We start from the raw sequence: 72,089 nt of genomic DNA, 5'->3' as shown, positions 1-72,089 counted from the left end.
TATAGGTATGTGAATTCCATCTCAGTACTGGACACTAACAGTTTGTTCTGCTTGCATTCAACCTGGCCAGAAACATTGCATGCAGCACATCAACACATCTGCTACTGTCATCAGGAACATTGTACTGTACACATTTGTCGACGTGATACTCACCAACATGGCCTCCAATCACCACACCAGGTGGTCCAGCAGATCCTGCTCTCTGGCCACCAGGTCAGCCCAGCAATGCTTCAGCTGGTGCTCATTCCTGTTCGTATGGTAGACTCTTGAGGTGGTAGAGCACCTTGCCCCACTGCAGCCTCCTTGCCTCGGTGTGATACCCCTGTATCACCCGCCGACCCTTCGCCAGCATCAAGGGTAGGAAGTGGCACACCAGCCACACAAAGCCCCCAAGCTCCTCCTCCCCCATGCTTGACAGCCTCACCCTTCCTCACATGTCCCTGAACAACAAATCCAAACTGAGAATGTATAAAAAAAGTGGAAAAGAAATGAAAATAAAGGAAACTTATAGCCCAAACTTAAGAACCCCAACTAACCTAAATAACCTAACCCAAAGGCAGACACCCGACAGTACAAATACAATATGAAACACAATAAAGTACACAAAGTCACATACACAGGTACAAGAAACAAACACATTTAAAAAAAGACACGACAAGAGAGACACCACAAGATAGAATAAATGCAATTGAGACACCAGCAACACTGAGACACAGCCACACAGTCAAGAAATAACACAGACTGTAAAGTGAAAGTGAAAGTACTCCCACTGTACCGTGCCTGAGAACAGGATTTCCTATTACATCACTTCCTGTCCCCTTTGCGGCCCATTTTCTGTCATGTGTGTATATGCATAACTTACATGTGCAGAAAAATAACACACATTCCCTGTAGACTTCAATTTCACTGGATATCAGCATGCATGTGATGCGCAGGTGGAATTCACGCTAAGGGCCCATGTATGGTTAGTTTGCGTTTGCAGGATTTTTCGATGCATTTGCGTTAAAGTTTTTGATGGGATTTTCTAATATTTAACATGCATGCACCCTTTATCAACATGAAGATAGGATGGTATGGCCGGCAATGTGTGGTATAGTGTTTGGCCACATGTGGTAGAGCATGCAACTTTGTGTTTTGGGTGTGAATGATCTGTAACAACAATGTGTGTGTTTCTGAAGGAATGGCATGCAATACTTTGGATGTCATGGAAATATATGAATGTGTTCAAAATCTGTATATACATCTGATGGCAATCAGTGATCTACAACAGTCATGGTATGTGTTTGTAATATATGTTGACTCATGTGATGTGTGTAGTTGTTTGACTTAGGGGACATTGCATTTCACACGACAAACAAAACCCAGGTATCATTGAGGATGGCTGATGAGTGCTATGTAGGATATGTTACACCTCATATGTTATTAATTGTTGGTTACGACTTCATGGTGACTTGTGTGTGGACTACACAAATTTCTGACATGTGTACATGTTTGGTACGTACTGTGTTTGAGACATTGGGGGTGATTCTAAGTCTGGCGGGCGGCGGAGGCTGCCCGCCAGACTTCCCCCTCCAAAATACCGCTCTGCGGTCGGAAGACCGCTGAGGGTATTCTGGGTTTTGCACTGGGCTGGCGGGCGACCGCCAAAAGGCCGCCCGCCAGCCCAGTGCAAAACTACCTTCCCACGAGGACGCCGGCTCCGAATGGAGCCGGCGGAGTGGGAAGGTGCGACGGGTGCAGTGGCACCCGTCGCGAATTTCACTGTCTGCAATGCAGACAGTGAAATTCTTTGTGGGGCCCTCTTACGGGGGCCCCACGACAATCCATACCGCCATCCTGTTCCTGGCGGGCGAACCGCCAGGAACAGGATGGCGGTATGGGCTGTCAGAATCCCCATGGCGGCGCAGCTCGCCGGTTTTCCACTTCTGACCGCGGTCAAACCGCCACGGTCAGAATGCCCAGCGGGGCACTGTCAGCCTGTTGGCGGTGCCCCCGTCATTTTAGCCCTGGCGGTCTTGGACTGCCAGGGTTAGAATGACCCCCATTGTGCCTTAATTCCACCCATAAAAATGTTTGGTACATGTCTGTTTGACTCATTAGAATTACCTATGTTACTTGTGTTGCTGTGGTGGACCTCCTGCCCTGGCTGCATGTGTTCACATAATTTCTGATGTGCATTCCAGAGAAGTGTCCATTTCAAGTGTGCAGGCATATGTACCTCTGTCAGGATTGGGCTCCGTGGTGTCATGGTGTCGGCGGGTCTATTCAGGACTCTGTTAGGGGCACCCCTTCAGTTCACAGAGTATCATGTAAGGAGGTAGTGTACCAAAGCAGAAGAGCAGCTAAAGGCATACAAGGGGAAAGGCCAGCTATGGCAAGGCAGAGAAAACAGAAAGGTGAAGGCAAAGCAACCTTAGTGTGAACAAATATGGAATGGATCAGTAATGGACAAACACGGTGGGGTTTCCCATTTCCCTATCGGCATGCTCTGCTGCTGTGCTTGGGTTGGGGATTGGGGTCATGATCCACTGCTGGATCCTGTAACCTGATCCGCTGCAAAAGATAACAGGAGTGAGTATTTTGTTAGTGATTGCAACAAGAATGTCATGTAGCTGGGCAGGTGATATCTTGTGTCATCTGTGACTCATACGTGTTTGTGGTATTGTGTGAGGTCCTGGGTATTTTGTGAGGTTTTTTCTGCAGTGGATTATTTGACATGACAACTTGTGTTTGGATCATTGACCTCGGCTCTATGATTTTTTTCCAAAATGTTGGTCAGCATGTATGTACCATGCGTTGTGCAGTGTCCAACATGTTTTAGTGTTCTTTCACTGGAGGACACATGATACTTCCACACACACAATGTATTCAGATGTGGTGGTATCATGGTTGCGCTACATGGCATGGACATCCCATCCATTTAGGCGTATGTCATTGCAGATGAAATGAGACAGTGAGGTTCTTTGATTTTGCTAGGTGATAACACAATGCACAACACATCTCCATAAGTTGGCAGCACTGAGGTGTTCAGTATTGACAATTCGCAATTGTCCCATGTGTGACTTGTTTTTAGGCAAGCCTTTGTTGTTCCCTCTGCAAGTATCTCATGTGCAACCTTGCACCTACACTACTGAACTTGTTCCAGGGAACCTGGTATCTGCCTTGTGAAGGTAGATGTATCTGTGCAGGAAGGATCATCTCCCTGTACATATGCTTTTTGATGGACAATTGGCTCTTTCAGTGTGTGCAGCAGTGTGCAGTTTGCATTCGTGCCACATCAATATGCGTTCATTGCACAGTCCACTTCTTTATTGCAACCTGGCAACGGCACCACAGGAGTGATGTATGATGTTGGGACTGTCTCAGTATTTCTGTGTCACCTATATGCACCATTTTTCAAGCATATATAGCACAGCCCTGTGTTGGCCCCAGCATCAGCACAATATTTGCCCCTGGGCGCCAATGCACACAGCCTTGCGCCATGGAACAAGGATGGCTGCACTATGGGGAGATAGTTTTTGGGCAGGAAGGCACACCTTCCTGCAGAAAATACAATCTTCTCTGGGCATTTTCACTTTTTATGTGTGCTGCAGGATGCCGCACACATACGAAGAACAATTACACAGGGAGGAAAGTAAGCATTTCTCCTTGTTGGACCATTCTAGCCCCACCGCTGGGGTGGTGTTGGATTTAGTTGCAGCCTCAGGTTTACAAAAAGTTTTAAATTTGGGGCAACAACAATATGCAATGGGTGTTGTTGTGGCACAGCCACAGCAACATCAATTGCACACACTTACCAGGCAAACTGCTGCGTGTCAAGGGACCATATTTACAAGGGGGTGTTAAGACACAAAAAGTGGCTTAACCCCATGTTGTGAATATGGTGGAGTGCGTAGCACCACCAGAGCATCAGTAAAAGTGAGGCTCTAGTGGCGATAGGGCCTTTTGATTCTGGCACTATGTGTCCCGATGCAACCCTTTTGCATGCATTCAGTGTGTCAAATGTGCATCCCCCTTCTGAAATTTCTAAATTTCCAGATAGTCCCCCACTACATCTTACCATGCATTTTGGGAGGTCTTGGTAGTCTGGCCTGTCCTGCGATTCCGGTGACCAGCTCCTCTGGGATGACCACTGCCACCATTTCCTACAGCTCATCCAGATCCTCCTGGGGAGAGGGACTTCTACCTCCAGTCTGCAGTGCTGCCTTTCAGTTCCTGGCCAGTTTCTCTTTAGTTCTACACTTGCAATCGTGCCAGCACTTCTTACAATCAGTGAGAGTCCTCTTCACCTCTGCCACACTGTTGACTTTATCTACTATTGCCTGCCATATAGGCTCTCTCCTATCTATTGGCAATTTGGAGATGACAAAGAGCTGATGTTGGTGCTCTGTCACCACTCTGACCAAGATGTCATTCCCCTCCTCACTAAAGTGGTACTGCCACTTCCTTTGCTGCTTCTCCTGGGACTTTGATGGTCCATCCTGGCTTGTACAGGGCTCATTGGGTTCTCTCTGGGGTCTTTCCTGGCCTGCATTCTCAATCTTGTCTCCCTATTTTTTTTTGCTCGTGCACTTTTTTTACACTCATGTTGCTAATATGTTCCCAAAACATTATAACGCCACATTTGCAGCATTTGTGTCAATTTTCTTTCCGGCGTGTCACAATGGTTAACTCATATGTTTTTGCTCTAACCCCTGCTCTAACTTTCCTTAGCACCACGGCCATTCATTTTTTTAAATATAACATATGTATGGGGCTAAGGAATGGTGTTAGACCTGACAGCCTTATGGTGGCCACCCCTAACTTTTGCCTGCCTCCCTCCACTTTTTGGACACAGTTTTTGCTGTTTTTTAGACTGTGCACTTTACCACTGCTAACCAGTGCTAAAGTGCATATGCTCTCTCCCTTTAAACATGGTAACATTGGATCGTACCCATTTGGACTATTTAATTTACCTATAAGTCCCTAGTAGAGTGCACTATATGTGCCCAGGGCCTGCAGATTAAATGCTACTAGTGGGTCTGCAGCACTGATTGTGTTACCCACTTAAGTAGCCCCTTAAACGTGTCTCAGGCCTGCCATTGCAAGGCCTGTGTGTGCAGTTTCACTGCCACTTTGACTTGGCATTTAAAAGTACTTTCCAAGTCTAAAACTCCCCTTTTTCTACATATAAGACACCCCTAAGGTATGCCCTAGGTAATCCATAGGGCAGGGTCCTGTGTAGGCAAAGGGCAGGACATGTACCTATGTGTTTTACATGTCCTGATAGTGTAAAACCCCCAAATTCATGTTTACACTGCGGTGAGGCCTTCTCCCTTTATAGACTAACATTGGGGCTGCCCTCATGCATTGTTTGAGTGGTAGCTGCTGATCTGAAAGGAGTAGGAAGGTCATAGTTAGTAGGCCAGAATGCTGATATAAAATCCTGATGACTGGTGAAGTTGGATTTAATATTACTATTTTAGAAATGCCACTTTTAGAAAGTGAGCATTTCTCTGCACTTAAATCTTTCTGTGCCTTACGGTCCACGTCTGGCTGGGTTTAGTTGACAGCTCCTTGTGCATTCACTCAGACACACCCCAAACACAGGGAACTTAGCCTCACTTGCATACATCTGCATGGGTTGGGAGGGTGGAGGGCCTGCTCTCACACAAAGGACTGCCACAAAGGATGCCACACCCCCTACTGGGACCCTGGCAGACAGGATTGAACTGAAAGGGGACCTGGTGCATTTCTAAGCCACTCTTTGAAGTCTACCCAACTTCAAATGTACATGTGGGTATATAAACAGGGCCTCTGCCCTTTCCAACTAGACACTTCCTGGAGAAGAAAACTGGAACCAGAACATGCATCCTGCCAAAGAAAACTGCCTGACTGCCCAAAGGACCCCCTGACTGCTTTCTGTGAAGGACTGCTGCCTTGCTGTTGGCTTGCTGCCTTGCTGCTCTCTGGCTGTGGTTAAGAAGTGCTCTCCAAGGGCGTGGATAGAGCTTGCGTCCTGTTCCCTGAAGTCTCAGGACCAAAAAGACTTCCCTCTTGCAACTGGACTCCTTATGCAGCGAAAATTCGATGCACAGCTTACTAAAACCAATGCACAGCCTGCCCCGTGGTGAGAAATTCACCGCATGCTGAACGGGAATGACGCAGCGTGACTTCGCAAGGAGAAGATTGACGTGGCGCCTGCGTTGTGACCGGAAACTTCTACGCATGGCCCACCGGATCGACGCACAGCCGACCTGGGACGACAAAGCCCGACTTCCAAAGGGGAAATCGACAGAGCGTCTGCTGTGCAGAAGAAAATTCAACGCAACGCACCACCGGATCGACGCAGCGCTTGTGACTTTGCTCCACATGCCCAGGACTCCACACACAGACCCTAGGGTGTCTGAAAACCCTGCAACCCAAAGAGGATCCACGACCGAGCGCCGGAAATCGACGCACAGCCATCCCTACGTGGAAACCAAACGATGCATCACCATGTGCGGCCCGAGAAATCGACATACACCCCTTTGTTTCCACGTTTCCCCTCCTCTGCAGCACCTTGTGGAGATTTTTCACGCGAACCAGGTACTTTGTGCTTGAAAGAGATGTTGTTTGCTTTAAAAAAAACTTAAGACACTTTATAGCACTTTTCAGTGATATCCCTACATTTACTTATTGCATCTTTGAACGTTTTGACCTAAAATATCAAGATAAATGTTATATATTTTTCTAAATACTGTGTGGTGTATTTTTGTGGTGCTATATGGTGTTATTGTATGATTTATTGCACAAATACTTGACACATTGCCCTCTAAGTTAAGCCTGAGTGCTCAGTGCCAAGCTACCAGAGGGTGGACACAGGATAATTTGGATTGTGTGTGACTTACCCTGACTAGAGTGAGGGTCCTTGCTGGGACAGGGGGTAACTTGACTGCAAACCAAAGACCCCATTTCTAACAAATGGCGATAGTCGGCTATAATTTTTTTGATGCACAACTGTGCTAGTGTAGTTGTGCATTATTTTTCATAAATACGATCCATTATGTGGTGATTAGAACATGAACATATTGTTTGAAGGAACCCTCACATTTGATTGGATTAAATATTATTGCAGGCATTGACTTCATCCAAACTCAGGATTTGCTGCTCAAAAACACATTGTTGCATTTGCACCTTTTCAGTTTTAAGCGTTTTTAACTTTTACTGCACCTGCACTTGAGTCAGACTGGTGGGACTGGATGTTCTGGGTAGTACTCACCAATCCTAGACACCATGGGCCAATTTTACAAGGCCCTAGCACCTCCTTGTGCCACATTAGCATCCCTTTTTTACACTTCTGTGGCTCATGGAAGCAACTTTCACTTCGCCATATTAAGAAAGTGCCACAATGCATTCATTGTCCCACTTTGTGACCCCTTGTGCCCCATTATGCCTGTGTCAGGCATAATGTATGCAAGGGGAGTGTCTGGCATAAGAAGGTCTGGAAAAAACTTGCCCAGTTAAATCTATGGGGGTTATTACAACTTTGGAGGAGGTGTTAATCCGTCCCAAAAGTGACGGTAAAGTGACGGATATACCACCAGCCGTATTACGAGTTCCATAGGATATAATGGACTCGTAATACGGCTGGGGGTATATCCGTCATTTTACCGTCACTTTTGGGACGGATTAACACCTCCTCCAAAGTTGTAATAACCCCCTATAAGATTTTGCTGCACTTTTGTGGCATAATTTTAAATGCCTGCTCAGAGCAGACATTAAAATGATGCACCCATTGAAATCCATGGGCCTCTTTGCACTTTGCTACACTAGCGTCAAACTTTTTGACGCTAGTGTGGCAAAGCACCACAATAGCATGAAAAGTTTTCATACTATTGTTTTAATGACCACTATGGTGCGCTGTATTATAAATACGCTGCACACATGGAGGGTCATTCTGACCCTGGCGGGCGGCGGGAGCCGCCCGCCTGGCGGGAACCGCCAAATGGCCGCTCCGCGGTCAGAAGACCGCGGATGCCATTCTGGCTTTCCCGCTGGGCCGGCGGGCGACCGCCAAAAGAGCGCCCGCCGGGCCAGCGGGAAAGGCCCTGCAACAAGGAAGCCGGCTCCGAATGGAGCCGGCGGAGTTGCAGGGGTGCGACGGGTGCAGTTGCACCCGTCGCGATTTTCACTGTCTGCTAAGCAGACAGTGAAAATCTTTATGGGGCCCTGTTAGGGGGCCCCATGACACCCGTTCCCGCCATTCTGTTCCTGGCGGTAAAAACCGCCAGAAACAGGATGGCGGGAAGGGGGTCGGAATCTCCATGGCGGCGCTGCTTGCAGCGCCGCCATGGAGATTCAGCCCATGCAGGGGAAATCCGGCGGGAAACAGCTGGATCCCCTTTTCTGACCGCGGCTTTACCGCCGCGGTCAGAATGGGCTGGGAAGCACCGCCAGCCTGTTGGCGGTGCTTCCGTGGTCCCCGGCTCTGGCGGTCTTGGACCGCCAAGGTCAGAATGACCCCCATGATGTCCTTAGGTGGGGCATGGGCAATGCAAGAAAAGTGGCACATCAATACTGATGCCCCACTTTCTTGGAAATCCGTCCCTAAGCGTTTTGCACACTTCTGTCATTCAACTATACTTGAGCTGCATTCGGGTGACATGTGTGCTACATTTGGGCTATTTTATCTTCAGTGGCCCTCTTGGAAGACTTATTTGCTATGAAGCACCCTAATCTCCACATTTACTGCAGTATTCTCAGTAGAAAGTGCTTTCAGTTGTTTGATTCCATCAAGATGGCATTCAGATGTGTCACAAATTTGGTATAAATTCAGAATGTAAGCACTCTAGTTGCTCATTAGAACACTGCAAGCTGCTGATCACCAGGCATATGACTAGCAATCTGCTGGTGGTGTAGACAGTGTATGTTACAGTCTTCAAGTCAGAATGTTTTCATGAAATAGAAGAGGAAAATATTTGAGAAATGACTTAAAACATGTCCTAATTTGTCTTTCTATAGCACTAACCATAATATCTATGACAAAAGGACCCCCCTTATTTTGATCCTTTCTAAATTAAATGTTTTGGGTTTTACCAGTTTGATTCAATCAAGATGGCCTAAGGTCTGTCACAATTTTCTCATAAGTAAGACCGTTTGTGCTTCAGTTGTTCTTTAGAACACTCTCAGAGGCTGCAGGAGAACATAAGGGAATCAACTGACTGGCTGCTCTTGTTGGAAGTTCATGTTTATCTGAGAATGTCGACTTCATTCTCATCTGTCTGAGAATGATAATGCAAATTTACAGATAATGTGATCTCATTTTAGGCTCTGGAGCACCTTCTAAAACCTCTATATCATGAGAAAACAGTTTTCTCTCAAACATGATTCATGAAATCCCAGCAGGGTAATATCACCTTGCAACACACCACAATACCTAAAATTAGTATGGTTCCATCAACAAATGATTTATATTGTGTCTAAAATGTGTTATCAACCTTTATACGTTCTCCTTTTTGTGGCCTTCAAAACTTGTCATTCACTACAATGCATTTAAATGGGGTGCTATCATGCACATTGGTACCAAGATGGCTGCCATCACTTTCTGGTTGAAGTGCTTACAGCCAACTAGATATCACCATTAAATCTGTGCTTAGGGTCGCTGAGATATACAAATTTGGATTTAATTTAATAGCTCGAAAACTACTGAAAGGTTTTACACCAAATAACAAGCTCTTACAATGCAATGGGTGTCACATTTGCTTGAGTTAGAGCTATTGGTGTTATAAATTCATAACCAGTGTTTTCTTGCCACATAAATTGGTCAACCCTGCCTCAAAATTTGGTCCTTTCCTGCCACATAATTTCAGTGGCCATGCATATAACTGAAGCACTTGTATTTAACTGCTTCCTCTATCTGAAGCCAAAAATGAAAATGTTGCTACTTAGCATCCCAATTTAAATCTGCATTGTCAACTCCAATCGAATACCACTTTCACTCCCCACCATCAGAGTTGCTGGCTGGCTAACACAATTCCCAAAAAAAGACTCAAGACAGCCATGGAGTAACATGAGAAATTAACTAGGAGGTTCCTCAAACATATCAAGTGCTCAAACAGTCATAGTGTAATAAGGATGTTAAGTTGGCCTGAATCATGGTTATAATTGCAATAAGGAGAGATTAATAAAACATATACAGTTATCAAGAAAACCCAATAAAAAATCTTTATCAGAAAGAAACTTTCAGCATTATACTGTAATGCTCAGACAGCCCCAGAGGTCACCACAATGAAAACAGCATTTGTAAGAAACATGGTCATGTAACCATATTGATAGCCCCTGGAGGACATAACCACATTTAACGAAAATGAGTACTGCAGTGTAACCATATATTTAGGCCCTAGAGGGTATAGTGCATTGCACATTCTCAGGGCTAGCAGACATACTTCAATTATATTATAAACAAGACACTTAAAACACAAATTACCCTCAACTGTAAAATAAATGTTACAGCCATGATAGAGGTTAAAAAGAAACCGAATGGTGGGAGGAGTTATTATTTTTGGATCCCTACTAACCTAGCTTGGGGACATAGGGGAGCAGTTTGTGGTGGGTGTTTTGAAGGTGGTCCCATTGTCCTAGGACCACCACAGGCTGAGTTACGAGCAAACATGTTTTGTAAAAGAATGCTCTGCAAAGCATTATGAAACAATTGGGTGTTGCAAATATTGTAGTATGTTGACTGTAATGCTCAGAACAGCCCCTAGACAACACCACAATTAAAATATCATTTGTAAGAAATGTGGCCATGTAATCATATAGTTAGCCCATAGAGGACATAGGCTCTCATTACGACCCTGGCTGTTGATGGAGAAGTGGCCGTTTTACCACCAACAGGCTGGCAGTATAAAATTTGGAATTATGAACATGGCAGTTACCGCCATGGTCATCCGCCACTTCTCCGATCAGACCACCAGGGCAGAGACGACAGCTGGCCTGGAGACTTGGGTCTCCAGCCCGGCGGCCGTCACACTACCACCGGCGATATCATGACCCGGCTCACTGCCATGGATTTCATGGGGTTGGGAACCGCCATGAAATCCATGGCGGTGAGCACTATCAGTGCCAGGGAACTCCTTCCCTGGCACTGATAGGGGTCTCCCCACCCCGAGTCCTTTCCCGACACCCCCACTCCCCTGCCACCCCCAAAGGTGGCAGGACCCCCCTCCCCACCCCCAACATCACATTACTGATTCACAACCGACATGCACGCAGGCACCACCTACACACATACCCGCACACACACCAACAAACTTGCCAACATCCACACACACAGTCATACACACACACCCACATTCAGACATACATGCACACATCCATACAGACATACATACAGACAGCCACACACACATTTCCAAACACACAACACCCCCGCATGCATACACACACTCACCCAACCCTCTACATACTCACACGCACACCCCCATGAACACACACAACACCCCCACCCCCCTCCCCTAACGGACGATCAACTTACCTGGTCCGTAGATGCTCCGGGAGGGGACGGGATCCATGGGGGCTGCTCCGCCGCCAGCACCCCGTCAACAGAACACCGCCACACCAAATCACAGAACGTGATTCGGTGGGCGTTGTTCTTTTGACATGCCGGTGGAGCAACCTCCACTTCCCTGAGCGGAAAACGCCTGCACTGGCGGTCTTCAGCACGGCGGTCCCTCAACGGTCTTGTAAAAAGACCGCCGAGGTTGTAATGGCCCCCATAATGCATTACTTATTTTCAGAACTAGCAGGCCTATTGCAATACTAATCCCCTTAGAACACACATTAGTCTCAGCTGTAAAACAAACGTTCCAGTTGTTAGAGAGCTTAAAAAGGGACTGAATGGTGGGAGAGGTTATTTTTTTGGGGTCCCCACTACCTACCAGATATGACCTAATCAGGAAGAGTGTGTTGTGCTGAGCGCTTTGGTGGTGGTCCTATTGTCCTAGGACCACAACAGGCTGAGTTATGGGCACATGTTGTGAAAAAGAATGCTTGCAAAGCATTATGGGTCAAGCTTTCCCAAGTGCAGTGAGTATTTTAGTATCAGCTCTCCTGCTATGCCGGGAGAGCAACTTAAGCTTTGAGTATTTCTTGTAAAGCATTTACCATTCTCCAGTGTTTCAAGGGGGAGCCACAAAAAATAACTTTGATTAGGTAACTGTAAACAATGTGGTCAGCGCTCCGATAATACCGATCGGGTTCGTGCTGTGAGTGCCATGGCCGCCATTGAGAGAGAAAAGAAAACACAGTTTGCCCATGCTAAGTATATCAGCAATGGTGCAGTAATCCTTGTAACAGAGACAGTCTGCAAGGCCTGACGAAAACAGCATCAAGACTGGACAAACATAAAGCATTTACTGAAGACATCAAGCGATTTTTGAAAGGCAAGTCCAGGAACAAATGAAAATGATGGGTGTGAGACAAACGTGGTTAAAAGCCCGCAAAGCGCCTGCTCCGTCGAAGTAAGAAGGAAGGTCTGGACTTTGTCATTGTTTTAAATAGCAAAGTCGAGCTAGCAATTTAAAAGTGCTCTACCAGTTTGAAGTGGCAGGATGGTAGTCATGTTTTATTTGTTGCACACAATAAGAGCTGCAGCCTATGAGGGATACTTTAACTTAGAGTCCTGAGAACACCAATCCCATATAGCAGGGATTTATAAATAAGCTAACCAAGGCCAATTGGGTTTAAGTCAAATAAACAAACACGTTTAAGGGTCAAAACACTGGCACTGAGGTCAGGTTAGCAGGCCTTTGTATAATCTCAGTCATTACACCAGTACCTAATAGTCCAAAAGTGGGGGTGAACCCTCAAAAAGCCATTTCCGCACACATAGTTTCTATAAAAATATAAAAAAAGCATTGGCAAAGTCAATGTTTCACATGTGAGACTTATTAGCTTTGCTAATGCAAAGCAGGAAAACTCATTGAAGTTAAGGTTTACTTAATCTGCCTAGACTCCGGAAGCAGGCAATGGACAAGACCGGACTGGCAATACCAGGCTTTGGGCATTTCTTCAGGAAGCTAGAAGGGTGGGGGGCACTTCTGTCACTGTGGGGCAGTTTTGTAGCAGTGCAGCAGTTTTAAAAGCACTGCAGAGTTTTTTGTACATCCGACAGTTCTCAGGCAATAATAAAAGTGCCAAGGTAACTTTGTTGATTAATGTACCTGTTGGAGAGAGCTCATGGTTTTTGTCTAGTGGCAGTATTGACTCATGTAAGGTAGCGGAGAGGGTTGATGGGTTAATATGCCTGCTGCAAAGAACATGTACTATGCAGATCACAGGACAGTATTTTATGTGCATTGCTCAGTGGGATACTGCTTTTGTCACAGGGCTTCTTTTGTTACTGTGCAGTTCATAAGTTACAATCATAATCTAACACAGCGAGTGATGAACTGCCATCTAAGAGCTGCAGGCAAACGGTATGGTACTGGTTAGAAAGTTATGATTATCCTAATTTTGCTAAGAAGGGCTACTATGGGTAGAAATAAATTGTTTATAGTAAAGTCAACCATAACCACTGAGTTACATTCTTGAATCCTGAGTTTATGCTTCCCCAGACAAGGCACTCCTAAAAATGCCTACCAGTATGGATGACATGTGAATCCAGCACCTTGTAGTTCTCTTTGTCTTATGTAACATTTTTTATACACTGAATTACACATGTATGATTCATTGTCTGTATATGTGTGTATATTGTAAAGTGCTCCAACCCCCTCTGCTGGTAAGAGAAGTGCTATAAACACATGAAATACATGTGAGAGAGGGGCTATGGAGAGATGAGAGGCACTGTTAGAGGGCGATGGTGAGGGAATCATTGACGAGCCACATTGAAGATGGCTGTATCCTAATGCACTGTAAGTTTATCATTTACTATGCTTTAAAAACTAATACAATCGAACATATAATGAAAAATGTGTTATAGAATGCACCATTTTTGTTTCCCAAATTTTCTTGGAGGGGAGAGAACTCCCTTGGTCCCATTGCAGTGGTCAGGCTTACTCTCTATTTTCCCTATGGGGCTGATCTGACAACATTTGCCAGGGATGCTTTGGGTTCCCAGTCCACAACTGGCTATGAACATAAATTGATGCTTGTGCTCATAGGCAAAAACAAAGATTAAACCACAATACTTCGGACTACAAGCTTCCTATGCTCATTTTAAAATATAGCTCTGTTGGATTGAATCGCCCTGCATTGCAGAAAAAAGTACTTCTAAAAGAAGACAGCTGTCTTTCTCTGAATGTTGCAAATCAGAGTTTCAATTTGGATCTGGTTGTGCTCCAGGTGGATTGAGTGCAGAACTCCATCAAATCCAAGCACTGGATGTAACCTCCAGGCTCATCTGCGTCGTTGGAAAAACTGTAATTTTAACCCAGATTCCTAAAGAACTTCTGCCTAAACTGTCATGGTCTACCTAAGCCTGGACCACTCCCAGAGCTCATGAACCACATCCCAAAAAGAAATCAGGACATCTTGGCCACTCCCAGAGTACGTAACCCACAGCTCCAAATGGGGCCAGGTACATCTGAGATTGCTGAACATCTGTGATGAGCACCAGTGCTTACTTAAAGAGGTCTTTGAAATGGTAAATTCTTTCGGGGATGTCTTTGATTAATAAACGTCTTGAAGGTAAAATTACTTTTAGGGTGATGATCCATTTAGATCATGATATTGTTGGCTTATAGCAAGAACCCTTGATACTAAACCAAAGAGTTACCAGATGACTTCCTGACACAGGGACTACTTCCAGTATTATGATTTACAATTCCAGATCAGTGTGTTCTAGGAGTTGTTCTCCTGATTCCGTTCGTGAGACCCAACAGAACTTACTGACAATTAAAAATTGATTTGTAAAAGGAAAAGTTTAGACTGAAAAATCAGTGTGCCAATGACATTGAGTGAAATGAAACCTTAACTAAGACCTGTGCTCATCAACAACAATCTTCATAAAGGCAACTTCCGCGCTCCTCTCAATTATTTGGTGAAATACCTTCAGCTGGCTGGTTAGAACTGTGGGCCTGATTTATGAAACGTTAACACCGCCTTTATGTCATTTTTTTATGCAAAAGCAGTGCGAACTTAAAACATCTAATTATATATTTATATCAACAACATTCATGAAATACTTCACGAACGACCGCACTCCGGGATCTCTTATTTCACAAAATTCATTTATTCAGGCTCCGTTAACTTTGTTTACAGCTCAACAATCACCTGCCCTACGCGTTTCGGTCTGAGAGACCTTGATCACGGGCATTTCCGGTAGGGGGTTTCTGTTTCCACATTTATATCTACAGATAACAATTCATTAAGACTCAACATATTTCTAAATGCACTTAGAAACTACTTCTCTATGCTTGTTAAGTTTAATAACTGTGGTCTGCACAACTAAAACTCACCCATAATTTCCAAATAAATTCAATTATTAACTAGTGCACTATAAACTTATAATGCTGCATTCTGGGAGTTGTAGCTACCGCAAAACAAAACCAATTTAACCAATATGTTGATACACCTCATAAATGTGCGTATGTGACATACTGTCCGGAAATGCCCGTGTATATATATATATTTATTATATTTATATATGTGTGTGTGTGTTTATATATAAATATAAACACACACACACACACACACATATATATAAATACATATATATATGTGTGTGTATATATATATATATATATATATATATATATATATATATATATATACACATATATATATAAATATAGATAGATAGATAGATAGATAGATAGATAGATAGATAGATAGATAGATAGATAGACAGATAGATAGCTTTATTCGGCAAATACCATCAAAGCAGATAAAAATACATAAATACATCATATTGAAAAAAGTATTAAAATAAGCGGATAAAAATGATGACATAAAACAGTACATCAAACATCTCAACCCTCATTTAAGATACATAAATTGAGTTTAGAAAAAAATTATCAAATGCATAAAAATAACAATAAATAAATACAGTCCATGGCACATAAAACTCATTTAAATCTTGGCACAAAAGATTAGCTTCAACTGCTATTACCAGCTCATAGCGAAGTGGGGTTAAATTGAGTGGCATACTCCTAGCTTCAGAAATGTATGTCTGATTAGCCATATGGCCTCCAGAAACTTCGCCAGTGGACATGCCAGTTCTCCATGGGCATTTGATTTAAGAATCCTAAAAGCTACTGACCCACCCGCAAAGCCCATGGATCTACAAAATGGAATGAGCCATTGTGCTCTTTGCTTGCGATACGCAGGGCAACAAAATAATACATGCACTAAGTGCTCAACGACTCCACATCCCATTGGGCATAAATCACTGTCAGCACCTGAGTTGGGCCATTTACAAGTAAACGAACAAAGCAGTAGTGTTCCCGACCTAAATCTAATAAAAAGTACTTGTGCATGTGCGTATATATATATATATATATATATATATATATATATATATATAGGGTATTGTTGTACATGGAAAGTTTTCGGGGTGATCGGTCAAGCAGGGGCCAAGAAAAAGTGGGGGTTAAGAAAAGTGTGCTTTCCATGTTGGTGCCATAGACTCGTTATTTCCCATTGACATTTTAGACTCTCCTGTAGCCTGAATGCTTGCTGGAATGACACGAAATGTGGCAAAAAGGTAGCTTTTGGTCCACATATCGCGCTATTTTTTATTTGTTGCAGTTCCATTCAGTAGTTTTTGAGATAGCAAAGGGTAAATTAATTTGTATATCTAGGGCCGCGGACCTCCTGATCTGATTGGCTACCAACACTTCAAACAAGAAGCGTAAAGGTAACTATAACTCACACCTTCACCACGCACTGCTAATTACCTCACATATTGCAACATTGTTGACATCTTTGATAACATTATTGATAATATCAATGTAATGTTTGCAGTAAAACCTTTGAGGAGAAAACTGTGCATGGCGGGGGCGCGAGTTATAGTAACCTTACAATATTTCAGAATATTTCAGAATATAAGCTAGCTGTATTGTTTTCACTACAGTATGAAGGGTGCGAGTAGTATGATTTTTAGCACATTGAGATCTTGTTTTTTTTGGGGGGGAAATAATGTCTTCTTTGACAACTGCTACACAGAACGTACACTGTTGTTCTTTGTTTCTCTTCAATTCTGTGATGTACTTCTCATGAGAAATTTACTGTTTATAAAATTAACTTTCTCCATAGAGTAAACATTGTTTACAGTTCTGAACTGAAAGCAACATCACTTCTTAATGTAGTTTGGGTGTGTTTCAGGGGTTTGATACAGATGAAATCTGTCTGTACTAGGGCAGATTTTTGGGAATTGGCACACACTACGTTGGGATTCTCTGAACAGTTGTATACAAATTGAACACATTACTCAGTGTAGTTGAGAGTTAATATAAAACTATGCTATGTGCAATACCATAGTAAATTATACAGTAATGTGGGCAAAAAACAACTTTTGATGATGTCTTCAGTGATGTCATCATTGATGACATTTGAGATGTCATCAGTGACATCATAATTTATGTCATAGAACTTGTCATGAGTGACATGTGAGCTGGTAAACAATACATAGTAGGGGCACAAGTTATAGTTATTACTGTTAACTATAACTGGTGATGTTTTGTACTTTTTTTTTTAGTTCAAAACATTAATGCTGTAACTGAGAAATTCACCATACTATAACATTACTTTAACCTTTGTTTTTTTCAGGGAATTTCTAAGGTTCCTTTTTTAAACACACGCAGATATTTTTATTACACCTAACTATACTGTTACTTTAGCCTTTGTTTTTTTTCAGTAAATTTCTAAGTTTTTTTTTAAAGTAAATTCAATATTTTTGTTAGTGTGCATATGATAAAATGACTGTATAACGTATGCTGTGTTCAGACATTATTTTAGAAAATTAATACTTTTATTATATCAAAATAGCATATGGTTGATGGTTTGTAAAATTATTTGTAAAATGTGTTTGAGTATTAAACAGATAAATATTTAATAGAAATGATGTAGTTGTTCTGTTAGTGTAACTCTGAAAAAAAGATGTCACCAATAATCTTATTTTTCAGGTGTCAATGCTCTTGTGAGAGGATTGTGAGAAGCTTTTGGCAGACTTGCAAGATCGTAAACTTTGAAATGTTATTGTCATCTATTCTATATGTTTTTTATCATGTTTTAATTTGCTATATAATTCTAATGGATGATAGTGTAGTGAATAAAAGGTGGTTCGATTTTTCTTTATATTTTTGTTGTAAAGTGATGACTCTCACGAGAAGCTACTGGGAGATCAACATACAATCCCCTGGGTGATCTCCGAGAGGGCAGTACTTTCGGTTTGGCTCTTGCGACTCACTCTTGAGATCATATATTTAGAATTAAGTTAATATCAGTGGACTAGCCTCTCCTGTCAGACTTCTCTATCAGATAATGGATGTGAATAGTAGGGTGTGTACATGGACTAGGCTCTCCTTTCATTCCTCTCTCTCAAATGATGGGTGTGCGCAGTAGGCTGTGTGGAGAGAGACTGGCCTCTCGAGTGAGACCTCTATCTATGATGTTGGGATGCCTAGTAGCGTGTGTACATGGACTGGCCTTTGATGTCAGATTTCTCTCTCAGATGACAGGTGTGTGTATTAGACTGTGTACATGGACTTGACTCTTCTGTCATAACTCTATCAGAGGACAGGTGTGCAAAGGAGGGTGTGTGGATAGAGACTTGCCTCTCCTTCTCTTTTGGATTACAGTTGTGCATAGTATGCTCTGTCTGGGGATTGTCCTCCCTGCTAACACCCCTCTCCCTGATAATGGGTGTGCATAGTATTGTGTGGGAAGTGACTATACTCTACTCAAAGCTCTTAAGAATATGATGGGCTTAGTTAGTTCACTCTGACAAATATCAGCTCCAGTAACACTCCTACAGTAACAAGTCTGCACACAACAGTGTATTCAAAGATTACCTATTCTTGTCTGCACTTCACTATCCCTGGAAAGTCTCGCAAGGTGGTAACTATTTTTAAAGATAAGAATTAACCATCTAATCTCACAGTACTTGACTCTTACACACGTCCTCTCAAAAACAATGACCACAATATACATTCCAACCAAAGAAGTGTATTCAGAACTCATTTACCCCTTTTGACTATTCAAAATCCCATGACAGTCCCGCAAGATCCTAAAAATTAGATAAAAACAATATACATTTATATTCCTCACAGTAGTTATCCCTTAGACATCTCCTCTGTAAACTTTGGGGGGGCCTTTTTGCTACCCCCTTACATAACTTTTTTATTTAATTTCCACAACACCTCCAATTTTTTACAGAAAACAGTAATGGCATCCATTTCATTTCTAACATTCCAACAGCCAGACAATCAGAACACTCACTCTCGCGAGGCTCACTGGACTCTCTGGCTCCTGTTAGAGTGTGAAGGCTGAAGGGAATAACTGGTCTCTCGACCAATCACAGGCCACCCTTTTTTAATTTGTGCTCTCGCGGTAGACTTGAGAGCCCAACCTTCTGTATGTGCAATTATATTTTGCCCTCAATTTCTCAAAAACTAGTGAACGGATTTATACCAAATCATAAAAAGCACAATCTGCCTACCATGGTCAAACTTGCTGCTGAATTTGGTGTAATTCCATCCATCAGTTTTTGCTGTTGCCATTTCTAATGAAGTAGTTGGAAAATGCATGGAGATTTGACGTTTTGGGACCTCTTTTTTATCTTGGTCCCTGCTTGGCAGCTCACCCTGAATCTTTACAGGAAGGAGCTGAGGTGGATGAACTTTTTTTTTGGGAGGGGAAAGTTTTGTGTAGATTTATCATACAGGGCAAGAGTTATTATCAAACCAAAAAAAGGTCTATGGAAAAGCAGACCTGACTATTACTACCTACCATGGGTAACTACAGCATTAATAGTGCCTTTATCAAGGTTTATTTCAGAAAAAGATATTGGCCCTGATTTATTCAAAAGTTGTGCAGTGTAGTGCTGCGCAAGAAATAGCAGTGCCGCACTGCACCATTTTTGAAACGCAGGGATGCATCGTATTTACAGGAGTATGGTGCACTCCCGCATTTTCACCTGCACCAGCGCTAAATTAAGCTCCTGTGCCAACACAGGCATCCTTGCACCATAGTGCAAGGGTGTCTGAATCGAGGGGATATATTGTTTATGTGCAGGAAAGTGTCCCTTCCTACACATAAACAATCTGTTGTGACGATTTCGCACTCCTATGTGTGCTGCAAAATGCAGCACACATAGAAGTACCAAAACATCATTTCAGAATGATTGTTTATGTGTGGGAAGGGACACCCTGTTGCACATAAGCAATCATCCATGGCATTATGCTTCTTCTATGTGCGCTGCAGAATGCAGCACACATAGAAAAAGAAAAAAATGAGGAGAAATAAAAGCATTCCTCCTCGTTTTGCCTTGCTAATGCCACCCCTGGGGTGGTGTTAGTTTCTGGCACTTCCCCAGGTTTATGACAACTCAGAACTCTGAGACAGTGTCAAAAACAATGGGTGTTGCTGTAGAACACCCACCGCAACACCTACTGTACGCACCTCTGATGCAGAAAGCTCCTTCGAAGGGGCCCATATTTACCAGGAGGCGTAACACCACAAAATGTGGCATTACACCTACTTGTAAATAGGGAGCAGTGGTTAGTGCCACCAGAGTGTCATGAAAAGTGAAGCTCCGGTAGCTCTAGGGGCTCTTAAATCTGTCCCATAGTACTGTGGCTGTGTTAGCAAGTAAACCTACAAAAGTGCAATGTGTGGTGCACAATGATGCTCTCACCCGCAGAATGTGAAAATGGGTGCACCCCGAGTTTCCCATATTTTCTAGCTATTCAGGAGCTTATTTCTCACAGTGTTGCTTCACCCTTGCTCCATGCAACAGGGCACAAGGGTGACATATCACTAGAGTCAGATTTATCAAGCCACACAAGGCCACCTTGTGTGGCCCTGGAAGGCTTGATAAATCTGGAGTAACGCAAGGCAGCGCAAATTGCTTCCTTGCTTTATTCTTTCACAGGTAGACATTCCATGGGTGGAGCATAGGTGTTCCCACAAATCCACCCATGGATTTACCATTTACCATTAACAGCAGACCTAGGAATATGTCATAATGCTACTACTCCCCAAGGGAGGCTCAACAAGGAGAAATATCTTTATTTCTCCTTGTTTTTTCCTCTTCTCATGCATTCTGCAGCACACAAAGAAAGAAGAAAATGCCTCTGAGGGTTGTTTTGTGTAGGAAGGTGTCCCTTCCTGCACAAAAGAATCCTGCCTGCAACACAGGCATCTTTGCACCATGACCATTGGCGCTAGGCTGCCAAAAGTGTGCCAGCTCAAGGAAAGGACAGGAATGTGCTGTTTAATTTTAAATACAGCACATTCCTGCCCTTTACCTTTCACTCAGCACAGCAAGGTGGCTTGCTGAGTTGCATTGCATGAAAGATTGATAAACATGCCCATCAGTACCCTTGAATCGGGCCGCGTAAAGGATTGGGGCCTCCCTGTGCTGCAGAGCCTAGAGGAGCCTTTGTTATGCCCCTGATGTAGCGCTTTACAACAAGAGACGTAAATTACTGATTTATGCACAGGAAAGGGTTTTTCTTCATTTTCAGATTGTATAGTACAACAACGTACCTTGTGCAACATTATAGGAATATGTATGTGCTGTTATATATAATTATTTCCAAATTGTGAATCCTATGTAAAGCACGACGAAGAAAGGCATGACGGTATGACCTTATAAAAACAAATCCCTAGTTGCAGTGTTAGAATTCAAGATAACATAATGTAAAATTATCGGAAAAAAGAATCACAACAACTAAACCACCGCAGTTATCGCTGTAGATTTTGGAAATGATTTCTAAAGACATTTATCCTATCTGCTTTTTCTTTCCAAAATGAAGCTGTATCTTTGCCATTAACAAAAGGAACAACACATTTATTGCAACAGTGTTTTGCAGTTGAGTACTGCCATCTGGTGGTTTCTATTTAGATTTTTTCTGAACGGAAAGCTATTAAGAGGGAAGCAGTTTTCACCAAATATAATTTTGCTTTCTCGAAATTCATATCAATCACACAATGCCTTATTAAGGGTTTATTTTGTTTCATAAAACCATAAATTTACACGACATATTAAACATCAAAAATTCATAGTAAAAATGTTATACCTTCACATTTCTGAGAAAATACACCTAATAAATAGATCACCTAAACGTAAAAGCCCAAATTTAACATGTTTTCATGCCATGCAACGAAAAAACATTGCAGGGCTACCTAAAAGGGAGCCAGAAGGTGTGTATCATATTTGTCAAGGTATGGCGCATTTCCGTCCTCTGCCGGAGATGGTGTACAATCTGCAGCCTCACTCAAACGCAGGCACCCTTGCGCCGTTCAGACAGGATAGGTTTTGTGCAGCATGAAAACAATTCTTAGATACACAAATGCAGCACTCTTAGAAAGAGTTAACAAGGAGAAATAAAGATATTTCTCCTTGTTGCGCCTTCTCAGGATTGGTGTTCAATTCTTACACATTCCCAGGTCTTCCAATGCTGATAGACCTGGGAATGCTTCAGAATGTGTGGATACGTTGGAACACCCATGCTCCACCCATGTAACTCCTTCCTTGCACACTGACTTGTGCTGACATGTTACAGCAAATCTATCAAGCCACTCAGGGCCAGGCAAGGTGTCTCGAAGTGGCATGATAAATCTCATTCTAGGTTTTGCATGGTCCAGCGTCACCTTCCGTGGCGCTAGGGTGACACGAAACCTTGATCATTCTGCTCCATAATTCTATGTATACATAGGCCCGTATTTATGAGTGGTTTGTGTCATGCTTGCATCACGCAACGTGGTATATGCATGAAGCAAACCTTAAGTCATAGTTTTGAAATCACTTTGCATGGCTTTGAGTGGCTCCAAAAATATGGAGTCAGGCAATGCAGAGCAAATCGCTACGCTGCCTTAATCTTTCCTGAGAAGGTGTTCAATCACCATTGCCTGGGTGGCCCAACTCAACAAGAACTTGTAAACCTAGGAATGTGCTAAAACCTTACGCCTTCCCAAGTGAGGCGTAAAGAGGAGAAATATCTTTTTTCCCTAATTTCTGCCTCTTTCTATGCGTACTGCATTCTGCAGCACACAAGTAAAGAGAAATATGCCTCCAAGAATAGTTTTTGTGTAGGAATTTGCCCTTTCCTGCACAAAACATATCCTGCGTGTGACAAAGGCACCCTTGTACCATGGTGCAAGGTTGCCTGCTTTGGTGCTCGGCTGTCAAAATGGCTCCAGAGCAGAAGGAAAGTGAGGTATGTGCTGTATGCCTTAAATACAGCACATTCCTGCCCTTTCCTTGTGTTGCAGTGCACTAAGGTGATTGCTGTGCTGCACTGTGACACAATTCAATAAATATGCCTCATAATGACTATTGGTTCTGCATATCATTGCACGTACAAGATACACTTCCATATAGTAAGTAATTCTGCATGTGATTATGCTGCAAGTGCCTATGTTTTATGGTAACTATTACATGCTTGTAACAGGCAAAGATAAAACAAATGTATATGCAATAGCCATACATAGGGGGCATAGCTATCAATGGTGAAGCAGGTACAATGAGTCTGCGAGGGTCCCATTCTGAGCTGTGAGGCCAGCTTACCAGCTATGGATGCAAATTTGCTTTAGAGAGCCTTTCAATCCCACCCCATTCATACCCACCAGTACCTCGTGAAAGTACCATATAACTAGATTGCTTAATATGGTATGTTATGTCATGTTATGTTATGTTATGTTATGTAATGTTATGGTATGGTATGTTATGTAATGTTTTGCTATTGTATGGTATGTTATGTTGATTTCTAAAGCACTTGTACACTTGTGAAAGTCTGCAGGGCTCCGGAAGTAAAACTTTATGTCTGTGCAAATTTTGTGGTAATTCCAATGGTGAAATTGCAAATATGCTGTATGTAAATGGAAGTGCCCTTCCAAATGATGCTTTATTACACTTAAAACTCGCCCACCTCATGTCCATTACATTTAAGTGGGCCAAAAATGTTTGTGACTCTAACAAGAGGGTTTGAGTCTAAAAAAGTGTGGAAAACACTGAAATACATCCCATACGTCTTACAGCAGAAACAACATTAATACCTCTTAAATATAGAAGGCTAATAAATCAAACTTTATTCTTGTGTGTCTGTCTGCAGTGATGAAAGTAAAGGCTTCAAGACTGAGCTCAGACATTTTCTGAGGCACCTCAAAATTCTTTCTTTTTTTTTTTAAAGATTTGTAACTATTCAGTAATTTGATATACAGGAGGGTATGTTTGCAGGAAGGACATGCTGGAAGCGGCTGTATTACTTCTGACATATTTTAAACACTCTTGTGTAGCAGTTTTAACCTCAAAGCAATAGATACACAGGAATGGGTGTGGAAGACAAAACAAGGAAACAAGGACACTGTTACAGCAAAATGCAATGTGCTGCGAAAACATAGTATATATTCTGTTGCTGTTTGAGTGTAATTTTGTTTAGTGTCTACAGTTTTGGCACTGTACTTCCAGGCTTAACTATTCTCACCCATCAGTAGGCCATCTTTATTAGGTCTGAAAAGTCTGCTCTCTGAAACACCAATACTAGCCAAAACGCAAACTCGACGGTGTGGAAAACTATCCATTCTGGGTTCTTAGGGTCCACCTAGGAATGGGAAAATGGAAAGGGAGCAATTTAAAATTCCTCAATACAGCTTAATTTTTACCAAGGGATTTTGTCTGCTTTGAACAGATATATACCTACGGAAAATCTTTTGCCCGCTATATTCTAAAGTTATTTGTAATCCCGATGGGCCTAATAACGTCTAATACTGGACTGTGAAAAAGTGTGGGCAACTCATAAGGACGATTTATGTAGAAAGAACGTAATTAATTATGCAAGACTCACTTGCAGCCTGCTACTCCATACAAATATGCCTATTCCAAAAGAAACATGAGTTAAGAACATCGTGCCAAGTGTACTATTTACTGGTTGCAAAAAACTGGTCTTAATTTGCTGGCAGTGTTTTTATGACCAGCAAAAAATTTAAAGGAAAAACCTAGTCAATAGCATAGTGGTTTTAAAATTCTGATTCAGAGTAGGTTGCAATTTGACCAACCTCATGAATGGTAATGAGGTAGCTGACAAATTGTGATTCACTCCAATTGGCCACCATCACAGGTTCAGCAGACCACATGGCCTGGGATTGCATTTCAATAAAGTACACTTTTTTATAGAGACCATTGTCTTTCAAGGAAACAGACCTGCATTGAAAAAAAAATACCCTCTTTTTAAAGTTTGAGTGTTGCCAGTGATCCCATGGACCACTGCTTACTCGCCAAGAAATGTTTTTTAACATTTACGAAAGGGAACAAGTCCCCAAGAGATTCCTTCCATTTTGTGAATGGCTTTCACCTCCCACTATTGAGTTGGTAGCTTTTTAATATTTTGTGCCCAGATTTTGGTGGCAGATCATTGATGAGGTCACAATCCCATTTTAGGGGTATGTAGAAGTTAAAAGAACCTTAAAGTGGGGTTAGTACACTCAAACAAGCAATTTTGTTGCTGCAAAATCAGAATCGAAGTAAGTGCGACCATAAAAATGTTTTATACATCCGCCACCCCTTCATTTTATTGTAATATTGTAGGGTCTAAACTCGAGATCATGAAACAGCGAATTTCATTTTCCTGCAGACCTACATTGGTTGACCTGAAAGCTCTTAGCTCTAGACAGCAAATATTAATGAAAGTGGTTAATAGCAATAAGCAATTATCTGAAACTGCTTCACGATAGAAAAGGCTACTTCGAAACATTTAATTCCAAACTGGAGGGGCATGCTTGACCAGGCATGAACTATAGATTTGATATAATAAATGGGATTTTAATGTCAGATTGAAATTGTAAAGTTTGACCCTTACAGAATTAGAGAACAAATATGTTCTGTTTCTTTGCATCAAGATGAATTTACGCATAGTCAATCTATGTACTTATGTAGGCATGCATGTAGTTTACGGTATTTGTATTTTGCAAACCTAGATGACAGAAAGCAGAGTTCTGTTCCCGATCAAAAACAAAGAAATAAGCGAGTGATGGGAGGGGTAGCTGGGCTGTGGGAGCCAAAGTGGACTTTTGCTGCATATGTAAGATCCTTCTCAAATGCTTGTTTTTTTATTTATGCATATACATTTACAAAATTGGGAGCAAGGGTGCACAGTTAAGAAATTAAGGGGATGTAGGTGCAGGAAAAGTAGCAATGGGAGGTAGAGAGGTAGGAGGGACCCATGTCTGTAAGACTATGTAGAAGTAAAGGCAAAGGTATTATCTCTTGGGTAGGTACAACGGTGTGGTGGGTATACTAAAACAGAATATTATAGGCCTATGAAACTTTCACTTCAGATGCATTTGAAGCATAAAATAGCATTCCAGTTGTGTCCACAGGTTATGGCACGTGTAAAAAAGAATGAAAATACATTTATTCAACTTATGAGACTACTCTGAAAGTGATTATTATTTTTGGAGGTTTTCCCTACCATCCTAATAAACACATTAGGGCCTGTTCACTAAGGTAAATACACACATGTACATTTACCACTGACAACTGTACTCTTACACTTTTGAATAACCTTACTACTATGGGACATTAGCAAAACGTTACTTAAAATTGTAGAATTGCATGTCTCCAGCCCCTGGAACAGGGGCTAGAGTCAAATTTACGAATGTGAAGTTTCCATTGACAAAAAGAAGCAGTAGTAAGTCCAGCAGCAGACATGACCAATCACTAATGCTGCAATACCCCCCCATAGACATCAATGGAGATAAGGACTACAAATAAAGCTCCATAGGAAATAATTGTAAATTAAAAAAATTAAAATAGATAAAAATATAAATAGATATAAATTAATATCACAAAGTTATCTAAAATTAAACATATTTGATATGTTAACATATTTAAATAATCGTAATGCAAAATCCAGTTTTATTGTAATACCATCAAATTTATTTTCAATAATTCTATTTATTATATTTAGTAATTTCTAATACATAATGCAAACTGTTTTGTCATAGTTACGTTTTTTTTGTTAATAAATCTTTAAATAAATAAATCTATTTTAATTTACATTTTTAGTTCAAGATTAACGTGATTGTCCTGCAGCATTTTGTTACTACATTATTATTTCGCCTGAAATATATTTACTATTTTTTTTTCAAAGTTGAATGAGCTTTTTAATTTTACCATACACTTAACCATTCGAGATCTACTCCACCACTGTGAAGATTTCCTTATGGTAAACAAAAAATGACAGGAAAAATTATGCAGCGAAATCTCGTAAATTTCACTGCGCCATTTTTCTGGACCTCCTAACGGGGTGATGCTAGGGCGGCACAAGGAGGCTCTAGGGGCTTGTAAATATGCCCCTTTCATTGCAAAACCTAAACACATACATTATGCAGAAGGAATTGTGCCCATAAATGCATATCTTCTAAACAGTCATGGAGTTATATGAAACAAATATGAACTTAAAGATACATGGTCCTGATGTCACAAATCATTTGATTCAGTACACTAACCATATAATTGGAATACGAAAATATACATGAAACTCTGCAAAATAAATCTGTCTCATAATGGGATACTGTAACTGAGAAAAGAAGCAATAGTAGTTAATAAAAACTATTTATCTTCAAAGATTACCATTTTCTTCAAATGGCAAGTAAATGTTTTATCACATAAAGCACTTGCATTGCATGTGCCAAGCCACTGCAACTCCAAATGTTGTAAATATTGTGGGAGCACTGGGGCCCCAGAGAAGAATTTCTCTCTCCAGTTCCAGGTTCAACAACCACCAGCTCTTGGGGTGGGACACCATCACCAATCTCACCTATAGAGGTCGATGGAACCTTTGGACTTGGTGAAGAGTGTAGTAGTCAAAATTATTCAATCACAAATCAATAACATTATGAGCCTGATTACGACCTTGGCAGATGGGGTACTCCATCACAAATGTGACAGATATCTCGCCCACCATCAAACAAGTTCCATGATATACTATGGAACTTGTAAAATGGTGTACAGGATTTCCGTCACATTTGTGACGGAGTATCCCATCCACCAAGGTCTTAATCAGGCTCTAAGGCACAAACAATACCAAACACCATAAACAATTTAAACACTAACTCAAACTCCAAACTGAATAAAGTTTCAAAGATTTATTATAATCCCAAAATCAATGTCATATATATAGTGTGCAAAACTAAATTATAAACATACATGAAACCATAGGCTGACTGAAACATCTGAAAAGATTTAGGCCAATATTTATATTTTTTTAGTGCCACATCTGCGTCGTATTTTTATGCAAAATCAGCGCAAACGTACAAAATACAATTGCATTTTGTAAGTTTGTGCTGCTTTTGCCTCAAAAAATGGTGCAAATGCAGTGCTAAAAAATTATAAATATGGGCCTTAACCAGCTTATCATCAATACTGTTAAACACTCCAAAAGGAATATATGGATTAGCAAAAGTACAATGTGTACATTATTGTTAGAATTCACAGCAGATTATGGTAACATTAGTAAATTATCAAAACACAGTTTAACATTTAATTTCAGATTTCCGGTTTCAGACCTGGGCCATTCCTAACACTAATGCAAATTTAGACTTGCATGTATGGGAATGGGCTAACACATACAGCCAAAAGCAAAAATAAAAGAAAGACAAAAATAATTTGGAACAAACTCTGATTAGGACAACTCACTACAAAAATACACTGGTGTAAGTACTTAACTGAAAAGGGAAACAAGAAACCACATTTAGTTATATCGCCCCTCGTGGGACAGTATACAGAATAGTTTATCAGGCAGGGCAGTCACCTTTTTCCAGCATCAGTTGACAGCAACATCAGGACAGTGCAGAACACAGGCTGCACATAGGACAGATCAGCCATTCAGAATTAGTTGACCTTATTAGTAGTGAACCACATAACACAATAGGGCAATTAAGACTAAGATAAGAAAACTCATCTGAGGACTTAAAGAATGGGAGTGTGATGACAGACATAAACAGACTCTGACAGAATTCTGAACAACATCAAAGTAGGGGACAAGATGGTCTGAACTGAAGTTCAAAGGTTCTCACTAATTAAAAGTATGCACAATCTTTTCATTGGTCCTTCAGGTGAGCGCATTTCGGACACACGTTTTAGCATTGGATCACCTCAGTTTGCAACTATTTTAAAACTTCTCAGCAAAAATGAATTGCCATCTATAGGATTTCACACATTTCTAACAAAATATTAAATTCTCTAATTATTTGTTACTAGAGATCCTTTCTGACGACTCACAATAAACAAAACCAATACTTTTCACATGAGAACTACAAGAACAAATGGTGTTACATTGTTATTTCTAAAACATGTCTCTTTTCTAAAATACAATAGGACATTCAACAGTCACATTTGCAGCCTAGGGAAAGAATTCAGGTCAGAGGGAACAGAATAAATAAGCGATTTTCCATTAATGCTCCAAAATTAATCTTTTCAGGCCTAGTCAAGCTAAGAAGCCTTAATACACATTAATATATTCATATATGAATAAACCTTTTATGCACCTTACAATTTATATATGTAAAGCAAATTGGAAAATAACTGCATATTCTGATGTAGTATTGACCTTTCCCAAAAGAGAACAAACATAGCAGGCCAGTAAGTAAAGAGAGCCAGTGGTCATGCTCTCAGGACTCCATGTGAGCAATAAGACCAACAGAATATTAAGATACATGAAAAGAAAGATACCAGATGTGAAATAAGGAGACAACAATGCCAGTCTTGGCAGGTTTTGGTAACATCAGGCCGTAATCAACCATTGTAATCAAATGTTGTAGCGTTATTGAAATAATTTAAATAGTATTTGATAATATAGACATAGATAAAACTAATAGTAATTCTCTTTATTAACTAATGAAAATCATTAATAGGCATGAATGGAAATCATTTATGACTGAATAGTTAACTTCAGGCTTCATTCACTATTAGCAAAGTTTCACTGACTTACCCACTTTTCTGTTTATGTGTTTAAACCATAAATAGAGGACACTCCAACCGAAACGTGTGTCTGTTGGAAACTGGATTATTGATTAAGGGCAGGTAAGTTCCTACACTTAGCAATAGGCAACTAACCTCCACTGGGTCCAGTCAGGTCTCAATAAATGAATCCCTGCTCAATCCTTGGTAGCTTGACATCTAGCAACAAGGCTTAATTTAGGAGACAGGTGTGTAAAGCATTTAAAAATCATAAAACAGTAAATAAGTAAAACACAAAACACAATAAAAATCCAACACCAATTTATAAACATAGATTATATGTTTATCTTTAAAATGACACTACAATAACAAAAATCCAATGTAGTTAACAAGAAATATGAATTTTTGAAGATTAAAAGTAATTCTAGCACTTAGAAGCAAATGGCGGTCAAGGGTTGGAAAAAGTCACACTGGACAGGGACAAAGTCCAGAGTTCAGGCCACCCACAATGTAACACTGTTACACTTACTTTCAGAAGTGTTTTGTGATACAAGAACGTGGTCAACAGCGCCAGCCAAGGGTTTAGAGGCTCTGGTTTGCCCCTTTGGGTCTGGGACTAACACCCCCACAATGCACCTCTCCAGCTTATGGAACTAGTATACAACAGTTGCTCCAAATGTCTCCAAACCTTTGGATCTTCTTCCAGAATGTTCTTTTCGGGTCCTTGAAGTGTCCACAACTTGATCGAAGGTTCCAGAAGCTGAGTTGCTCCTTTGGAGTTGGGACTACAATTCCCAGAATGCTCCTGGTCTGAATCCTCAAATTGCCACTGGATGCTGGTCAGCTGGGCTCTTCTTGCAGGACTTGATGCAGGGGACTCTGGGCAGTTCCTTTGCACCTGCAGCTTGCAGGGAGTCCACTCCCAGAGTGGCAGAAGCAAGGCAAAGTCCTTTACTTGTTGAAGCACAAAGATTGCAGCTGGTGCAGTCCTTGTGAGTGCAGTGTCCAGGTGCCGGCCAGGGTTCAGCAGGGCAGCCCTTCTTTTCCAGTATCTTCTTCCAGCAGGGATCTGAGATGTGGGTGCAGTTCTGCCATATTTATCCCTGCTCCTGGGGTAGAAAGCAGGAGGGGCGACTGCCCAATCACAGGCAGGCCACTATTCCCTTGGATGACCATTTCCTAGAAAGAGTGGCAAAACTCAATCCAAGGGAGCAACATTCCTTAAAAATCAAAAATGACACAAACTGAATTTTGGAGGTTAGGTCTGGCTGAGCCCATCCACTGGTGTGGCTCTAAATCCTAAACACAACCCTCTCCTAATCTAATCAAGAGGTCACCTAATTGTCTGGGGTTGCAGGAAATATCCTTGCCTCCTTTGAAGACCAGTTTGGCTGCTATCCCCACATCCTGTTTCACCATCTGCTAAGGCAGATTCCCTTCCCCAGGCACATCCTTTGTGTTCAGCCCAGGCCACTTCACACCTCATCAAGGCAGCCTGTCCAGGCTGCTAGAAGATGGCCAATCAAAGAAGGGCACTACAGAGCTGAAGTTGGCAGTTTTCAGGTAGAGTTCTAAAACTCTTTACCTGAACTAGTTATATTAAATCTAACAATGGCAAGTTGTGTGATTTATTATAAAAAAATAATTTGATACCAAACTCAAGATATCTAGCACTTATGCGAACTTTGTTAATTAAAATGAAGTGTTCCCATTTTAGCCTATGGAGGCCATTCACTACAGTGAAGAAAAAACGAATTGCGCTATTTTACCTCACCAGGGCTTATACATTTTTTATAAGCTCCCTGCTTATAGTTACATGGCACCCAACCCTAGGGGCACTTAGGGGTGACTTATATGTAAAAATAAGGCGTTTAAGTACTTTTAATTCCAAAGTCAATTTTGTATATAATTGTAGTTAAAAAGCAGCCAGCAAGGCAGACCTGCCTTTAAAATTACACTGGGCACCTCAGCAGGGCACCTATGGGGGTACTACCTATGTTGGGGTCCTAAATATACAGGCCCTACCATATGCGAGGGTATTATAGGTAGGTTGACATACCCAATTATAAATAGCCTAATTTGCGTACTCATTTTACACAGAGCACAGGCCCTGGGACTATATAGCAGTACCCAGGGCACCATCCGAGTCAAGAAACCACCAGCAAAAAGTGAAAATTGGGGGCAAAAAGTTAGGAGGCCTCTACAATCAGCCCTGTTTTCTCACAATGTCCTGGCAATAACAGTGAAGGGTGGATGCTGAATCCAATGATCAGAAGAGTATAATCTGCTCTTCAGAAAGATAGGGCAAGAAATAAATGCATTGACAAAACAGAGCAACAGGCCATAAAGGAATTCTCTTTCTAGAGTAAGACAATGTAGCTTGCTCATTTCCTGAAGATATGGCTAAAACAATTGTATCCAAGCTGGGCTGATGCATTCGGTATATTTTGATGTTTCTGTGAAGTGTACTACCATGATAGCTAGTCATAAATATAGTGCTACAAAAATATTGAAGCAAATATTTTGACAATAAAAACGTATTGTAAAAGTACAGCTAATTATAAGTTTACTGTACTTGACTTCGACATGTATGTATGAAAGTAGTAATAATGTAGGGGGCACCCCAAAAGCCAAATTCTATAGTAGGTGTACGATCCAATTACATTTGAGTACCAATTTCAACAATGTGTTTACAATATATGAATAATTTCTTGTATACAACAAATGAATCAACAAAAAGAATACCATCATCTCAATATCATTTTCATAATACAATGCTCTACTGTTATTATATATACTCCTCATATATAACTTTAATTTAGGTATAACCATAGAAAAATCAAGTAAATGAAAGTACAGAAAGAAATGATCATCATCTAAGTACAATATCCGTATTATATTTCTTCAGCGTAAATTTAGCAATTGTATGTTTCTTCAAAATGGGCACAGATGACATAAAGTGATGCCAGATAAAATGCATGGTACTGAAGCCTAACTGGCCCATATGACAAATAAATCTGAGAAAGCTGTGTGTTTCTGATACAAAGGAACTTAAAGAAATAGAATCATATGATGATAATGGTGAAGATGTTTTCTTCAATACAGCAAGCCCAGCTGATTTTAGTGTGCATTTAACACTCAGTAACAACCCCTGTTTGGCATCCATTTATACAAAGTGAAGTTGATTAAATGTTGGTGATTGACCTGCCATTTTCTTTTGTGAAATGTGAAGGCTTTCTGGAATATTTTTGGAACTGTCACTGTGCCACACTTACATGCCCAAGACCTACAGGATTGCTTGCTAAAGCACTGAGGGGCATATTTATACTCCGTTTGCGCCGGAATTGCGTCGTTTTTTTTACGCAATTTCGATGCAAAACTAACTCCATATTTATACTTTGGCGTTAGACGCGTCTAGCGCCAAAGTCCATGGAGTTTGCGTCATTTTTTAGCGTGGACACCTACTTTGCGTTAATGATATGCAAGGTAGGCGTTCACGTCTAAAAAATCGACTCCGAGGCATGTGCGTCGGATTTATACTCCCGGGCAAAATTCACGCCCGGGAGTGGGCGGGTCAAAAAAAATGACGTACGGCCGCTTTTGCGCCGTTTTTTTGCGCCTGCAAAAGGCAGGTGTTAAGGGACCTGTGGGCTCTGAAGGAGCCCAGAGGTGCCCTCCCATGCCCCCAGGGACACCCCCTGTCACCCTTGCCCACCCCAGGAGGACACCCAAGGCTGGAGGGACCCATCCCAGGGACATTAAGGTAAGTTCAGGTAAGTGTTTTTTTTTTTTTTTTTGTGGCATAGGGGGGCCTGATTTGTGCCCCCCTACATGCCACTATGCCCAATGACCATGCCCAGGGGACAGAAGTCCCCTGGGCATGGCCATTGGGCAAGGGGGCATGACTCCTGTCTTTGCTAAGACAGGAGTCATTTCTATGGGGGTTGGGAGTGAAAAAAAATGTTGCAAATCGGGTTGAGGCAAAAAAATTGCCTCAACCTGACTTGCCCCATTTCTTGACACCCAAGCTCCATTTTCCCCTACGCCGGCGCTGCCTGGTGTACGTCGTTTTTTTTAACGCACACCAGTCGGCGCCGGAGGCTAACGCCGGCTAACGTCATTCAATAAATACGGCGCCCGCATGGCGCTTCAGAATGGCGTTAGCCGGCGCTAATTTTTTTGACGCAAAACTGCGTTAGCGCAGTTTTGCGTCAAAAAGTATAAATATGGGCCTGAAGGACAATACTTGCAGCCCACCCATTTCACTGGAAATATGTGGACCATTAAAGTGTTTGCACTGGAGGTTGCCTGTTTTTAAAACAAATATAAGTGGGATGACTCACTTCTGCTTCTTCCTCTGCTCCCCCTCTCACCAATCTGTTATGCCAGTGCAAAGTGAGGTGTGCTGACCTTACAGTTTCCTACTGGATGTAGAGGAGCAAAGAGGTGAGTGTTTGTCATCCTGTAGGGTTTTTCTTAGCCCTGATACCTTCCCCTGTTTCCGGAGGCATTGCTGAAAAGGGGAATGTCTCCGCTTTCCAGTGATGCCTCCCTGAAATAGGGTCCTGCTTGTGGATCACGGTTGCACTGCCAACCATAAGCAGGAAACTCACTAAGCCACCAAGATGCCTTCATTTTGGAGTGTTGGCATTTATGGTATATAGGTTGCCCCCCCCACCCCTGGGACAATATTTGTTTTTCATAATAGTGTTTTCCCCCGGGGGCACAATAATATATAATTTAAAACAGGAGAAAATTATGTTGTCCGGGGGCTGGCCCTTATGGGATTCAGGCCAGCCCCCTTTGGACAAAATATTTTTCTTAAACATGTGTTTTCTCCTGGAGGGTGATTGTGCTCCCTCAGGAGAAAGCACACCTTGTTGTTAGGAGGTCAGCACTCCTGGCTTACACGTGAACCACCTTTGGGCCCATAGACATTTTGTAATGTGTATTTTCTACTAGTGCACACCAATGGTCTTCCACTTTGCTTGGGGAGTTGAAGAAGATTCTAGGCCTTACACTCAAATGAGTATAATGCACAAACCAAGCATACACTCCTACTGCTGTAATCTCATGGTTTATGCAACACCTAGCTTTGCACCATTCGTGACCAGAGATAATTTTTGCTGTTGCAGCATATGCCGCATTTTTATGATAATTCTGCTGCATAGCCTTGGGGCTATTAAAACCATTGCAGGTTGGCAAAAATGTGGCTTATTGTGGAACATTCTGGTTTTCAGAGATTTATACTCCTAAAAAAACTAGCCTTTGATGAGTCTTTGATCCTGTACAAAGTGCAGCTTCTGTTTAGGCAGTGCATATCAAGCAAAATAACTGATTATGGCATCAAAATGTACATGATGTGTGAGAGCTCTACAAGTTATGTCTACAGCCTGAGATGTAGATGAGAAAGGGCTCAGCTCTAAATCCTTCATGTTCCTTCCACGCTAGGAGTCACAGCATAGATTAAAAGTGTGTGGTTTCGGTTTCAACCACTCCTTCATAAAGGGTATAAGGGAGTAGAGCTGTTCAAGGACCTGCACAAAGCTGGCACATTGGTATGCAGTATAGTTGGATGCTGCCCCAAAGGATTTTTGCAGGAGCTTGCTTGTAAGAAGCTACAAAATCCTGTGCTTGCCAACAAACTGCTTGCAGTTAAATTCTCCGTTAAGCTGGATGTGGACCTGCTCACCACAATCGATAAAAGGGACCACTTTCCATATCATCATTTGGGGTCAGTTGACGATGTTCAGGAGCCCACCTCTACACTTGATTATAAAAGGTACATAGGCAGGCAACACGAGCTATGAAACTTGCACATGGTATACGAAGCTATTTACCCAGGTGAAACAGTTGGCAATATACAATACATATGTTGCTTACCATTAGACCACCACAGGAACAGCAATGTCTTTCCTTGACTTTCATTTGATGGTCACTGAAAGTGTTACTGCTGAAGAAGCGGTCACCTCCTTTTTATCTGATGTAGAGAATGTAGAAAGGCTAGAGGATTGGCATTTTGTCCACTGCAGTCCTGCAATAGCAGAAAAAAGACTCAACTATGTCATTCATTCTTCAAATACTCTATTTGGGTTCAATAAAACCATATATAAAAAACAAAAGTTAGAAAGATGTTATAGTTAGGTTCTGAATTCAGCTGTTATAGTTATTAGTTATTTCAAGTAACCAAAAATCGTGCCATATGGTAACTTTAACTTGCACCTTCACCATGCACAGTTTTCTCATCAATAATGACATTGCAAATGTTGCAGTGAAACTATCAGGATGCCCTAGATGATGTCATCAATGAGGAATATGTGGGGTAACTAGCTGTGCATGGCGAGGGCGTGAGTCATAGTTGACTTAGTGCATTGATTATAGTTATTTGAAATACCTCCTACTGTAACAGCTAAGTTTCTATGGTTTTGTGTGTGTAAATTCCGAACTTAACTAAAACGTCCCTCTAACCTTTATTTTTTCAGTGAATTTCTAAAGTTTTTTTTTTTTTTAATTCATTTTCCTAACTTAACATCCCAGGAGCCTTTGGTTTTTTCCACATAATTTCTAAGGTTTTTTACCATTAAAAAATAAATTAATTACCTTACATTAATCCAGCCCTCAGAGCAACAAAAAATTATGCTAGTGTGGCGCAAGGAGGCGCTAGGGCAATGTAAATCTGGCTCAATGTGAGGTTGATCAACATTGATGGCATATACATGAATATATATGAATACATATGAACAGTTAGTGAAAATTTGGAATATCAGCGCAGCGAGCTGTGAATGTTTATACTGATTTGTTAACCCTTTATCATGATATAAACACAAAATGAGTGGCCAATTGTGGCACTGATGGTTGATTTCATTGTATTTTGAGTCCCACTGCCATGGAGGTAATTTATTTGAACCATTCCCTCAAGTGAGTTAATTTGTATTCATGAAAGAACGTGACTATTTAATTAGAGACTGTTTATGACATGGATTTGAGTGGTCCAATTTGTGAAAGCCATATCATTGTTAGACCATTTGGGAATAATTAAGGATTTGACTTATCAGTGATTATTAAGTATTTGTGATCACTCTGGAATTTGTCATGTAATATTATCGGAGAGAGTAAATTAATCAATTGACTGATTCGTGGTGCTTCAAAACCAGTCCAAGATGGTGGTTATATAACTAATGGCCTGATTTAGATCTTGGTGTATGGAATACTACATCACAAACGTGTTGGATAGCTCATACGCTGTATTATGATCTCCACAGGATATAATGGGATTGCAATATGGTGGATGGGATATCCATCACGTTTGTAACGGAGTATTCCCGTCTGCCAACATCTGAATCAGGAAATAAGGCCATCATTATAACAATCACGGTTAAACTCCCCTACCGCCGTGGTGATGGCCGCCAAAATACCGTCACTGCGGCTACTATCAGTCTGCCATATTATGATCACTGATGGACTTCTGCCACAAGAAGAGAGGAAATCCTGCAGTGATCATACTGGCGGATGGTGGTAAACTGGCACTGCTACCACCAGCAGCGTCACACCAGTAGAACGCCACCAACTGTATCATGACCTGTGATACGACCAAGTGGTGTTCTGCTGGTGGGTGCTGCTAGCAGTAGAAGCAACCCTTCCCGTTCCCTGCAGTAAGAATTCCTCAACAAAGGTAAGTCAGGCTTCAGACAGGGGAAAGGGATGGGAGGGTGGGGAGGTGTGTGCATGTCCGAGTGTGTGCATGAATGTGTGAGTGTGTGTGTGAATGCGTCTGTGTGTTGTGTTGCTTGCATGGGTGTATGCATGTGAGTGAATGCGAGTAAGAATGGTGAAGTGAGTGCTTGACTGTATGTCAGTGTGCATCAGGATATGTGCGAGCATGTCTGCAAGTATGCATGTATGCCAGTGTGAGTAATTGGGTGTATGCATAGTGTGTGTCTGTGGGTGTGTGTGTGTATGGGGGTGAGTGTAGGGATCGGAGGGCATGAGGGTGTGTGTTTCAGGATCAGAGGGGATGGGGGTATGTGTGACGATCAGAGGCGCTGGGGGAGTTTGGATGGAGGGGCTGTGGGGGTGTCAGGTGTGTGTTAAGGGGGGATGGGGGTCACCGGTAGATCCTACCATAATGGTTTTCGTGGTGTTGCTAACGCCACAAAAACCATGGTGGTAGGCAGGCTCATAATGCCACCAGTGGTACTATGCCCGCCGCCGGACATGACATTGCCATTCCCCGGCCTGGTGGCTGATACCACCATGGAGGTATGAGTGGAGAAGTGATGGGTTGGCTGCAGCCAACCTGCCATTCTCAAAATGTGGCGGTATGTACCGCCACATTTCCACTCACCGCCAGGGTCATAATGATCCCCTAAATGTTTTCTGGTACTGATGCTAGAATGTCTGTTTTTTTATGTTTATACAATGCACCATCACTTCATAATCACAAGAAGTGTTTGTTTGGGAAACTTGCCCTGAGAGCAACGGGATAATATATAAACACAATTGGTCAAATAGTAGAAAAAAAACAAATACTGATTCAAATCCAATAAGACTATAAATCAATCATTGAGAATGCAATTTAATTACACAATTAATTATTTTGTTCTTCTTCTCCAACATCAAGGCCAATCAAAAGTACCTTTCAAATAAAAATATATACAAAAAGACATATATCCATATATACGTATATACAACGTCCTTGTCAACTCGCCATATTTTGAATCAACGTGGTTATCTACTTTAATAATAACATAAATCCACATATAGGAGATGGTTGCCTAGTCAATCGCATCTCTGGTCTTCTTTGCTTTCCATCATTATTTAAAAAGAGATGTTTATTCGAAATACTTATAGGTCAAATCAATTGTTCTTGCAACCTCTCCAATTCTAAAAAGGTCGATGTGTTTTGGCCCCTTTCACGTATGGGCCTCTTCAGGACTAATGGAGAGACAAGTACCTTAACCAATTGGCTCAAACGCAACAAATTGCCTAAACTCTCCTGTTTATCTGTCGCTAGTATCTGCGTTCTCGCTGTTGATACAACTTTGACAAGGGTGCTTGTCGAGCTACCACTTGTGGGTTCCGGACTGAGAGCAACAGGAAGCATCCCCTAGATGTGTTGGTTGGAAGCTCTTGCTGAAATAAAATTTGGAGCACTTGTGCAGCTTAGAGCTCGTATTCTGTAAGGAGGAACGCGCTGTGTGGTGGAATATGGGCACTTCCATGACAGTTTTGCTGTGAGCAGCTGTGAAATTAGGCCAGGGGACCGAGTGGAAACTGGTGACTGAATATATATATATCTAGATATACAACCAATTCAGGCTAGGATAATATATGGCAACCCTACTATGCTGTAAACAACTTACACTAGCTCTTAGCATCCATGAACAAACAGTACTTAAGAGGTAGCGACAGGTTCAAAACCTATAAGGATGAGAATGTATTTGATGTGTATAGCCCAGGTTCACAAGCTATACATATATATATATATATATATATATTTCTGTGATGGGAATTTACAGACTCAACAGGAATCAACAAAATTCCTAACACCCAGCGTTGCACCACTTGTCCCTGTTTGGCAGGGCCCCGTGCCCGAGGCCAGAACGGATCCAACAAAAGTCAATAGGGGTTCCCTTGCGAGGCAACTTTAACCAAATTTATTAATTTCTTACCTGCATGCCAGTATGCTTCACGTATTCCTCAAATCAGAAATTTAGCTTTCAGTATCTCCCCCCCAGCAACCCATTCACCTGCCCCAATTCTTGGTTCATTTATACCTTTTTCCCATACTGAGGCTTATACAGACAAGTAGGAACTTTTAGCACTTGATTCTTGCATTTTCTAAGGGATACTAAGATAAATACAATGCTTCTTATAATTCCTTTAGACAGTACACAGCAAAAAATTGAAAAATAGCTTCCTTTTATATACACTACCAGCATAAAATGTACAAATACAGTAAGTCACAGTTCAGCACAGACTAACCAGGTTAGCAGGTTTTTTTCTAACTATGCAGCACAACCAATTAGAGCATGAAACCTTTTCACTGCACCAATCAGACCATGTAGCCATGGGTTGTGGACTGTGCCTCACATAATATTATCAAACCTGCAAGAAAAACATATACACTACATAGTGATGCCCAGACCATCAGAATTAAGTTATTCTTCAGCTGCTGGAGTTTTGTCCATAGTTAGGACCTCATTACAAGGCTGGTGGGTCCAATGACCGCTAGCGTCGCAGCTATGATTAAACCACCGCAACTCTGGCGGTCCAACCTCCACATCCTCCACATTAGAACTCTGGAGGGCAGACCCACCAGGGGACTGCTGTCTCCACTGGGAACGTGATTCCTGATGGGTCGACGGAAGCCAGAGTTGTAACGAGCTAGGACGGTGCTGACATCAGTGCCGCCTGGCTAATTACAACCCCACTTTCTGCCTGCCTTTCCATAGTGGTCACCTCACAATGGAAAGGCTTGTGGAAAGCTAGTCCAGGTAAAGCAGACAGTACGCATTCCGGTGGTGCTGTGGTGCCTTGGTACTGGCCTTGGCTCCCTCAAGGGAGGTCAATACTGTAGCACTGTTCCTGCAAGGCAGCCTGGTGGGCACCTCATAATAATATGTTCTCACCGGTCAGCCCAGCGGGACCATTGTAATACAGTTGGGGGACTCCACCATCATGACGGTGGGGGCCTCCTTTTGAGTTTGGCCATCCCGTGGTGGGACCACCAAAGTCATAATCAGTCCTTTCGTGCTTATTGTACTTGTGCTTAACTGATCTACCACCACCTGCTACGGAATCAACATCATTTCCTATGCCGACGACACCCAACTCTTACTCTCCCTCTCCAATGAACCCAACAAAGCCAGACACAACTTCCGTCAAGGCATGGAAGTAGTTGACAACTGGATGAGAAACAGCTGTCTTCAACTCAACGCAAACAAGACAGAAGTACTCATCATGGGCCCTCAACCCAACGTGTGGAACGACTCTTGGTGGCCATCCACCCTCGGAAACCTGCCCACCCCCAACGGCCAAGGCTGCAACCTCTGGATCCTCCTGGACTCCAATCTCAACATGAACCATCAAATCAACTCAGTCACCTCCACCTGCTTCCATACCCTCCGCCTCCTACGCAAGTCCTTCAAATGGATCCCCCTTGAACATAGAAAGACCGTCAAACACGGCCTCATCACCAGCAGACTGGACTACGGCAACGCACTCTACACCGGAATCAACAAGAAACTCACCTGCAAACTACAAAACATCCAGAATGCTCCCACCAGACCGGTCCTCGGCCTACCTCGACACTGTCACATCTTGCAACACCTGCGTACTCTGCCCTGGCTTCCCATAGAGAAAAGAATCATCTTCATCCTCACTCACACACACAAAGTACTCCACAACACAGGACCAGCCTACCTGAACCAGCGTCTCAACCTCCACGTATACCACAGGGCCCTATGCTCAGCCCATTTCTCTCTCGCAAGAGTACCCTGCATCAGGAAAACCAGAACAGGAGGACGCTCCTTTTCCTACCTCGCAGCCACCACCTGGAACGCCCTTCCTCTCCACATCAGACAAACCACCTCCCTCCTCAGCTTCACGAAGGAACTGAAGACATGGATTTTTTAAGAGCCACCTCACCGGTGAACGCTACACTCCCCTCCCCCAGTGCCTTGAGACCCTAAAGGGTGAGTAGTTATGCTTTACAAGCGCTGACCGACTGACTCACCTGCACAGTTAATAAAACAATTCTAGCTTAGATGAATAGAAAAATCTTTTAAAAACTTCACAAATAGTGATGCACATTGGCATTCCCTTTGCATGTAAGTAGTTACAATATGGTATTTGCTGTATTCAGATGTCATTTAACTGCTACCAAATGATGAGAATTTTGACCAAACATCATTAAAGTGTTTTTAAATGAACAAAATACAAGGTTTTATAGCCACAGAAAAATTAGGCACTTTTTTGTATGCAGCATATTTTGACTTTTAATGCAAAGAAATACCACCTAGTTATTTTCACTTATTGTTAGTCAAGTGAGTATGTACCTACTCTCCTGGTTCCACCCCATAACATTCCTTAATTTTCCCTACTAATAGCACAAAAGATTCTATTCCTAGAGTAGGAAGTGAGCTGGGCTAGGTATGTTGGATATTAGGGATTGAGCTAGTTTTAGGTTCAATTAAGGTTATGGAAGATGAAAGGGATTGCGTTAGAAGAAACTTAGGAAGAAGTTGTGTGAGAACTGTTGCACCAGGTGTGACAGGGATCACTACGAGCAGCTCATTATCCCTCCACAACTAAAATGGCATTAGAAAAGCCAAGGGGAGTTGTTAGGAATGGGGTCTTTGGTTGGCAGTCAGGTTACCCCCTGTCCAAGCAAGGACCCTCACTCTAGTCAGGGTAAAGGAGAATCACCCTCAGCTAACTCCTGCTCATCCCCTTGGTAGCTTGGTATGAGCGGGCAGGCTTAACTTCAGAGTTCTAGGTGTAAAGTATTTGTGCCAAACACACAGTAACTTAATGAAAACACTACAAAATGACACAGCACAGGTTTAGAAAAATAGGAAATATTTATCTAAACAAAACAAGACCAAAACGCCAAAAATCCAACATACAGAAGTTAAGTTACTAATTTTAAAAGCAAGAGTCCTTTTGTAAACAGGTAAAACACTGTTAGTGCTGAAAAGTACCTCACACGGGCGAGTGTGCGACGAAAAAGGTTAGCCATGTGTCGTTTTCTCACCGGCAAGCGAGACTATGCGTCATTTCTCCTTCTCCGGTCGGGTCGGCGGGCATTGTTTTTCCTCCTCTAGGGGAGCGATGCATCGATCGAGGCAGCACTCGGGGCTGGGCAGGCGTTGTGTTGTTTTTCCATGCCCTGCAAGGTTTGTGTCAATGTGGGTTGCGACATTATCAGCCTCTGTCAGCGGGTGTTACGCGTCATTTCTCCAGCTGCATGTGTCGATCTTCCAGCCGCGATGCTGGTGCAGTGTCGATTTAAGCCACGGGGCCGGCAGCACGTCGTTTCTTCAGCTGCATCTCAGAGGTTGCATCGGAAATTTCCCCGCACAGCGGTCGGTGCGTGGATTTTCAATCTTGGTCTGCCAGCATCACCTGTCAAGGCCCCAGGAACTGGATAGGGTACCCCTTGGCAGGGCAGGAGTCTCAGCAGAGAGTCCAGGTGTTAGCAGGGGAAGTCTTTGTTGGCCCTGAGACTTCAACAACAAGGGGCAAGCTCAGGACTAGCCCTTGGAGATTTCTTCAGAAGCAGGAATGCACAACAAAGTCCAGTCTTTGTCCCATTTCACCAGGCAGAAGCAGCAACTGCAGGATAGCTCCACAAAGCACAGGCAGGGCAGCACTTCTCCTCAGCTCTTCTCAAGGCAGAAGTTCCTCTTTATGTCCAGAAGTGATCTAAATTCTTTGTTTTGGGTGCTCTTCTTCTACCCATGTTGGCCTTTGAAGTAGGCTTACTTCAAAGTAAAGTCTCCCTTGTTTGTGAAATTCTGCTTTGCCCAGGCCAGGCCCCAGACACACACCAGGGAGTTAGAGACTGCATTGTGTTAGGGCGGGCACAGCCCTTTCAGGTGTAAGTGACTACTCCTCTCCTCCCTCCTAGCACAGATGGCTCAGCAGACTACATCCCAGCTCCCTTTGTGTCACTGTCTAGAGAGAGGTGCTAACAGCCCAACTGTAAAACTGACCGAGACAGGGAATCCACAAACAGGCAGAGTGACAGAATGATTTAAGTAAGAAAATGCTCACTTTCTAAAAGTGGCATTTTCAAACACACAATCCTAAAATCAACTTTACTAAAAGATGTATTTTTAAATTGTGAGCTCAAAGACCCGAAACTCCACATGTACTGTACTACGGACTTACCAGCAAATCAAATATGCCAATTATGGATAAACCAATCAACCATACATTTTACACAGAGAGCATATGCACTTTAGCACTGGTTAGCAGTGGTAAAGTGCTCAGAGTTCTAAAGCCAACAACAACACGTCAGAAAAAATAAGAGGCAGCCTGGCAAAAAGATTGGGGATGACCCTGCATCAGGGAGAAAGTCCAACAGGAGTAAAAAGGGTTAGGGATCGGGCTTACATTTATAGATGTTACACTATTGTTACAATTAACGAATTGAAGAAGTGCAGGTTAAGAAAGTAATCTGACTTTGATCTCAAATAAACAAGCACTTTGTGTAACCTGTGCCCTTTGTGTTCTTACACCTCTTTTAGTGTTGCTCCCACAAAAAGGCACTTGTTTAGTAGTATCATATCCACCCACACTAAACCCACAAGTACACAAGCAAAAAAAAACGAATGTGTAAAAATTTGAAATTATTACTTACAAAGGTATCATATTAAAGGTTACACTTTAAAAAACAATTACAATTGTCAATAATGTAATTGAATAATTTTAAAGAAAAATATTCAACATGGATCGCAAACAGTAAGGAGAGGAATGAAGTAAGGAATGGGTAGAAACAGAAACATGGTTGGGGTAGATTGTGCTAGATGTTTCATTGAAAAAAACGTTTAATTAATGAACTGTATGAGTGAAATCTAGGCCTAATGAAGAGTTGCCTTTTAAACGTGTACTTTCCTTTCTAATTCTTGTATGACTCTTATTTGCTTGAGTTACTTGATTTACTAACGTTAACAAATTCCAAACAAACTTTAACTCAGCAGAAATCACTCTATTGTGATTTTTGCATGGCCTTTCCATGGCACAAAATTATGCTAACAAAGAAAGCTATATATTTTTTTTTTAAACCACCTGACCTGCATTGGAATCTCAAAACTTGTGAACCTAATCTGAAACTGGCTTCTTTATGAATAGGCTATAGTGTGGAGGTGTGTGAAAATATGTTTGACCTTAGCCATTTGTGCATTACGATTAAATAATTGTCTTTTCTTTCAGAGATCAATGTGAGTGGGAGAATATTGTATAATTTCAACTTCTGTAGAATGCTGTTAAATGTATCTTGCAGCAGAACTGTCTTTGTTAAAAGGTACCATCTCTACAGAAGCAGAACTCGTCATGATTTTTGCCACTTATGATTGGCTGTCTAATATCTGAGATTATCGTATTGTATTATAAAAGTGTCTTAGGGAAAGAACAGATAGCGAGCATGCTCACATAATCTTTCAAGCGCTCATGCTCTCAGATTCTCTTTCAGAGCTCCTGACTCAGACAGATTTGTTCTCTGCCTAGACTATTCTCTATCAGAGTCTGTTACAGTATTCTTTATGAGAAGTGATAGCTTCTTTGGCTAGACTTCCTCTTAAAATCCTGTTCCTTTTGCTATTTGTGGTGAATTGCTTTTATTTTTACTGATTTTGAATTCTAGAATAGGGCTAGATTTTTTTTGGGACACACTTTATGCAATGTTCTTTAAACCTCATTTGACTAATACAAAGAGATATAAAATGTATGATAAGTAAAACTTTCAACTATAGCTAAAACTCTCATTATTTACTCTTGAAAGAGATATGTTTCATGCACTGATATTAAAAATAGCAGCTTTTATTTCTAGTCCATTCCAAAGATCCCCTCCCGGGTTTGAAAGAGTTACAGAGTAAATTGTAAATGTAGGACTCTCTGTGCTCAAGTTGCCCCCATCAGAAGCAAGCAATAAAAGAAAGACAGAAAACAAAGGAGATAGGATGTAATACAATTAGGGAGTCCATATCTTTCAAAATATTGGTCCACCCTCACTATTTAGAGTTGAGAGGACCATCAGCTTTTCTTCGACAGAGGTCTAGTTGGCTATGTTGATGATGTTTCCTCCATTGGGTCAGCTGCCTGCTTCCCTGGGTGATCCTTCCTCTACCATAAGATCGAAATATTGTTTTAAGTCCTATCACCTCACATGGATGTGACATCCAGTCTTGACACCCTTTCTCATGACCCTCTAGAGAAATTAGCTATTACCAACTGATGGCATACTTTATGATCTATATTATGAAGTGTACAACAAGAACACATGCAAGCAAGAATTGACATTTTGCAGTAAGCCATTGGTTTGTGGCTATGCAGACTCAAGGCTTACCATAGAAATCCTTTTGGCAGAAAATAAGTGGGACCAATCTCATTCCAGCATCCCACTGGTTAATGGAGTGTAGCAGGCTCATCATTTACTCTTTTAACACTTCATTCAGGTTATTGGATACCTGGTTGGAGGGGGGAAAGACTTAAGAAGCAAGCACTTCAATTTGTTACATAATTACGGTGAAAAACAGTTTTAATTTTTAAATGTTGTGACAGAATAGCAATAAATAGCTGGATTATTTTGTATTTCCTATCACATTGATTAATGATAAAAATTAGAATATATTAATGAAATCTCACTTGTCTGTCTCCACCATAATGCTGTGGTAGCCTAGCAGGTCCTGGTTCAGGCCTATTTGCCTAGCAGTGGTATATCTGTCCAAAGTCTTACCTGGGAGTTCAAGATGCCAGCTTTGTTGTGCCTGTAGTGCCACACATGTTCCTAGTACAATTTATGTTCCACCACTGATGGGTGTCTCAGGAAATAAGACATAAGTGCCACTATCTATCTCCTACTCTGAATAAATGTGGCCAAGCATGGTACCAGCATACCCCCAGTAGCACTGTTCTTCTTCCTCTCCTGCCAGGTTCAGAGATCACTTGGAAAGGAGGATAAATTATGTAATCCAGTAGAAACAATGAAAACAAATCCAGACAAAGGCAAAGCAAGAACAGAGAGCACAAACACCATGACAGAAAGTATAATAAGAAAAAATGGAGAAACAGCAAGAAAGAGGATGACCCAGTGAGATTTTTTTGTGTTAGAAGGTGCCCTCAGATTTATATTTGGTGCAAGTCACAGGCAGCGAGTTGCACAAAAGTTTGCATAATTTCATATCATTTTCATGACATTTTGTAAAAGTCAGGAAAAAATAGGAATTTTTAGGCACAGGCCTAATTTAGATGTGGTGGAAGTGTCATGTGTAACCCCCAAGGAGCTCTTATACATCCAGCGGCATGAAAGGACGTCAAGGTAAAGTTATGTTTATCCCACCCTATTAAGGATGGGAAGATCATCAGTTCCTTCCTGAAGCCGCCATGCAAGGTCTGTTAGTTCCAGGCAGGAACATCAAATAGTCACACTGACATGCAGGGAGAAAAGACAGTGCACCAATGTCTAGTTTTGAAAGCTTTTAAATATTGTTACTGAGAAAACAAAACACACATTTCACAATACACATCATCACCAGAAAACAAACATAAGTGTTGTAGACAATTACTTTTCATTAAGCACTTTTATTCATTTGGAACAAAATCTTTGCAGTAACTATTTCCTTGTCATGAAAATTTTCTTAGTGGGCATATACCACTTGCAAATTTCTTTTTTGTACTGTGCACATTTTAATATTCCAGTTGGTACTTGCATCAATTTTCCCTATATATTATGATTAATAATCTGGCAATAAGCAAAGCTTCAAAAATGATAATTCTCGTTGGCCTTTTTATTATTATAGTGTTCCAAAGGGATCTGGCTCAATATGAAAATTAATTTGGTTAGTTCATTATTCAGATATTTTCCCCCAATGCTCTCTTATTTTAGGACAAATCCATACAATATGTACAAATATATACAATATGTTTCATTAGTATTCTGCCATCTTGGGCAGTAAGGTGAAATGTCATTATTGGGTTTGTTCAGAATCTTCAGGTAACAGTAACTGTTAGAAATTGGGGGCTTGATTCACAAAGGTAAACTTACACTTGTGGTCTAAGTTTAGGTATGCACAAAGGAAAGCTACAAGTAATATCTTTACATCCACATTGGGGGCAGATCATCCGCACTCAGGGCAGATCATCAGCACTCGGGCTGGATCATCCACACTGGGGGTAGATCATCCGCACGTGGGCCAGACCATCCGTACTCGGGCTGGATCATCCGCACTTGGGCCGGATGAGGCAAAAAAGCATGATGACACCCCTGTGTAAGTGCTTACATCCCCCACCCATCTCTAGCTGAAACTCCTCATCCCACACCCAGTCCGAGCCTTGTTACACACATAAAAGCAAAGCTGACAGAAACAAACACTTTCAGACCTTGTAACATGTTGCTGAATATGTTTGTTGGTTTGCCCCTTGCTATGCAACAGGATTATTTGATGAGAAGGAGGAGGAGAGTAGGGAGGATCTTCAGGAAAAGGATACATTTCTTTGGGATGTCTAGCCAAGATGTCATGGCCAGATACTGCTTTCCCCCGATATCATCTTGGAGATGGTTTGTGAGTGGGAGCAGGATCTTGATTCTGTGACCTGCTACTTCCATGCCCGACAAAGGTCATATCAGGATCCTGGCAGCTCTCCATATCTTTGCTACGGGGTCATTCAAGAGGGTCACCGGTGAACTTGTGGGCATCTCCCAGGCAACCCAGTCCCGATGCCTGTATCAAGTACTGAGCTGCATCAATAGGACAGCCCATTGCACATATAAATGCCCCATACACTGGCCAGAAGGCAAAAGGTAGCTAGGGTTTTTTGCCTCATTTCCAGCTTCCCATGTGTGCTGGGTGCAGTTTGGCCCTTCAACCACCTCACCACAATGCACAAATCTTCTGCAACAGACACCGCTGGCACTCCATCAAGATGCAGGGGTCTGTGATACAAGTGGTAGCTTCATTGATATACATGCAGTATTCCCAGGCAGTACGCATGACAGCTATGTATTCCGCAGGTCACCTCTTGCCTGGCGGATGGCAGTGGGAGGATTTGCCAACATGTGGCTATTGGCTAAGTACCAAGCATCACACAAGTATGAGATGTATAATTGTGTCTGACATGTGCACAAAATTAGACAAAGCTGATCCTCATGCCACATTTCCGCCCCCAACAGACAGAGTGGGCCTGATTTCAACTTTGGCAGAGGGGGTTAATCTGTCCCAAATGTGACAGATATCCCGCCCACCGTATTACAAGTTCCCTAGGATATAATTGACTCGTAATACGGCGGGCGGGATATCCGTCACATTTGGAACGGATTAACCCCCTCCTCCAAAGTTGTAATCAGGCCCAGAATGTACCACTTCATACAGCATGTAGTATACAGATGCAAGAGGGACATTTTCAAATATCAATCAATTTCCTTCCCCAGTTGATACTGCATATGCACTCTCCTCTCATCTCCGCACACCATACAGACGTGCAAGCATTGTACCTCAGCAGAGGTACAATAGGGCACACAGATGTGCACAAGCCATCATTGAATGCAGTTTTGGGCTCCTGAAGTCAAGATTCAGATGTCTTGACCATTCAGGGGATGCTGCTGTACTCCCCTCAAGTTGTGTGCAAGATTAAAGTAGCCTGTTTTGTTTTGCACAACATAGCATTATATAATGGCTTACACATACCTTTGGACCCTCAGCTAGGTCTGAAGCTGGTCAACCAGGGCTTGGTAGAAAACAAAGGACAGGGTATGCAGGTGCATGACCAGCTAGTTGACACTTTTTTCACCTTAGCAACATGTTGTTTCATGGCCTTCATGTGGTTTGTAGTCTGTTGTCAGTGATGATTGGTGGATTCTTAACACTCCATCCGCATATGCCATCCTGAGGCTATTTTGTGAGCCATACATGATGTCTGTATACAACTGCTGTCCCCAAGAGTCATCTGTGCATGTCGTCATGTGCACATGTCAAGGCCTTGCATGTCAAAGGTCTCTTAAGGCTTCTTTGGCTCTGGAGATCAAAGCTAAGCATGTGTGAGGCCTCCCTAGAGGGTGTCACAAGAGGCTTCTGCTTTACAAAGGGCCTTGCCTATTGGGGTGAAGGTGCCACAGCAGAGGGTGACTACTTGTAACCAAGGTGGATTTCCTGCTATGAGATATTACAGTGTAGTGATTGTTACCCACGTGCAATGATTGAGGGTCCACTGCCACTAGTGCGTAGGTTTTACGCATGTGTACATTGGCCAGGGGTTTTATTGGGCTTTTATCATGGGCACTGAAGGGGGGGGTATTTTGGTTCGGAACTTGCATGGCAATATGTGCCAACAGTTTCAAATCAGCAATCCTGCATGATCTACACACTTGCATTTACTGTTTCTGTTTGAGACTGGTGTGACAATCTTGTCATTGCTGCAATAGCTCCTCAGTCTTACCCTGTACCTCTGGACCTAGGTGTACTTGGTACTATGTGTTCGGGGATTGAAATCACTATCTGCGCCTGGATTGGTGATACATCACAGTTTTCCTAGAAGTGAGTAAGATATGTTGACCACAAGTACCATAATGCAATGCAAAGTGCTGAACTGTCCCGGAGAAGTCCTGTACTCCGTCAGTATTCTTGCCCTTCCTACATGTTTGCATATGTCACCTTCGATTTTTTTTTTTTCTTTTTTTTTTTTTAAGTTCCATTCAGATTTCAGATGCCACACCCCACAAGCAATCCTTTTCTCCGCACATGGAGTGTACGCTCCAGGTGCGGATGATCCGCATTCGGGCATAGAATCCAGTGACAGGATGGAACTCAATGATAATCAACAGGAAATGAGACATAGAAAAAGTAAGGCAGGAAGTCCATGACAGGAAGTAGTAGGCAGCCATTTTCTTGTCATTCTGAGTCATTCTCTGCTACAGACAGGATCCTCTGCTATTCTGCTGCTCTGTCCACCCTTACTGCCCCAGTTGAGGAGTTGAGGAGAGGGCACCTCTTCAGTGAAAGGGAATTGAAAATATTAGCTGGGGGGGTGCTGGACAACTACCCTCAGCTTTATGGAGGACCGAGGAGCACCTGAACAATGCAGCGCATGCCAGGATCTAGGAGCAGATTGCGCAGCACTACTGTGCAGTGGGCATCTACCACCGGCAGGCCAGGACATGCCACAAGCGCTGGGAGGATCTGAAACATTTGGCCCGGCTAAGGGCCCAAGAACTGTTAGGACAGTCCGCCCAGCCCCACGTGCACGGGCTCCGCCTCCCGCACTGTACAGGAAGGTCCTGAGTACAGTCTTGGCAACCCTGCATGTTCAGATGGAGAATTCGGAGCAAAAGAGATCTGGTAAGTGCATTGCATGCATACTGTGTCTGGTAGCATGGTGTAAGTGGTGACAGAGCTGTTCCAACATGTGTCACATGTCGCCATGTACGGGCAATTGCTGCAGCAGTCACAAGGCCAATGTCCCATGGGATTACATTGGAAGCACCGACCAAAGTGCATTCTGGGACTTGTAGTGTGCTGGACACTACAGGCGAACTAGCCATCACTTATGGATTTATGTGAGGAAGTGTAATGCCTACACCATGACTGGTGAGGTAAGGGCCTTATCACTACTGAGTACAATGCTAAAAGGATGATCCAGACACTGTCCAGTATGAGGTCAAATGGTTACATTTCTTGTGTCGGATGCTGTGACATGCATGCCTTTGTTGGTGTATCATCAGTATAAAGTATTATTTCATGTATCCTGGAGTAATGGCTGACTTTGGAATACTTGTCTCACACAAATTGTTTCCAGGATTTCCAAGGTTGAACTAATGCATATCTTTACAGCAGTGGCTCCTATGTCTAATGTAACAGCTAGATAGCTGAGCCAACTTAGCACACGTGCCAAATTGGTGTGCAGTACCAACAGTCAGTCTTGAACTGCCAAATGTGGCACATGCCATGAAGATTGGCAGATAGTTTAAGGCATCCTCCAATGTATGTACTCACAGCTTAGCAAAGCTCAGAAGCAAGGGCTGTCTTTTACCTGTACACCCAATCAAGCATTTATGTGGAATCAGACCATGCTACACAGCAGATGATATGCAATAGTGTGAGACTACCAACTTTACAGGGTGATCATAAACACATGGCTTTGGGGTGGATAGCTCCATCCAGACTATTTCATCTCCTCGTGTAGACTGACATATGAAGATCACTAGGTAGTGAGGTCAGGAAATCCCTGGCAGAAATTACTTAGGGTGATTTGAACGTCTGTCCAATCATTCATTTATGGCCCTTGTGAATCTGGCCAAGATTTTTTGGTCTTGCATAAGGTTAGGCTTTGTCACTACAGAAGGGTATATCACTCACAATTGAGACAGATGTAATTGTGTAAGTTATGTCTGGACATCTCAGTGATAGTACTATTGGGAATTGGTCAGTGAGATCAAAGAAGAACAAAGTCAACATTTGCTTCTTGTACTCATGGACCTTGCCATGATTTGGACACCAACTACATAATGTTCTCATTTCTATTTCAGTGGACCCGGCTGGCCAAGAAGACCAGGGATAGGACCAACGAGAGCTACCTGGGGATAATGGTGGGTACTGCCTCTATCATCTACTGAAGTAGAAGAGGAAGGACCTATACCATCTACAGGCATGGGAAGTGAACCCACCTGGACGGACTCTGAGGACAATGACTGTTTGGAGGCTGTGGTAACTGAAGGGGTGGTCTTGATCTGGACAGCTCCAGCCAGGGGCAGATGTTGCATCTCTCCCAGACATTGAAGATCTTGGCCAGTTAAGGTGTCCCCTGAGCAGCAATCAACATCACTTGGTCCTGCCACTGACCCCTCCATACAACATGAGTACCCCAGTCCTACTGGGCCACCAGCAGCCAGCCCTACCACCAGTCCCCCCGCATGTGCATGCTGTAGTCAAATGGGGAGCTCAGTTGTCCCCAACACCCCACATCCCTCTTGTTCTACCCAAACAATGCCCTATGTTGTGGCCCCCTGTAGCTGCATACCAGGAAGAGATTGTGGTATCTAAGAGGGAGCTGGACAACCTCTCCCGGCTCCTAGAGCAGTTGATAGATGAACAGATTGAAACCCAAGAGGAGTTGACCCATTCAACTTTGAATTGTAATGTATTGTATTGTATTGTATTGTACTGTAGTATTTGTAGAGCGCATTTCCGCAGCAGCATCGAAGCGCTAGAGAAAAAAAGTAAATTGAGGGAATCATGAACCAGAAAATAAAACACTAAGACTGCCAAACGAAGCGTTCTGCCTAATTTGAAAACAGCCAGGGTTTAAGTTGCTTTCGAAAGCGGAGATACGTCTCCTCCTGCCTGATTGATGGTGGAAGTGTATTCCATAGTCTTGTTGCCACCGCCGAGAAGGCTTTGTACCCCCATCGAGCCCGATGGCAGCGGGCTCCGAGATAAGCTGGAGAGTAGCAGATCTAAGCTGACAACAGGGCTGGTAGGACTGTAAAACCAAACTCAGGTAGGTGCAGCCCTTCTGGTGGTAACCTTAATCCGTTTCTCCACTGGTAGCTAGTGGAGTTGTCTCAAGCTTCTACTAGCCAATGCAGATCTAGGTAAAGCCAGGACAAGGCGGGCCGCCGCATTCCGAACAAGCTGTAATCTATGTAGGGTATCCTTGCTAATGTTGAAAATAAGAGCGTTACAGTAATCTAATTTAAAAATGACTAAAGCTAGGATAAGCACAATTTTAAGTTCTTCAATGCCACCCTCACTTATTTGGGTGCAGCCATGATATCTGTCCTGTCTCTTACGCCGCCTCACACCACCATCCATGTGTCTCCCTGTCGATCCTCCTACTTTGTTTCCTCCCACCCCTTGTATCCCCATATATCTCAGTCCTGTGGGTGTCAAGCCCTCCAACATCCAGCCAAGAAGAGGCCACAACAGCAGAGGATCTTATTGTCATTGAGGACGAAGATGATCAGAATGATAATTGACTGACTTTTTCTTTCTCCCCAGTAAATAGGATGTTTTCCATGACGTTTCCAGATTTGTTTTATTTATTTTGCCCCTACTCCACGAAGAGCAATATTTGATTTTGTTTCTCTGTTCCCAATGGACAGTTTTTGTTACCATTACAATGATCAACATTTAAAAAAAAAAAAAATAATAATGTGCTGTGTAGTTCACTGTCTATGCTGGAACTAAAGTATGGAATTCTATGTCTGGAGTTGGTTAGTTATGCCTTCCACATGACACGATTGTACACAGATAGTTCTAGTGATTGAACATGTCTTACCCACAATGTTGAAAAATAGATGGCATTAAGCATTTGAACATCATCATCTAATGTCCAAACTAGTTAAAATGTGGACTATTTCATTTATTTACATAGTGCTGTGCAGGCATTTGTTAAACTGCTCATGGGGGATCTTAAATGCGTCTTCTCAAATTTGGTGGTGAGGATCTTTGCAATGTTGCGCATTTCCTGGAGTACTTAGCTGCAGGTGGGCGTGGTGCCTGGCCAGTGTGGGGGTCTGCCTGGACAGGTGGTGTCTGAACCTGTCCATTGTGGGATATTAGCCTTGACAGGGGGTGTCTGAGCCTGTCCAGTGTGGGGATCTGCCTAGGCAGGGGGTGTCTGAGCTGGTCCAGTGTGAGGGTCTAACAGCACAGGGGGTGTCTGAGCCTGTCCAGTGTGGGGGTCTGCCTGGAAAGGGGTCTCGGAGACTGTACATTGTGAGGTCTGTCTAGACAGGGGGTCTCACAGCCTGTACAGGGAGAGGACACAACAGTGCATTAGAGGGTGTGTGTGTAAGGGGAGTGTTCCCATTGTGGATTGTTGGGTGCCCTGTGCATGTTGCCTAACAGTGGGTGGAGTTGGGATGGTGCAGGTAGATGTGTTGTCTTCCCTCCATGAATTGACTGTGAAGGATGTGGTACCATTTTGAGTATCCCCTCCATCATCAGTATGGTGTCTTGCACTCTCTTCCCTCTGTATTGCCATGATGTCATTCAGCCTCTTCCCCATGTCTTGTGAGGAGCTATCCATTGTCTCCAACACCTGGGTCATTCTGTACACCAACTGTGGGAGTCAGTGCATGTCCTGCAGTGAGGCAGACAGTTTAGCTCCTATGTCACAAATATCCTACCTCACATCTGACTGCTGATGGAAATAATCTTCCCACCACTCTCTGACATGTATATCTGCCAGCCCTCTCTGCATGGGAAGGCTTCAGATACAGCCAGCAGGTCCACGAGTGGGGGGGGGGGTGCCAAGTGGGAGATTGTGAGGAGTAGATTTTTGCCTAGGGGCTTCCTTCTCCTCACCACAATTGACATGTCCCTTAGATGTTGGAGAGAGGCCCTAGGAGTCACTGTCACAGTAGGAGTTTGTAGGGGAACAGACATGCCTGACCTGGATGTGAGCGCTGTGAAGATGTGAGCTGTGGGTTGGGGTTTGCGGGAATGATCAATCCTTTGGGGTGTAGGATGAGGCACCATGCCAAACACAGCAGATGTGGACTTTGTTTGTGAGCTACTCCTCCTTTACTTCCTCCTCCTCCTCCTGTGCTGTTCTGGCAGCTGACAAGGCAACTTGGAAGAGGAGTGGGTTCCTCAGTCGGATTGCCTGGCACCCGTCACTGGTAGTTGCTCTGTCATCCGGACTCAAATCTTCACCCTCAGCACTTGTGAGAGAGAGGTTGCAATAGACTAAGGCCTGAATTTAAGAAAAGTGGTGCTGCATCCAACGCAGCACCACTCTTCTTGGGACCATTAGTGCCCCCCTACCGCCACCATGTGTGTGCCGTATTTAATATATGGTGCACCATGGTGCAGGGTAGGGGCAATAGCATCCACATTTTTAACACTATTGATGTACTGTGCAGGATTGGCACCAAAATGTTGGCACTAATCCTGCAAAGTACATAGGGGCCCATAAAAAACAATGGTATGTCTGCTTTTAATGCTCTGTGCAGGCGTTAAATATCGTTGCTAAAAATGGTGCACCACTCCTAAAGGGGGAACGCCCGTCTTGCAAGCATTATGCCTGGTGCAGGAATAATGTGGCATAAGGGGTAACAAAGTGGTGCAATGCATGCATTGTGCCACTTTGTAAATATGGCACTGCGAATTTGTCCTTGTTGGGCCACTTTAGCGCCATAAAAAAAAATTATGCTAATGTGGCGCAAGGAGGTGCTATGCCCTCTTAAATCTGGGCCTAAGTATTTGGCTTATAACATGATATCTTGAGTTCAACAGATGTTCCACATGAGACCTGGTTTGTTTGCCCCTACATGTGATAGCTCACACTGTGTCATTGCGGTGTTCAATGTAGATGTGAAATGCTTAAGTAAACTCAGCAGTTCCAACCATTGGGATGTGTGGTACTGACATCCCTCTAGATGTCAGCTGATGGACCAGGCTCCTTGAGTGTGTAGCAGAAGATCTGGTCTGTGTTCCAGCAGATTGTGAAATAATTGACACCATGAGTGCTATTCTCCATGTATTATATGCGATTATGCACACCTGACATAAACATCACTATTCTTTGAGGGCACATTTTACACACCAATAACAGCAGATAAGTTAAAATGTCAATATCTGCTCATCCACTTGACAAGGAATTGGCTCTTGTTCAAGGGTAGGGAATCAATAGGTTTCCACACCATATGACACACTTACCTGACAGAGGGATGGAAATGGGTTAGACTGTTGCAGCTAGTATGTCTGTTAAACCCCTAGATAGCATCATCCTTTTCATTGAAGTTGTCCTGGCAGCAGCTCTAATGTAACATACATATCCATTACCAATGGCAAAGGATGATGGTGATAATTCCATATGTACATGGAAGAGGAATGTATCAGTGATCTACAAGTTACATGCATTCCCAGATCAACCAGGTTTCACACTTACAGGCAAACATATATTTGGAGGCTACTGAGAGTTATAGGATAGAAATAACTAGGGTATCTTGCACTGTCTAACTCTGGACACACCTACATCTTCATAGGCACCATGCATCCTATGTATGATGTGGTATATGCTATTTTGGAAAGGAGTCTTCCAGAACATGCACAGCTGATTAATCTTTGCACATCAGATTTTGTCAGTACATTGACAAGAACAAGTTTGATATACACAATTATCAACCAACGTATGGGTAACATTTATTCAAACCCCCCACCACAAATAGAAAAACATTGCTAATTTTGGACTGTGAGGGCAGCCATTTCTGCTGTGCTCTTTCTCTTTGGCTTGTATTTCGAATGGCCATGTACAACTTCATGGTCTATTTTACCTGACACGAAATACAGTCCTCTGCAGTATATATACTGTAGTCCTCTATTCAGAGGTTCACTAATTTGTGATATTTTTGGCAAAGTGAAACTAACAGTAATTTAGGGCCCACATTTTGGTCAAGTGGAAAAGCTGGGCTGATCCCCACCTTTACTGTTTTCATGTTGTGCTGTTCAACTAGATGTCTAGGTTTCCCCTCCTCTACAGCCAACTTGCCAGCCACTACCACGCTCCCAGAATGCAAGCCTGCTGGTATCAGTACACCCCTCACTGACAATATTACTTTATCTGTTGTTTCCTGGCATTTTTCCAGCAAGTATCCATCTCATGAAATTAGGAACAGGTTTTGACTTCACCTCTACATGATGGACTTGGGGACAACTGAATAAGCCCCTCAAGTCACTGGAAGATCATTCTTTGTGCACCTCCAGCTGCACACACCAGTAAATCATGTCTATAAGGCCACAGCAGGCTACTTTGCATGGTTTGAACTGGCCTGCATGGTGTGTGTCAAGGGTGGACCAATCACTGTATTGCCTCACTTTCCACGTGAATGATATTCCATGAACAATGGGAACACTTGTAATAGTTTTCCAGAGTGACAGAGCCATGCATACCTGGTAAGGAACAAAGACCTTACACCCCATGAGGTGAGGCATTATGACTTGTCAAATATAGACTTGCATCACTGACCCACACAAAATCAACCTACGTGAGGGCCCATATGAATCATTAGGTAGATACTGTGAACATACATATTTGGTTGAGCTATCATTGGCCAACATGTCAGGTTGGTGTGTGCTATACTGTTATGATCCATATATGAGCATATGGGGATGAGTGACAACAGTGACATTAGACAGACACTGCATACTGCTGATATTTACACCACAGTTTAGGAGCATAAGCATTTTGTGAAGCCATTTTCATGTATCCTTACTGGTGTCTGACACACAGCCAGTGTGTGGTGCTTGACTGGATGTCACACCCATACATGTTGCAGAGGTCACTGCAGGCTATTCTTTTCTGGGCAATGTCACAGGTCCTACAATGATATGTGTGTGTTCAGTTAACATACTAGTTGACAAATGATACACAAGATACGTAGTTCACTTCACAGGTTTGCCACAGTTCATGCATTCCATGTACATTAACTATGAATTGACTGGAAACAGTGTATGAGAGAATGCCCTCCTTTAGCCATATTTACACACCAGTTTGTGGTGATGATGTGGGCTGTTGTGCTCCATGACGTTGCCTCCCTGAAGGTGTTGGGGCCTGTGCTCCAATGTGTGACTGTTCTCTAGCTGTATGTGGCACCAGAACAAAAAGGTCATCAGACAGGACCAAGATATTTGATTATGTGCAACCTGTAACATTACTACACATTTGCATCTACATGCCAACAGCAGTGGTAAATGTATGAGGGACGTTTTGTATTGTCATACACAAGTGTGAAATGGATAAGGCAGCAGTGATGGGTCACTGTTTGGGACTGAGGTTTTGTAATTTTCAATAGCCATCTCAAAGGATTCTGGTACTTGTAGTGTAAGGGATGAGCTCAGACACATGAGGGTCTGAGTCACCATGCAGACTGCACTTACTTGGGACAAAATTCATGATCACATTTTATGAGTATCACACACATTAGTCTTTTGGTACCATTGTTAGTAACATTGCATATTACCTGGCACCACATTGTGGTCATCAGTCACAGGCAGCCCATGGAGCAACTGGGGAGTCTATGGGGAAGAGGACATCCCTCTCAAGTGAGGTGAAGAGGAAGCTGACTCCAGTTGTACACCTCAGAGAGCTCTGGCCACCTCTATCCTGGTGTACTTCTCCTTTACCCTCCTCTTTTAATTCTGCCACTTCTTCTTGATGTCATTCATGGTCCAGATGTCCTCCCACAATGCAGTGACTGCTGTGGCCAACTGCTGCCATAAAGCTGCCTAGTGTGAAAAACTGATTCTGTAGGGATGGAGGCCATGCAGTCTCTTCTAGTTCCTCACAATAAATTTCAGGATCATGGGGGTCTCCTCCTCTGTGTAGGTTTGTTTCCTCCTAGTGGGCAAGTGTCCAAGTAGCGACCACAATCCTAGTCAAGTAAGTCAGATACACGCCCTAAACTAACCTGTGCTCACCCTCTGGTAGCTTGGCACAGAGCAGTACCTTAACTTAGGAGGCAATGTGTAAAGTGTTTGTGAAACCATTAATTACAGTAACTCAGTGAAAAACACCACAAAAAGTCTTAACACCATTAGAAAAATAGATAGTACCTATTTGATTAAAATAAGAGAAAAACAACAAAAATCCAATAAGTAGTATTTGAGATACACATTTTTAACAATTAAATGTGAAAGTAGTGCTTGGAAGTCACTAGCAGTCAAAAGTTTACTTGAGGTTGCAAGGGACCGGTGCAAGTCCAAAATCCAGGCTGACTCAAAGGAGGGCAGACCAGTTACAGAACTCATGTAGGGTCTGCTGAAACAATACCTTTGATGGAGCAATGCATCAATGGCTAGTGCAAGATGCGTCAATATTTTTACTGCACTCAGGACACTGCATCATCGTCGTGCTCTGTAGAAGTGAATCCAATGCATTGGGCTGTGCAGAGTGTCATCATTGTGCCTCGCAGTCTGTGAATCGGATGCCATTAGGCAGCCGCTGCATCACCATCAATGAGCAATGCAATGATTTTTCTCCCGTGCTCTGGTGGTTGCAACAATTTTTGCAAGTTTTAGATGTAGAACCCACTTCTAAGTTCCAGGACTGGAGGGGTACACCCCAGGCAAGAGTAGAACTCACAGAATGGAGAGTCCAGTAGCATCAGGAGAGTTGCATGCAGTCTTTGATGTCCCTGAGGCTGCAGAAGAACAGGTGGCAAGCCAACAATCCCTTGGATATTCTTGGGTTCAAGGTTGTAGAGAGCAAGACTAGTCCTTCTCATTGCAGACAAGAAGCAGCAGACCAGCACAGCCAAACAACTAACAAAGTGACAGCCCCTCTTACAGCACAGCAAGCAGTAGGCCAACACAGCAATGCAGTTGCAGAGTGGTAGTCCCTACTGGCAGCACTAGCACTCCTTTATCCTGGCAGAGTGCCCTTGGTTCAAGCAGAAGTCTGATTTGGTGGACTTTGGGGTCCAGTACTTATACCCAAATGTGTCTTCGAAGTGGAGGAGACTTTTACAAGGCCTTTGAAGGTAGCAAGGTCCCTGCCCTTCCTTCCCTGGCTCCAGACACTCTACAGGGGGGTATGCAGCCCTTTGTGTGGGTAGAGGAACAGCCTTTTTCAAGTATACGTGAGGCAGTGTTACGCTCCATCCACCATCAAACCAGTTAATGGCCCATCAGCCTGGTGAAGGGCCATCAGGATGCAAATGTCACACCCCAGCTCCCTTTGTGTGTGAATGGCTAGGGGAATGCACAAAGCTGAGCTGTCAACAACCCCAGACTTGTATTCAGAGACAGGCAGAGGCAAAGATTGGTTGACGTAAGAAAATGCCAACCTTCTAAAAGTGGCATTTGCAGATTTAAAATTTAAAATCATCCTACTTCACCATCAGTTGTGATTTCACATTTGGAGTTAGAGACACAAAACTTTATATTTCCATCATTTCTCAATTGGAAATTACTCTTAAAAAATGTTTTAAGGAAATCCCAGTGCTATCCCATGAGAGAGGTAGCCCTTGCAATAGTGAAAAATGAAGTTAAGAGTTTGTCACTATCTGGACATGTTAAATTAAAAGTACATGTCCAACTTTTTAAATACACTGCCCCCTGCCCTTGGGACTCACTGGGGCCTACCTTAGGGGTTACTTACCTGTAATAAAAAAGAAGGTTTGGCCTGGCAAGTGGGTACCGTGCACACACAGGCTCTATAGTGACAGGCCTGAGTCATGGTTGAAAGGCTACTATAGCGGATGACACAATCAGTGCTGCAGACCCACTACTAGCATTTAATTTACAGGTTCTGGGCACATTTAGTGCACTTTACTAGGGACTTACAAGTAAATTAATAGACCATTTGTGGATAAGCCAATGTTGCATGTTTAGAGGACAAAGTTCCTGCACTTTAGCACTTGTCAGCAGTGGTAAAGTGCCCAGAAACCTAAAACCCAGCAAAGATGAGTCAGAAAAACAGGAGGCCAAAGGGAAAAACATTAGGGGAATCCATGGCAAGGATGCCAGGTCTAACAGTACACCAATATTTAGCAAAAATGCCCATGAATCTAATATAAGCACCACCGATAAATTCTGAGTTAAACTGTGATGCCTTCTCTCTTTCCACATTTGGAGAGTAACACCTCTATCTCTCTCCCGTTCTATAAGCAAATTCTTAACTCATCTGTTGTAAGCTTAATTTTAATATTTATTCTGGAAATAACACATTTATTAGATCTTCAGGTACTTACTAACATTCCTTTTATGAGAATACTGTCCACTTTTTATTTGTTGGTATCAAACAAAACCATATTTTGCTCTCTGAGCCTCCTGATTGAAAATTGAGTCCATGACTTCCATCTTCCCCAATTGAAAAATCCAGAATGTAATTAGAATTGATATTTTGCTACTTTCTAGCAGTTGAAGCATCTAACACAGGACACAATCCTTTACAGTCCTGGAAACTAATCCTAACATGAATTAAAGTTATTTTAAAAAGGTTGAAAAATTACCTGTTACTGCTCATCTGGGAGCTAAGAGACTTCAATTATACTTTTAGGACAACTGGATATAGTAATTAAATGGGGGTAAATCAATCTCCAGATAATCAAACATTATTTTAAGGCACAGATACCCCCCCACCTAGTAGCAATAGCAGTTGGTCCTTTGCCAGGTAAAAAGAGACCACCACCTCACCAGACCGAGCCAGTGAACTACTGAAATGTTCTAAATGATCCTGTTTGTCTTAATGTGGAACTGAGGTAACTTTGTTTGCAAATGGTTGAATAAACAAAAGCTCCATGTACACTGTGAGGAAAGTTGATGCCCAACACTACACACAACAGCCTCTTATCTGATTATTAAGGTATTCTAAAAGTTTACCTTTATGAATATGGACAGAATGTCAGTTCTCTTAGTCTCAGGAGTAATTAGTAGTTTAACATTTGTTCTTATGACATGCATCTACCATTATTGTGATAAAAAGCAATATTCTAACTAGGTAAGAACAGTGGATCTTGTCTTCAGGCCCACATACCTATCAGCGGGCCTGATGGTTAGTATAGGTGGTATTTGTTGCACATGATAAATAACAATACCATGGGATACAATAGAGTGTCATAAATACCACCTATTACAAGTTGTTAGGGAATAAAATGCGTTTTTGGTGGTTAACATACCTAATTCCGCATCAAGGCTGGTTGTATGGTAGTGCAACTGGTGTAACCGCACAAGGTGCATACCTCAGGGGGCCCATGTTTAGAAATAAAACAGGTTTGAAAAGTACCTGCTGCATAGTTGCTGCACAGTTCCTCGTGTGTCCAGCAGTTTCCAGGAAACTATCAAAAAAATCAAAATAACGCTGGTGATTAATGCTCCTGCTGGAGAGACAATGATATTTGACTAGTGGGAAATTCCACACATGATAAAGTAGTGCAGATGGTTGATAAGTCTGCCACAAAGAAGGAGCTCCATGCAGTTCACAGGACTGTATTTTATTTGGATAGCTCAGTGGGTTATTACTTTTATCAAAGAGATCCTTTTGTTACTTGCAGTTCATACGTTACAACCCTGATTAAGCACAGTGAGCTTTGAACTGTCATCAAGTAGCTGCATGCAAACTACATGCTATTGGATAGAAAATTATGGGGCAGATTTAAGAGCCCTTAGAGCATCCTTGTGCCACATTGCAAAGGGGCGCAAAGCATGCATTTGACCACTTTGTAACACTTTGCACTACATTATGCTTGCGCCAGGCATAAGGTATGCAAAGGGGGCGTTCCCCCATTACGGTGGCCAGAAAAATGAGACAAAGAAATCTACGAGATTTCTTTGCCTCATTTATTTGGCACCTTTAATGCCTGCTCAGAGCAGGCATTAAAAGGAGGCACATAATTGTTAAAAATGGGCCTAAATGGGCTTTGCAGGATTAGTGTCAACATTTTTTACTATTCCTGCAAAGGTTCGAACTAGCACCAACATTTTGATGCTAGTTCCCTAACTAGCACCATGGTGTGCTGTATCTTAGCTACAGCGCAGGACTGGTGGTGTTTGGAGAGCACTAAGGGGCGCAAGAAAAATGCACTTGGTGTATAGCCACTTTTCTTTAATCTGCCCTAATATTTTTTCACAGTCTTTCATTATCCTAATGTTGCTAAAAAGAGTTCATTTAGGGCTAAATACATTTTAATAGTAGAGCCAATCACTGTGGTACATTGCAAATCCTGAGTTTGTTCTTCTCCAGACCAAACACTCCTAATATATACTGCCTATTGGTATCTGTGACATGTGACTTCAACACCTTGTAATCCTCATTGTTTTATGTAATTTACTATTGATACATTTAAACATGTATAATTTATTTGCTCTGTATAGTGTCTGATGTAAAGTGCTCCAGCACCCTACACTGTATGCTTAGCACTTCAAAATAAATAAAATGCATTTGAGACAGAAGTTATGGAGAGATGAGGGGCGTTGGTAGAGTATGATAGGTGAAGGAATTCGTGGAGAAGGAGGTTTAGGAGGGAACAAAAAGTGTCGCACTGGCGCCACCAGCGCTAAAGCTGGCCTTGATCCACATGAAATGATAAATAGCGTTTGGTTTCTCCCCGTTAAATGTTGGTAGGTTTGAGCTGCCAAACTTTTGTGATAGTTGAGTTAATTAACACATCTGATAATTATTGGATGTGTTAAATACCTAATGCATGGGATGGAGTTTTAGGAGCAACTCATAATCAGGGCAAGAGAGTATCACTGTAGATTATCTAAGAAGAGGCACACAAAAACACCCCAAGTAACACCCATGGAACAACCCTTTCACACAGTGTTATGTGTGAAAGGGGTACATATTTACAAGGCTATGAAAAGCCAAGCAATGTGGCTTTGTGTGGCCTTGTAAGTGTAATGTTCCATGACGGTCTAGTTGTTTTGAGACCTGCCACGGAACACCTACCCGGAAAGGAAAAGGACTTCCGGACGAGGGGTGTAATAAAATAAACTTTGGAGCGCTGGAGTTGAGACGTTTTACCCACGACTCCAGTGCGGCACGATATACAGCGTGTGTGTTTGTTTTTTTTGCTGTGCATTTATTGCAGATCAGAACAGTAAGTATGGGCTGGCACACTGTGCCACCGGAGTGTGAAGAAAATGATGATCCGGTGGCACAGTGTGCTGCTAGGGTCTCGTAAATAAGGCCCTTAGTTTCAAATAGTGGTTGCCAATTAGAACCACAAGCACTTATTTTTGGGACTGCACCTATTTTTACTGCAAGAGGTGGAAAAACAAACAAAGCAGAAAGACTGAAGAAGAGATTCGGAAAACCTATCATCAAGGGAGAAAGCAGGAGCATCTTAGAGTGAGATAAAGGGACAGAGATTGTCTGTTGTGTATTAAAGGCGCATTAGGTGGATTCAAGACTTCGCAGCCTTGGTATTCGGTGTACTGACATTTCATCGCAGCAGCGTGTTTCAGAGCAGAGCTTTGGGCAACACGCTCAATCCATTACAAATGAGGCACTGCGTACTGCCCACGCTCTTAGGCCCATATTTATACTTTTTGACGCTAAACTGCGCTAACGCAGTTTAGCGTCAAAAAGTTTTGCGCCGTCTAACGCCATTCTGAAGCGCCATGCGGGCGCCGTATTTATGGAATGGCGTTAGACGGCGCAATCAGACCGGCGCTGCCTGGTTTGCGTGGGAAAAAACCACGTAGACCAGACAGCGCCGGCGTAGGGGGAAAATGGCGCATGGGCGTCTTAAAATGGGGCAAGTCAGGTTACGTCGAAAAAATCGTCTTAACCCGACTTGCGCCATTTTTTAACAACGCCCATCCCCCATCAACATGACTCCTATCATTGTAAAGATAGGAGTCATGCCCCCTTGCCCAATGGCCATGCCCAGGGGACTTCTGTCCCCTGGGCATGGTCATTGGGCATAGTGGCATGTAGGGGGGCACAAATCAGGCCCCCCTATGCCACAAAATATTATAAAAAAAAAAAAAAAAAAAACTTACCTGAACTTACCTGAATGTCCCTGGGGTGGGTCCCTCCAGCCTTGGGTGTCCTCCTGGGGTGGGCAAGGGTGGCAGGGGGGGGTCCCTGGGGGCAGGGGAGGGCACTGTGGGCTCATTTTGAGCCCACTTGTCCCTTAACGCCATGCCTGACCCAGGCGTTAAAAAGCGGCGCAAATGCGCCGTTTTTAGCCACGCCCACTCCCGGGCGTCACTTTTGCCCGGGAGTATAAATACCACGTAAAGGCCTGGGAGTCATTTTTTAGACGGGAACGCCTCCCTTGCATATCATTAACGCAAGGAAGGGGTTCACGCTAAAAAATGACGCACATTCCGGGAACTTTGGCGCTATTCGCCTCTAACGCCATAGTATAAATATGGCGTTAGTTGGCGTTAGTTTTGCGTCGAAATTGCGTCAAAAAAAACGACGCAATTTCGGCGCAAACGGAGTATAAATATGCCCCTTAGTCATTTGTGAGTTTTCCTCTTGTAGGATTGTTGAAACCATTTGGAACTTATTGTGTCAGAGATGTGGCCAATCAGATAAAGGATGAATACAATACTTTTATGGATGTCTTTAACAAATATGAAGCTAGTGTTTTGTCTGCCCATCACATTGTTGATTGTCAAACCGGGAATCAAGTCCACAACTGCTGATAGAAATAGAATACGCATATTTTGATTATGACCTAGATAAGAACTCGGAAACTGGGACCAAGACAGAATGTGATGCAAACTTTAACATTGAGCACATTTCATTATCAAAAGGATTTTTGTGCCAGAAGTTTACACAAGGACAGTGTTGAATCAGCATAGCGTCTCATATCACAAGCTCCTGACAATCTATATAGAATGGGTCTTTTGGGGCGGGGACAATAGAAACACCCTTGGAATTTCTTGCAAAGCATAATGAAACAGGTGAAAACTATTTTTACAATGGAAACCGCATGATATTTGCATCGGTGAGAAATATATTTTTGTCTGTGGGCGGACGTCTGTGTAAATACGTTTGTAGTGCTAATTCTGCTGCAGGTACAAATGTCATGCACGACAGTGCTTGCTCACCTGTGCGCTGTAAGTCATGTTTAGTGTTGCACAACCAAGGTTTTTTAAAATAAGCATGGCTGATGACATCATATTTTTTGACTTTATTTTGCATTTTCAACTGAGGCAATACATCATTGAATGATTTGTTCCATTTCATAATTTGATGCAAATGTTAATCATGATAAACAACGGACAACAGCGTGATACAAACATATTTGACAACTAATCTGGAGACATTACAATGTCTCTGCAGGTAGTACACGTATTCCAACTGTTAGCTTCAAGAAAAGTACAGGCTTCATGGTGGAGCCGCCTTCTTTGATACACAGGATCACAGTAGTGACCAAATGTCTCTAGGATAAGAGGCCAAAGGAAGCAGAAGTCCACAGTCCAGTGCTCCAGCTTAGGGTCTCCAGCATGCCTCCAGGTCAAGCTGCCCCGCATTTTGCTAGCAGCAGTGCCAGTGCGGTGACCCTTTGGCATATCTTTGACATGCCCCACGAATGCTAAGAAGGGCAATTACTTTAACTGAAAGTCTATCATTTTACTGAATATTTCCTTCTGCCAGAAGGAGTAGAAAGTCAGCCTCACTGGCCTCACAGAGCCAGCAAACAAAGACAGATGACAATTTATAGCTCAACATGCCCACTAAGGTATAATAACTTCGATGTACATATCGTAAGGGGATTACATTATAGGCGTGTGACTCTAACTCAGTTTTGCACCAAAAAGTTTAGCACCGGCTTGCACCATTTCTGTGCACCAGCCGGGCACCATATTTATGGAATGGTGCAAGCCGGTGCAAAGGGTAGGCTAGCGTACAAAAAATGACATTAGTCGGGTGTGGCTGGCGGTATGGAAGAAGGGGGTTTTGCACCCAAAAAAATCACGTTAGGCAGGTTAGAGTAAAAAAAATGACTCAGACCTGCCTATAGTCATTTTCTGACACAAAACCATCCATACTATATTACTCCTGTCTTAGAAAAAACAGGAGTCATGCCCACCACCCCAATGGCCAGCACAGAGGGCCAGGGTCCCCAGGGCATGGTCATTGCACCCATTGCCATGTAGGGGGGGCCATTTCAGGGCCCCCAATGGCACTTAAAAAAATACTTACCCGTACTTACCTATACTTACCTGGGATGGGGTTCCCCATCCTCCGCTGTCCCTCTGGTGTGGGTGGGGGTGTCCCTGAGGGCCTGGGGAGGGCACCTGTGGGCTTATTCCATGTTGTTCCACCATCGAATCAGGCCCACATGTACCCTAATGCCTACCCTGAACCATGCATTAAATAATGGGGCAAATCAAGCTTTGCACCATTATTCGACCCTTCTTCCCCTGTGCCTGATTTTAGCATGGGGGAATAAATATGGTGCTAAGGCCAAAGAGTAATTTTTTGCACAGGAACGGCTACCTTGCATCACATTAACGCAAGGTAGGTTTCCATGTCCAAAAATTACTTTAACTTCATAAATTTAGTGCTAGACGGGTCTAGCACCAAAGTATAAATATGGAGTTAGTTTTGCACCGAATTTGCATTAAAAAATTGACTCATATTCGGGCAAAACAAGTATAAATATGCCCCTAAATGTGGTGCAACACAATTGTTTTTGCCATTTATGCAATACAACATTGGATATTTCCACACAGAGATGCTTTACACAACTCTTGTTACGTACGGACCTGGGTAAATTCATTACTCCAGATTGTCTGCATCATTGCCACTTCAGCAAATTAATAGATCACAGAGTGGGATGTTTTCCATGAGTTCTGAAGCAGCCTGGGGTTACTGGGCTCAGTTTATTTGAATCATAAAAAATTGTATTTGGAGTCCGAGGACTTAAACCTACTACTGCGTCCAAAAGAGATCACCAAGTACACCTCTTTAGCATTTCCCAGGATAGTGAAGTGGAGCAGAACAAGGGTTACTTAGTTATGTGGTGTGAGTTAGAGACTCAGGTCCTGTTTCACAAATTGCACTTTGTAGTAATTTACTACAAAATGCATTTAATTAACTACTTCTGGAGTTTTACAACTTTGCATTCCCTATACTTAAGTGTGGTGGGTTCTCCGCCTCAATTGCACAGTCTCCAGGTGTGGAGAACTACGCATGCATAAGTATAGGGAGTGCAGAGTTGTAGAACTCCCAACAAAGTTTGTGGATGCCTAAAAGTAGTAAACTAACACAAACGTGTAAGTTTACCTTTATGAATAAGACCTTCTGCACTCAACAGAAAAGTAAAAAATCAACCAGCACTTTGGTTTAAAATAAAAACAGAAAAGTACTTTAATGCCATCAAACACGATAGTCACTGTATATAATTGAACCCGTTAAAGGATACTAGTTTAGCTTGTATTATGATCGTGATTTCCGTTCAGACTACTGCAGCTATGGCCTTTGTTACATGTGTGAGAAGGGATGCAGGGGGAGCTGTGAGTCTCTTCTTAGAAGCACCTGAAAATGAAAGTACCATGGCAAGTGAGGCTCAGCACCTTAACAAGCTATTGGTTAATTGGGATAGCCTCTCATATAAAACGACGTGCTTCAAAGGAACCCTCTGTCTCTGACACTACCAACACTGCACTGTCTGACACAGTGAAAACAATCCCTGGTAAATTTCCTGGGGGAGCTTTGCAACACATCAACTGTTTGGGTTTTCTTTGCAAGCCTCCATCTTAGGTGCTAACAAAGTATGCATTAAACAAAATGAATCCAGCTGTAGCCATAGTCACATGTATTATTCACACTCTACATATATCCTCTAAACACACACATATTGCACATGCACATAAAAGCCATGGTATACATGGATTGGTGAAACAGGCCAATGTAGGGACTAACAGACCAATTAGCGAAACATAGGAGTGTCAGGTAAGCTGCTCTCCAAAGCAGGTGACAGGGTGTAGGAAAGTACCATCTTGCCTGGCATGTTACCCCCATATTTCACTGTATATATGTTGTTTTAGTTGTATCTGTCACTGGGACACTGCCTGCCAGGGCCCCAGTGCTCATAAGTGTGCCCTGTATGTGTTACCTGTGTTATGACTAACTGTCTCACTGAGGCACTGCTATCCAGAACCTCAGTGGTTATGCTCTCTCATTTTCTTTCCAAATTGTCACTAACAGGCTAGTGACCAATTTCACCAATTTACATTGGCATACTGGAACACCCTTATAATTCCCTAGTATATGGTACTGAGGTACCCAGGGTATTGGGGTTCCAGGAGATCCCTATGGGCTGCAGCATTTCTTTTGCCACCCATAGGGAGCTCTGACAATTCTTACACAGGCCTGCCCTTGCAGCCTGAGTGAAATAACGTCCACGTTATTTCACAGCCATTTACCACTGCACTTAAGTAACTTATAAGTCACCTATATGTCTAACCTTTACCTGGTAAAGGTTGGGTGCTAAGTTACTTAGTGTGTGGTACACCCTGGCACTAGCCAAGGTGCTCCCACATTGTCCAGGGCAAATTCCCCGGACTTTGTGAGTGCGGGGACACCATTACACGCGTGCTCTATACATATGTCACGACATATGTATAGCGTCACAATGGTAACTCCGAACATGGCCATGTAACATGTCTAAGATCATGGAATTGTCACCCCAATGCCATTCTGGCATTGGGGAGACAATTCCATGATCCCCCGAGCTCAGACCCGGGTACTGCCAAACTACCTTTCCCGGGGTTTCACTGCAGCTGCTGCTGCTGCCAACCCCTCAAACAGGTTTCTGCCCTCCTGGGGTCCAGCCAGGCTTGGCCCAGGAAGGCAGAACAAAGGACTTCCTCAGAGAGAGGGTGTTACACCCTCTCCCTTTGGAAAAAGGTGTCAGGGCTGGGGAGGAGTAGCCTCCCCCAGCCTCTGGAAATGCTTTGATGGGCACAGATGGTGCCCATCTCTGCATAAGCCAGTCTACACCGGTTCAGGGATCCCCCAGCCCTTCTCTGGTGCGAAACTGGACAAAGGAAAGGGGAGTGACCACTCCCCTGACCTGCACCTCCCCTGGGAGGTGCCCAGAGCTCCTCCAGTGTGCTCCAGACCTCTGCCATCTTGGAAACAGAGGTGCTGCTGGCACACTGGACTGCTCTGAGTGGCCAGTGCCAGCAGGTGACGTCAGAGACTCCTTCTGATAGGCTCCTTCAGGTGTTGCTAGCCTATCCTCTCTCCTAAGTAGCCAAACCTCCTTTTCTGGCTATTTAGGGTCTCTGCTTTGGGGAATTCTTTAGATAACGAATGCAAGAGCTCATCAGAGTTCCTCTGCATCTCTCTCTCTTCACCTTCTGCCAAGGAATCGACTGCTGACTGCGCTGGAAGCCTGCAAAACTGCAACAAAGTAGCAAAGACGACTACTGCGACCTTGTAACACTGATCCTGCCGCCTTCTCTACTGTTTTCCTGGTGGTGCATGCTGTGGGGGTAGTCTACCTCCTCTCTGCACTAGAAGCTCCGAAGAAATCTCCCGTGGGTCGACGGAATCTTCCCCCTGCAACCGCAGGCACCAAAGAACTGCATCACCGGTCCTCTGGGTCTCCTCTCAGCACGACGAGCGAGGTCCCTTGAACTCAGCAACTCATTCCAAGTGACTCCCACAGTCCAGTGACTCTTCAGTCCAAGTTTGGTGGAGGTAAGTTCTTGCCTCCCCACGCTAGACTGCATTGCTGGGAACCGTGTGATTTGCAGCTGCTCCGGCTCCTGTGCACTCTTCCAGGATTTCCTTTGTGCACAGCCAAGCCTGGGTCCCCGGCACTCTAACCTGCAGTGCACAACCTCCTGAGTTGTCCTCCGGCGTCATGGGACCTTCCTTTGTGACTTCGGGTGAGCTCTGGTTCACTCCACTTTGTAGTGCCTGTTCCGGCACTTCTGTGGGTGCTGCTTGCTTCTGAGTGGGCTCTTTGTCTTGCTGGACGCCCCTTCTGTCTCCTCACGCAATTGGCAACATCCTGGTCCCTCCTGGGCCACATCAGCATCCAAAAACCCTAACTGCAACCCTTGCAGCTAGCAAGGCTTGTTTGCGGTCTTTCTGCATGAAAACACCTCTGCAAGCTTCTTTGCGACGTGGGACATCCATCCTCTAAAGGGGAAGTTTCTAGCCCTTGTCGTTCTTGCAGAATCCACATCTACTACCATCCGGTTGCAGCTTCTTTGCACCCACAGTTGGCATTTCCTGGGCATCTGCCCACTCCCGACTTGATCGTGACTTTTGGACTTGGTCCCCTTGTTCCACAGGTACTTTCGTCTGGAAATCCATCGTTGTTGCATTGCTGGTGTTGGTCTTTCTTGCAGAATTCCCCTATCACGACTTCTGTGCTCTCTGGGGAACTTAGATGCACTTTGCACCCACTTTTCAGGGTCTTGGGGTGGGCTATTTTTCTAACCCTCACTGTTTTCTTACAGTCCCAGCGACCCTCTACAAGGTTACATAGGTTTGGGGTCCATTCGTGGTTCGCATTCCACTTTTAGAGTATATGGTTTGTTTTGCCCCTATCCCTATGTGCCCCCATTGCATTCTATTGTGACTATACATTGTTTGCACTGTTTTCTATTGCTATTACTGCATATTTTGGTATTGTGTACATATATCTTGTGTATATTTGCTATCCTCATACTGAGGGTACTCACTGAGATACTTTGGCATATTGTCATAAAAATAAAGTATCTTTATTTTTAGTATATCTGTGTATTGTGTTTTCTTATGATATTGTGCATATGACACTAGTGGTACTGTAGGAGCTTCACTCGTCTCCTAGTTCAGCCTAAGCTGCTCTGCTAAGCTACCTTTTCTATCA

Source organism: Pleurodeles waltl, chromosome 9 (assembly GCF_031143425.1).
Source record: "Pleurodeles waltl isolate 20211129_DDA chromosome 9, aPleWal1.hap1.20221129, whole genome shotgun sequence".
In the NCBI taxonomy this organism is placed as follows: Eukaryota; Metazoa; Chordata; class Amphibia; order Caudata; family Salamandridae; genus Pleurodeles; species Pleurodeles waltl.
The sequence above is the reverse complement of the archived record's forward strand: the minus strand, read 5'-3'. Positions refer to the sequence as shown.